Source organism: Varroa jacobsoni, unplaced genomic scaffold (genome assembly GCF_002532875.2).
Source record: "Varroa jacobsoni isolate VJ856 unplaced genomic scaffold, vjacob_1.0 scaffold_585, whole genome shotgun sequence".
NCBI lineage: Eukaryota > Metazoa > Arthropoda > Arachnida > Mesostigmata > Varroidae > Varroa > Varroa jacobsoni.
The window spans coordinates 142,739-214,030 of record NW_019213487.1 but is presented as its reverse complement, the minus strand read 5'-3'; the positions used below and the strand labels follow the sequence as shown (position 1 = coordinate 214,030).

The 71,292-nt window shown below is 39.1% G+C and overlaps 4 protein-coding genes and 2 long non-coding RNA genes across 22 annotated transcripts in view; 2 read left to right on the top strand and 4 right to left on the bottom strand.

Moving 5' to 3' along the window:
* Positions 1–12,040: 12,040 nt before the first annotated feature.
* LOC111261684 (uncharacterized) lies at positions 12,041–20,145 on the bottom strand. Of its 5 annotated transcripts, none has more exons than XM_022835332.2 (5): positions 19,605–20,145; positions 18,493–18,554; positions 17,959–18,066; positions 12,662–12,811; positions 12,041–12,525 (listed from the first exon to the last, which is right to left on the bottom strand). In XM_022835332.2, exons 1-5 carry the CDS (start codon positions 19,696–19,698, stop codon positions 12,445–12,447), a joined length of 495 nt encoding a protein of 164 aa, XP_022691067.1. In that variant the 5' UTR covers positions 19,699–20,145; the 3' UTR covers positions 12,041–12,444. The 5 variants fall into 5 exon arrangements, with proteins under 5 accessions (XP_022691067.1, XP_022691069.1, XP_022691068.1 ...); XM_022835334.2 differs by lacking the exon at positions 19,605–20,145 and adding an exon at positions 19,072–19,464; XM_022835333.1 differs by lacking the exon at positions 19,605–20,145 and adding an exon at positions 18,766–19,064.
* An 88-nt stretch (positions 20,146–20,233) lies between these two features.
* On the bottom strand, positions 20,234–38,981 carry LOC111261680 (MFS-type transporter SLC18B1). 8 transcript variants are annotated; one of them, XM_022835321.2, is made up of 11 exons: positions 38,797–38,981; positions 37,993–38,200; positions 28,091–28,179; positions 27,736–27,879; positions 25,790–25,914; positions 25,378–25,615; positions 25,093–25,290; positions 24,598–24,770; positions 23,846–24,083; positions 23,106–23,264; positions 20,234–20,530 (listed from the first exon to the last, which is right to left on the bottom strand). In XM_022835321.2, exons 5-11 carry the CDS (start codon positions 25,898–25,900, stop codon positions 20,370–20,372), a joined length of 1,278 nt encoding a protein of 425 aa, XP_022691056.1. In that variant the 5' UTR covers positions 25,901–25,914; positions 27,736–27,879; positions 28,091–28,179; positions 37,993–38,200; positions 38,797–38,981; the 3' UTR covers positions 20,234–20,369. The 8 variants fall into 8 exon arrangements, 7 of the variants coding, with proteins under 7 accessions (XP_022691056.1, XP_022691059.1, XP_022691058.1 ...); XM_022835324.2 differs by lacking the exons at positions 37,993–38,200; positions 38,797–38,981 and adding exons at positions 27,298–27,364; positions 30,096–30,520; XM_022835323.2 differs by lacking the exons at positions 37,993–38,200; positions 38,797–38,981 and adding an exon at positions 31,114–31,367.
* Positions 31,510–43,619, top strand: LOC111261682 (uncharacterized). Of its 2 annotated transcripts, none has more exons than XR_002681150.2 (3): positions 31,510–31,695; positions 43,112–43,211; positions 43,386–43,619. It is a non-coding gene; the product is annotated as an uncharacterized LOC111261682 (long non-coding RNA). The 2 variants fall into 2 exon arrangements; XR_002681151.2 differs by lacking the exon at positions 31,510–31,695 and adding an exon at positions 42,084–42,602.
* Positions 43,620–54,967: 11,348 nt separating this feature from the next.
* On the bottom strand, positions 54,968–64,171 carry LOC111261677 (ATPase WRNIP1). 3 transcript variants are annotated; one of them, XM_022835311.2, is made up of 13 exons: positions 64,013–64,171; positions 60,991–61,282; positions 60,617–60,794; positions 60,226–60,380; positions 59,882–60,016; positions 59,442–59,633; positions 59,124–59,223; positions 58,788–58,907; positions 58,306–58,491; positions 56,800–56,933; positions 56,560–56,661; positions 56,128–56,261; positions 54,968–55,763 (listed from the first exon to the last, which is right to left on the bottom strand). In XM_022835311.2, exons 2-13 carry the CDS (start codon positions 61,246–61,248, stop codon positions 55,640–55,642), a joined length of 1,818 nt encoding a protein of 605 aa, XP_022691046.1. In that variant the 5' UTR covers positions 61,249–61,282; positions 64,013–64,171; the 3' UTR covers positions 54,968–55,639. The 3 variants fall into 3 exon arrangements, with proteins under 3 accessions (XP_022691046.1, XP_022691047.1, XP_022691048.1); XM_022835312.2 differs by lacking the exon at positions 60,991–61,282; XM_022835313.2 differs by lacking the exons at positions 54,968–55,763; positions 56,128–56,261 and adding an exon at positions 57,276–57,346 and having other exon boundaries at positions 56,561–56,661.
* An 85-nt stretch (positions 64,172–64,256) lies between these two features.
* The window catches only part of Gk1 (Glycerol kinase 1), a 15,378-nt gene continuing 8,342 nt past the window's right edge, over positions 64,257–71,292 (top strand). The window contains exons 1-4 of one of the 3 annotated variants that reach the window (XM_022835317.2): positions 64,257–64,341; positions 66,414–66,540; positions 69,281–69,354; positions 70,656–70,840. In XM_022835317.2, the coding sequence (XP_022691052.1) occupies positions 66,433–66,540; positions 69,281–69,354; positions 70,656–70,840 (367 nt within the window). In that variant the 5' untranslated portion in view covers positions 64,257–64,341; positions 66,414–66,432. The other 2 variants (XM_022835315.1, XM_022835314.1) reach the window with 2 other exon arrangements.
* Positions 64,828–71,292, bottom strand: part of LOC111261679 (uncharacterized) — a 6,836-nt gene continuing 371 nt past the window's right edge. The window contains exons 2-3 of the long non-coding RNA XR_002681149.2: positions 70,982–71,141; positions 64,828–66,328 (exon numbers count right to left, since the gene is read on the bottom strand). This is a non-coding gene — a long non-coding RNA (uncharacterized LOC111261679). The remainder of the gene's footprint in view (positions 66,329–70,981; positions 71,142–71,292) is intronic.

The following is a 71,292-nucleotide window of genomic DNA, read 5'->3' as shown; positions in this document are numbered from 1 at the left end:
ACTACTGAGAAGTAAGCAAGATAATTCAGTCGCGCGCTAAGCAGACTTGCTTCTGTGCTTATCGTATTTACTTTTTTTTGACTTGGACACAACAGTCGCCAAGTGCCCAGCTAACAGATTTACCGTGTTTTTTGTTGAGGTAATTGTGATTGCCACCATGTAACGTTAACGTCTGCATTGTGGGTTTGGTAACGTTAAAACTCTAAAAATATGGTAACTTAACAACTTCTGCCATTACTTATTAAGAGTTATCAATCTACCAGGGTCCGGCGGTAGATTTAAGCAACCTCTCTACCTAAGATACCCACCACGTACTTCTATCGGTGACCGTCGAAAGGTAATCGACTGCGTGATCCTATACAGAGAACCGTCGCCTGTACAAATATGACGTGTCTGTATGCGATGGCACGTTTGACTGCTGTGCATTTATTGTAAGGATTTTAGTGTTTTTTATGTCCAAGCTATTCAGTAGGTGTATGCATTTATTTTTGGAGTCTATTTTGAAACTTTCCTTACGAGCATAATATGGGAAAGGTGCGAAACAAGGTGTGGAGCTTTAGCCAAAAGCGGTACCACCCGAAAAAGGGCAGAAGCCCTTTTTGCCTTAATGACGTAATTGTATATTGTAAAACCCGTTGAGACTTAATAAGGGCTTTCTCAACCTTTCATGTTTTACAAAGGATACCGACTGTGGCTTCTCTAAATTGAAATTTAAGACGCTTCGTGCCTTTTACATAGTGGAACTTAAACCGACCGGCTGCGTAGATGAGGCAGATCGCTGAAAAGCGTTTGTTTTCGCAAATATTACGACATTCGATTCTGTTGAACAAAAACGATATTGAATAGATAGCATAATGAAAAAAACATCGTATTTTAGAATTTTTTGCAATGTACGTTAGAGCTCGTACGTTCATATATAAACATGCATAAATACATTAACAATGGTAAATTGTGTGTTCTGTTCTAATGAAAGTATAGCAGCTGTTTATCCATTCCGGTGCAAACGTAAATCGTTAGCAATGTATAGCATGGGGCGAATTGACAAGATGAACGTTCATGTTATCAGAAACGTTTACAGAATCTCTATGTTCTCTACAGTTTTTCCTATTGTCTATCTGTATTAAGTAAACAAGAAGATTAAAAACCATATGGAGAGTTACTGAGGGTTTCTTAACGAATTCCAAAGGCAAACGTTCTCACCCCTAAAAGTCTCCTATATAAACTCATAATAAGGTTATTCGTTCGCAAATAGGTTCGGTGTCATCAGTATCCTGATGAATACAAGCTAATGATATCATGGATTCGCTGGTTTAAAATACAAGTTAGCCCTGTTGCATAATCTGATACAGTTTATAAGCTACGCCGAGGAGTTCTGGATTTCACTGGATAAACTATGCTTCTTGCAACATATAACTACCTTTCACAGTTTGCGATTACTATATCTAAATGTTCAAGACATAACATGTCTGATAGTATTGTACCTGTGAGTCAGAAATCTAAGACCCGACTGTTTGCTATGCAAAAAAAAAAAAGCATACAGATAGACGACTTTGCTTACGTTCTTCTACGTTGGGTTCGCATGGCTCGAATCACTCAGCCTTAGGTTTGGCTGTCGAAACAAGGCGAAGAATTCAGCAAAAAAAGGTTCATTTATTAACTACGCGGACGCAGTGAGCAGAGCACGAGATCGTGCAAGCTCGTTGCATGATACGCTACGTAATACAATGACATACATTTTTAGTTTCAAAGGAGAATTGATAATAGAATAAAATACGTATAAAATCAATGATTTAGTAGACTCGGGCTGGCCGGTGCGCTTCTACGACGAGAGAGGGAAATATGAAACGCGCTAGTGGTTGTTGAAATGTCATTAGTTGTGATAGTTTAACGGCCTCTTCTAGTTATTTAATAGTTATCTTTCTCAGTAACCAGAGCGCTTACAGGATTGCGGAACACTGGGCACCTCTTGCGCACGTGAGCGCAGCTGCTACTATCGCGCACGATGTCCTGATACAAGGCACACAGAGAAACAAGTTTAAGCAATATCATTCAACTCAAAGTCAGCTGCATACTCAGGCCATAGGCAAAGCATTGTGCTTCGGTTTGCCTTTTGACATAATATAAAACACCCTGTTTAGGTCCACAAAATCATTGTTTTCGGACACTACGTCAGAACGGATACCTCAGGGAAAAAGATACCAAAGGCTTGTTCGCAAAATGCTAAAATCGTCCAGTTTGTCACCTTATTTGGTTACAGGTTTTGTCCACAGGGCCACATGGTTAGATTTTCAATTGTATATCAATAGGCGTGTATTTTCAGTTACAGCGGGGATTTTTCCATATCTACAGCGATATGAATATATATTTTTTGTTTGAACCTTTTGATTCCACTGTTACCTGACTTAGAGATAGGTTAGGTAAGAGTAGCTTTTGCTCAAATGAAAACGGTTTTCCTATTTATGATGGGCAGCACTCGTCAGTCTGCGGGCGGTAGCCAATATAGGACAGCTGAGACGCCGCTAGCTCACTGCGACCTCTAAAACCATTGACCGAAGTATAATTTCGATCGAGTCTAAACCTAACTTGAATGTCACTAATCAATTAGACCCAGCATAGCTTTACTATCTACACTAACACACTGTAGTTTATCCCTACGAATCACAACAAATTATGCGTCTGACCTACGGCTGAGTGCGTAATTACGGCTAACGAAAGGGACCCCCACACAACACTGCAATGCCCCAAATTAACTGAGCAGATGGGTCTGATAGGCATCCTGCTGTACCCATGCAAATTGCTGCAAATGATAGTTATAAGAGCCGACGATAGGCCTATAGCTCTTCGTATGGCATTACTTCACTACAGGGGTCGGTCCGCCGGGCAATCGGTCGCTTGCTGGTTGTGGCTTTCGGTTGAACTTCATTTTAGTCTATAGGAAATAGCAGCCTAGAAAAGTGAGACCAAGTCATATGTTCGATTTGTTTCTCATTGGGGTTTGATAATGTTGCTGATGCTGTGCCAGCTGTCACAAGCACAGCAGCCGATCGAGTTCTATTTATTCTTCGTCGTTGTCGCCATTGTCGATATTGTTTTTGTCATCTATGTTTAACTTTGAACTCAGGGCAGATTGGGGTTGCCAGGTCAGTGTTATGTTACGTTACGATGCACAGCATTTTGCTGGCTTCGACCGAACAGCCGTTGCACTGAACCATATAGGGTTCAGTTTGTAGCTGCGATATGGCCGTTGCATAGCGGCTTGTTTGTCACCATTGCCGCTGGGGTTATGAGTTCCGATTACTACTACTGTTACTGCCTCTACTAGAAAATACCTTTCTGTGATGCAGCGGAGACCGAATAAATCGGTATAGCTTGTTCCCTGTGTTCAGATAGTAAAAGTTGCGAGATTTCCGTGGATAGATGTGCGTATGGATAGGCTGGCTCATCAGGCTAAAATCGAATTGGAACCAATCGATCTATGGACAGTTCGTCTCCAACGACGTTTACCCTTCTGTCGATGCTGCTGCTGCAATTTCTGCTTCTCCTGGTTCGGCTGTTGATTCTGCTATTTATTCGCTGACTCATCTGTTTACAGCCGCTGGCCGTCTGACGGTTATTGATCGAGCCCGCGCATCTCTGTGTACCCTGCCGTTATTGCAGTCCACATTGACATTCGACATGTACCTCGGTGGCTGAGTCTTCAGCTATCAACAATAGCAGTCCAATTCGACGGTGTCCTCTTTATCTTTTTCTTGTACCCATTATTTTCAATAGGAATAACATCGGCGGCAGCAGCAACAATCTATTCCAAATAAGAGCACCATAGACTATTTATATAGATCATTGATGGTATCTAGTCTGCCGTGCCCCTCAGTACGATGGCAATCGTATTAGAAACAGGGATCATTGATTGTGTCACTAGCTGTTTCGCCCGGTCTGGTGCTTGGATCTGCGCGTACATGTGTGTACATTTGGATATAGTGTATATATTATCTTTTATGTACATTGTGTAATGTTTTGCCTGCGGGCACCAAGGTTTGGCCCGCCCTCAAAGTGTAAGCGGCTCAGGAGCGATGGGACCTGTACGGAACGATCCGGAACGATGCACAAACAATAACGGCGACGCAGTAATAACGAGTAAAGTATCACGAGCAATAGCAGCAGTGGCAGAAAAATGGGTATAACAAGGACACTGAAAAGGCAATAGTAGAACAGAAGCTGCAACAGCCACAATGGCAATGTCCATTATGAAAATGTCAAGCAAAAAATATGGCCAATTGGTTTAGGCTACATTGAAATGATGCACGATGTCGAACGTATCTGTACACTGCGTGCTCATGTAAATAAAAACTAATTTAACTTCATACACATATGTTAGAAAGACGCGCGAGAACATATGTGCGCAGGTTCGTGAATACTTTCTGATGAAGCAAACAATGTCTGTGCAAGACGCTATCATCGCTTGATAACATGTTTGTTCCATAAAACCTATCGGGATGAGCTGTTTGTGTAATTCTCGTAAATAGGATAGGTAAGACGACATAGCGTTAGAATGCGAAGCTCGTCAAAGATTCCAGAAGATTAAGAAAAATTGAGCAAACATGGATTATAAAAATATAAGGAGTAGTCACCGACGTAGCACAAACGTCACAATTGTGTAGAGGTTTACTTACCAACTAGTCATTTGTTCCTCTGCACAGACGACACCCTGTCATTGAATCACGCATTTAGTCTCCATTAGATTTGTCGTAAGTAGTGCGCCGTTATATTGTTTTATGTATACCTTATACATACAAATGGCCACGAGAAGTTATCAACTGGAATACTTTGGGTTGGCTAATTGTTTCCTTATGGATTGCGGGCACTCCAAAGAGTACTAGGGTGGTGGAACTCGTACTAAAAATACGTAGTTGTCGACATATACCTTTTTTGACGTTATGTCAAAATTTTATCTTCCTCTTGAAAACGAAAAAGGCTTATAGAATACGATAGGTTTTGCATAAAAGTTCTGGATCTTTATGAGGATTAGCTATTGACGACGAAAATGATCTTAGATAGCTCTATTGATGGGCAACACGGCTTCCTACCGATACAAAGCTCCACCTAATTTAACGTATTTAGATAGCCGTCGCAGATTCACACGACTTTTGTGTGGAACACATATTTGTACCATTTATCGCTAGAGAAAAACTAACATTCGACAAAATGTCAAAGGTTTACGAGACAACAGGTGCGCATTTGGGAAACTAATTTTATTGTCCTGGTACTCAGTATTTAGGATTCTGGCTACCTATGAAAAGAATTTGCAGAATAGGAATTGCTGTCAACCCCTGCTTATAAGTTTTGTTAACTGTTCGATCACATTATATAGAAAATCTAATGCTCGATTTGACCCTGTACGGCGATTCAAAGTCGATGAACGATTGTGATAAAGAACTTATGACCTGCACTCATAAATTCTAGACCCGGTCTCGGTCTTACGTTACGCAACCTTTCTGAAATTTCTTGTTGATATTTTGCAGTGACAGAAAAGTTACTCGGTATAAATCTATAACGCATGACAACACATGGAACGCCAATCATTGAAAGTTACTCGCCCCGAAGGATTCGTGAAGGATAAAAGATACGCACGAACGGACTGATATCCGGCTTGTAGAATGTAAATAGGCAGAAAAGTGGCCTAGAACCAACCGGCGTTCTGTCGATACTTCTCGCTATGTATATATATATATACCATTAGACAAACTTATACTTAACTAGAGTATCATTTATTATAAGTAGATACAATACATAGTAGATTTTTTGTGGACTTCAAACGAGATGCTGGTCTCTAATACGGGGTTATTATATTTCAGTTTACTCAAAAAGCCAATGTGAGCATATATTGCAAACTGTGTATCCTCAGGTAGTCAACCAATTTCAAGTGTATTTGCGTTAAGAGAATAACATAGGGTTTTTATATTATACTAAATATGCTATTTATCGTATGCTAAACGTACTCATGCTTGGTGCGTTTAAATTTTCTTCCGTTTACCTTAGATCTCCGTATTGGGCATCTATTGATAATCTTTGGTGCATTTGATTCGTTCGTCCTCCGTCCTCGTGCACTAAACGAAACCCAGCTTTGGGTGGCCAGTAACCGATGATCAGCTACGCCCGATCCTTCCATGGTTTCACCTTACGTTGCTGGGTTTGAAAGTCAAAATAGTAATGAAATGATGTCTTTGCTTAGACCAACGCCATAACAATCGATGTTTGTCAGTGACGCAGATAGATGTTCGTGATATTAATAGTACCAAAAATAGTGGTAAGCGACAGATGCTCACTTTAGCTACTGCATCCAGATACGACAAACAATTCACGCGTGGCAAAAATTACGTTTCACCGATAACTGCTACCACCATTAGAAGTACTAATAATAGTCGAGCGTTGCATTTCTCTGCGCGAAATAACCAAAAGATATCCTCTCGTCCTTTCCTCTCCTTTTTTTTTTGTGTCGTTTCTTCTACGTTCATGCGACAAAATGTCGAAGAAATATTTCACGCCTGTCAGCGAACAATTATCATCGCTTTTGTGATGCAAATACACATTAAAAAATTGCGCTTTGGTTGAAAAAAGCAACGAGTTTTAGGATCAGCGGGGATTACAGATGCCGCGTAGCCGAGATAGAACAGGTAATGAACTGGGCGGTTCAAGATATCGAGGAGCCACAGAGATCATCAAGATTTATCTGTTGATGTGCAAGTATGGGGTAACGTCGAAAGGCGCGCCTGGTCTGTAGCGGTTTCGGTGTCCAACAGTGGTCTGGCTTATCGGCAAACGATGATCGGTGGATACGGAACTCGATCTGTAGCACTAATTGTTTCTCTGCTTAATGTGGTCTTTTGTGTTGCTTTGTTTTTGGTTTTTTATTTGTTGCATTTAGATATATGCTTATTTATTTTTGTTTTTTATGCTCACGAATGTAGTTGCATGTGTATCTGTAAATAAACGCTATACGGAGCGTTCGCCGCTTATTTCGAAACTGTTGGTACTCTAGAAAGGTGCAGCGATAGTAGAATAATTTACTAGGTTTCCGCACTGAAATCACAAAAAAACGTTTTTATATTAGTGATCATTAAAGATACAGAAAACGTTTCCAATGGTTGATTTGAAAAGCCATTATATTCCACGTTACTGCTATAAAATTTCCACTGGATTTAATATCCACGGACTAATCGCACCTCGGTGAGTGAAGCCAAATAAAGCTTCAGTCGTACTCAAACAGTTCAGCTACTGAGCGTGAAGACCTTCGTTCGTTTACGCCTACGTCGCTAGGCCTTACGTAACAAACGAGTCGATGTTCTCAGTGTTACATAATACAGCTGCGCATATGACAGTGACTACAGCCGTAGATGGTACGAGGAGCCAATAAAGACGGTTTTTTAGCCAACTTTTTGGGTCATCGGCCCAATGATTGCAGCGTCGCGGCACGTTTCTTGAAAATTCAAGCGATCACTTAATTAGTCTTTTCATTTCATAGTTTTACTAGCTTATATTTTACTGCATTATTAATACATTATAGCTCTTTTATCCTATTTTATGCTCGTTTGCTTTATCAATAGAAATACTCACCGATAAATTACCTACGCCTGAAACATTCTTATAGCATTAACGGGAAAAAAAAAACGTAAATCACAACTCTTCAAGTTGAAATAGAAGAGAAGGACTTTGTGCAGACGGGATGTAACACTATATTAACTAAAATTAGCAGATGTCACTGGAAATTCTCGTGACAGGTTCCGCTTGTTGGCAGCTCCCGCGTTGAGTTTAAATGGTTAAACGCGCTGCCGAAGGCAAATGCTGGGTGCGCGAAGAAACGCAATAATTTCCAAAGAACAGCAAGCTTCGCTTCAAAAAACATTGATGTAAGAATATTAGATGGGCCAAGAAAATAGTACTGGCTGTTTTATCAATAAGAGAGCCAGTCATTAAACACAACACACATAGAATAACGATAAGATATTGCCAAGTTGTCAAATTTACTTTGAAACTTTAATAATTGGAATCCGCAGACTTTGAACTGGCTGGTTGGCTGACGATCGGACGGCCTCACCTTAATTTCCTTGTCCTAAACAAGGAGGACAAATTAGAAAAGCAGAGTAGTATGTCAAAATGATCGACATTCTTGAACACCTTTACGACACATTGTGAGGCTCATGAGGACTGCCGTTTCCAAAGCTGAGAACTAATTAAAGGGAACGCAGGTTCGGAGCAGCAATGCCAAGTCTATTCGACTACAGTTAAAATCATTGACTCACTAAGTCTTATATTCCGCACATATATTTACCTAGTGATATTCGAAAAAAAAGGAAATGAACCATGACAAAGAAAGAACCGTAGCAGAATGTGAAGGTCTCAGTACATTTGTCACTGAATAGAGGTTGAATTATGGATGTCCTACATTTTACTATAAAAGACTGTTTTGAGGAACCCGCCCTAACGTTAAACTAATGAAAACATATATGTCATAGTGAACTGCTATTGCTAACGATTGCGGTGCGTTTCATAGATAAACAAACGTAAATCTTTTGCACGGGTACAGTTCGATCCAACGGTCAGAAGCGATTTATCAGTTTCTAGAAAAGGGCGGGGGCAGGGGAGGTTCTATCTAAATCTGGTAATTAATTACTGCAGTTAGTAGTTGAGTCGAACTTTTTCAGTGAGTGCAGAACTAACAATTTGTTAGCGGTCAACCACAAATCCAAACCTCATAAAAACAAATTCGACATAAAGGCGATGGTTTTTTTTACCAAAAATAAAAATTAAGCATTACTTGCTTGTTCTTTTGTCACTAACAAAGAGCCCTTTCCGTGTGCACCATTGGTTAACTGTAAGTTTTGTAGATTCCAAGTATCCATCTTGTATAAATAAACAAAGCTATTGGTCAAAATAGCCGTCATTTACGTGACAACGATCCTCAAAGGAGATTTTAGTAACCGTTCGACACAAGCGATTAGCTAATATTTTGAGGGTTCGTTTATCGTTTTGACGGATCAGTCTCTCGCATTGCGCTAACGAAAATCTATTTGGCAGGTTCTACTACAATATCATCCTTTCCGATGATGACGATAAAGGCATAACCCTGCAACAGCGAGCTTACTCTATATATGAAGCTGAAATAAGTTTCTCTACATAGACGCGCCCACATTTAGGCACAGGTTACTTAGCACCAACGAACTTAACTTTCTCTCTAATTCTATTAATTTCTACTGCTGTCTGAATTTTATTTTTGGTATGATATGTCTTTATTAGAAAATTGGTTCATTTTAGCATAAAGTCTAATAGATTTGGCGTAATAGATTTAGCAGTAGAAAATGCTTCTTTCATGAAAATGCCGCAAGCGGATTCTGCTATCCGCCGCTATGTCACACATCGTAGTTCTAAATTATTGTCACGCATATCATAAAGTAAATTCAAACTATCAAAGTACGCTATAATCTTCTGATGCTCATATGTTATCGGTCTAAGCGCCCTTTCCAACGACACCATCTGAACGATTTGCGCCTGATTTGGAAACATGCTTCTTCTTACTTTTCCAAGCAAGAAAACAGAGCGACAGTTACATTCAATCTAAGTATAGAAATAGATACCTTCAAGTATGTCCTTACACGCCGTTCGTTGATTTAGCAAAACTTACTGTGGCGTTGACCTGTGGATCCGCTGCCCACCCCGTATCGTCATCCTAATCCCCTGGGGCTGCATGCACTGCAGCATATCAATGTAACCGAAGTGAAAGTGACCAGGACAAACACGATTTCCGTTACGTACGCTATTTTCCCATTAAGATTGTGTCTACCATTTGGTCGGCATCCATGCACAGCATTTATTGGCACAGTAACCACACCGACTGCTGTTGCTACATTACGCTGTACGTTAGATGCAGTATCTCAGCAGAATCGTCGTGGTGATTTCGGGAATCTATCCATGCGTGAGCTTTACGTTATCGTCGAATGTCGCCCTTTTAATCAATTGGCTGCTGACCGACCACTTTGCGTGTCTTTAGTGTTTTAAGACTACCATGATTCGTAATCTATCGCCCATGTTATAAATGTATGATGCTTGCATGTCATAGAAGCAGCGTGTATCGCTCACGGCATTCGGCAGCAACCCCTCGAAGCTGTCTCGAAACGCGAGCGCTTTGCATGATGACGGCCTTATAGTTGACCATGATAATATACTGCAGTTTCGACACCGCCGATCGTACACGCTGACGTTCGAAAAGCGCGAGCCGCTGAGTTGGAGTCGGCGTATGTTTAAAAATCAGCAACGGCAAGCGCAACAACAGCGGTGGCAACAGAAGAAATTGAACAAACCACTCGGCAGAACAAAGATGAAACGCGACGCAAAAGAAGACTAGCACGGCCGCTAAATAAAGAAAGGATGATGAAATCAAATCAAATAATTGCGCCACCACGCGAACAAAATTAAGATCGATAAGGAGAGAAACACGCGCAATAACAAACGCGCCTAGATAAACGTATAGAGTGTCAAAATGTGGCTGTCAAACCACGCAGAAAGCGTTGCTACTTAATAAGCTTACGTGTAACTTTGTAAAGTCAATTCGGCACTTCTTTCTCCTTCGATCCCCCCGTTCACCCCCTCAACTAGGCGTCATTTTTTTAATAGCTCCCACAGCATCAGCTTACCCAGTTGCTATTACGGGCGTTTCGGCAGCTGCTGCTGTTGGACCAGCGACTAGATATGGCGGCAGCGTAGTTGACCTTACATGCAAGCTACAATGCTGTCGCCAAAAAAAGTTAAAAGTGTTTTTGGTTAGAACATAACGACGGTAATCATCCTGATGTCGTCGACAATTTTGTGGAGATGCGTGTAGTAATGATGGCAATAATGCTGATGGTCATGATGAGGGTAACAGTAAAATGACGTTGAAAGCATTGAATCCAGGCAACTTTGTCGGTTTGCGCTACCATCTGACGGTGAATGAAAATGATGAAACAGGTTTTGAACGCATGCTTTCTCAACGGTTGTGTTAGATCTTACGCATGTGCGTAATTAGATGACCTGTATGTAATTGTATTGTATATTGTGTTTAAGTGGTACAAACGAGACTTGCTAAACTCAACTTATATTTCGGACACGAACATAGTCACATTCCACACGATAAATGGTGGTTCGGGACAAAAATGTTACCTCGGCGATTTGGGTTGAATATCGCCACAGCCCAGCAGTACAATCGGTAAAACAGTAACGTCTTACAAATATATAGAGAAAGGAAGCTGTCTACCGTGTGGATGGCTGAACGTGCTGTTAACTATCCGCTCTGATTCAAAGATACTTGTTGTAAACATGAACGGATTATCCTTATTTCTTCATTTCTAAATAAACATGAGTTCCGTTCATGTTTTCGATGGACCTATGAGTCGCTTATATTGTACAGCATTATGCTCATAACGATGGCCGTATTTGGCATTTATTACTTGATATTATATTTTGCATGTCGTTAAAGACTGCCTCAGGCGTCATGTGTAATTTCTATATTTCATAATCGATGGCGTAAAGCTTTGTTCAGTGCTTGTATACGAAACCCAAAGAAGAACCGTTTTTGGTATAAAAAAGATTTCATGGCATGATGAGCTCCGTCGTGGTGCTACATAGATAGGAATTCCTTTACTAATCTTTATATTGTATGTACTCGTAAATAGAGTAATAAGAAAATGAGAAAATAGGCGTTATGGGCCAGAGTTCAAATTTGAGCGATCGAAGTTACGTGTCTGGCTCGTTTATAAGTCGCCTAGAAACTCATCATCATTATCTGTTTTCAAAAAAATACATGGACGCGACAAGCTGCACAATAGTACGCAATGAAAAGCAATCCTATAGTTAATCCACCAAAATCGTATATTTACTACTTGTACTTGTTACGTTAAGTCTTTCAGCGAAGGCCCTGTCGAGTGCTTTCAGCTTTATGTTAAAAATTTCTCACTATAGGAAACGCGCTTTATCGGGATCTTCGTTTCAAGTAAATTATAGCATCGACTCATAATAGGGATAATGATTTATTTTTGTAGACTTTAGACGCCTGCTTTTTGCGCCTTTGTGAAGCTGTTAAGAGATTCTCATACTATTCCTGAGAACAAAGGTTATTCACTAAAACTAAATAGCTTTATTAGAATCTTAGCACCAGTGTGATTTATTCATTCAAATTTACTTTCAGATTTAATGCCTTTCATTTTGTTTTTACGAAGCCATTTTCTGAGGCGCTTAGATACGAAGAATTTGTTTTTCAAATAATATTTTTTCCTCCTTAAATCAGAAGGAACGATTTTTTATGGTACGCAGTTGGGCTACATAAAACTGATGGAATCATGCGGAGGTTTTTTGTCATAACAATGTCTCCTGTAGACTTGGCTATCCGGCCGTAAGTTTTACAAGAAGGTTCTTCTTTTAAATATCCCGATTTCTTTTAGGACGGAGCTGCTTTTCCTGGAATCTTGGCTGAAAGCGGTACACCACCTGTCTTTGCACCTGTAAATTGTTATTTCTGTGAAAGTTATCTGTCAATATAACAATTAAGGGCAATAATACATGAAAGGCAGCTAATTAATCTAGCTACTATATAATTTTACACAATGAACTCGGCCACATGTGATAGGTGACTTGCCATTGAAGCTAAATGAGCAGACTGCATTTGCATATAGAATTCTCTAAAGGTTGGGCTATCCTTCCGCAGTTCATGACAATGAGTCTTCACTTTAAATGAATTATTTTCGCCCGCGGCAAACCTTCTTGACTTATTGCTTATGAGGTGGATCTGCAAAGTTTAAATCAATATAAACAAAAATTAATTAATTATTATTTGACCCGACTACATATTGGCTACCTTGTACAAGACTCGTGCATGCTACAGATGATATAAGGTAAAGCTAATATACAATACAGGATTCTTAGTTGTATCAAACAAGATCGATTGCAGCAGTCCGTAAGGTCCACAGGAAAACTGAATCCTTAAAACGGTCAAAGAATAGTCTTTCGATTAGAATAACGAGCAGATCTACCATGAAATGTCCAAATGACTAATATCATCTGTGACGACGACAATCTGCGTGATGATGACATATTATATTGTTAACAAGTCGCTAACCAGAAGTGAAGCAACCCCTACCAAAAAGCCAGAATGATAATGGATCTGAATGTCAATAATGACCCCGTCGCTCATAAAGTACGTGCGCTATAGTTTAGGTCAGTAACAAACGTTCGTAACGTACTACTATACACGTACTATTCACAATGAGACAACGTTTTACTAAAAAATAAAAGAATCCTGATTCCTCATAACGTTTCTTGACCGACTTTTAAATCTCAATTTCGCCTGGTATGTCCGGCTTGCTTCCTTTGGTTTTAGCCATTGTCAGTCCTGCACATCAAATAATTCCAAAGACTCTTACTGGAAAATTATCCAGCATCTGATTGCGTTTGTTTTCCTGGTACGTCTAGCACTTCAATAATTTATTCCAACTTAGGTTTTGTACATATCGCCTGATGTTTGTAACCTGACTGTATGTCCGACAAAATGTATACAGTCGTACCAATATAAGTCACTCCAACATGGAATATTTTGCAGAAAAGAAGCAACCGTTAACGATGGAATGAGTCCTTGTAGAGACGCATCGTAACAATTAGACGTCAGAAGCTGAATTAATATGGATAAGAAGAGGATTCGGATGACGGATCCTCAGGGAAAAAGGGAGTTATGCTTAGCAGCATGTTCACTAACACATGCCGTAGACGTTAGTTTAGAGGAGCAAAATTTATGAGAAAAACACATTCTCACAGAAATTGGTTATGACTACGAACCGCGCCAGTCAAGGAGACAGGCGTGTTTATTACACGGGCGCAGCGTTGTTACTAATTTAACATAAACAAGCAACTCGTTTGCTCATAAACTGTCAGCTAATCACCCCAGTGAATCAAGAGCATAAGTCGGTCTCTTGCTCCATGCTACGGTCGGTGGGAGATCTATCGCACAGAGCCTCGCTCAGATAACAGGTATCGTGAACTGCTGAAGTCAACCGAGGGAACCCCGAATTCAAAAGGATCGCTTTTGGCACCCCATAAAATTTAATACTGCACTAAAATATTTTTTTCTTTTAAACATAGCAGCTAAGAAGCTTCAGTTTCTTTAGAGATCTTTTAAAAGTACAATGCATGAAACTCATATATACTAGCTAGATGCAAGCTTACAGAATTTGTTTGAAGAATGATTGAAAGACCTTGAGAATGCTTAAAGCGATTTGTCTCTTTTACAGTTCAAATATTCATATGTACCCTAGAATTGGACTACTATCTGCCGAAAAAATCCCAGTCGCTCTGTGTTAGCCTCGAAAGAAACACAAGGTGCATTTTCCTGCATAACATCTACTGTTTAGAAGCAAAACAAAATCAATTGTTACTGAAGTAATGTTTTGTAGGACTGTGTAACTCTATAGTGATGCAAGTAGACGATCAGGTCGGCTTGAACACTGAAAATAGAGGGTGGTAGCATACTTTATTGACGAAAGCAGGCATAAAGCATGGTCTATTCATTTTAGTCGTAAAAAAATGGTATCATTTTGGTTCTAATCTAAAAGTATTGGTCAATTCTCAAGTAACTTCTGCTGCTCAGCATCATTCTAGTTAATGACTAACTAATTATTTTTTTCTAAACCGCCAAAAATCCTTAAATTATCACAACGTGTCTGAAACCCAGCTGGGCGGGTATGTCTTTTTGTATAGAGCGATCTAGCCGAATTTTGCTTTTCTAAACCACCAGTGATCGTTAGTTTCCCCCATGCGTCCAATCGAATCTGCTCCTAATCGATCTGTCGGCATTTTATAAAGAATCTTTGATTTGAGGTCATTTGGATCTCTTAAGTTTTTCTGGGAACAGGAATGGTTCTAGCATATATATGTTCTTCTGTGCTTGCTCATCCGTCTCATCTCAGAAGGGCGCTTTACCATAAAGAATCTGGAAGGCAATACAGCCTGCTGCCAACAGTTAACGGCTTTTCCACATTTGAATGAGAAGATTTTCGACGCCACAAACCCGATCGTGTCTAGCAGCGTATGGCCGTAATTACTAGTCATAATCTTGGCAGTGTCTAAGTCTACTAAGTTTAGATAAGCACTATCGGTTATTAGGAGGTTTTCTGACTTCACATCACGACGCATAATGCTCGCTTCATCTTCATGCAGAGACGATTCGGCCAATATAAAAGCGGGCCTTGTCTTCCCAAGTGTCTACTTAGGCCCTTGCGCTCAAATAATCCCCATTTGAGAATTAAAGAAAAACTCGCATTATCTTTGCAGGTATAGCAAAGTTTAATGACAAATTCAAAGTCGATTGCCGCTAGCAGACGCCGCTCAATTTGAGTTTATATTAGGAAGCATGGTACGCTGGCCACTGAGATCTTACCTTGAACTTTCTTCTCGTTTGTGGATTTATGTATTATTTTATGTGTATTTGTGTACGTATTTGTATTTGACTTCTAAAACTTGGCTATAAATGCCTTTATTACCCTTATCTTACTTTATCTTTATTTCATCCTTTACCCCTAAAGTCGTCGATTTTGACCTGCTTAACCTAGCAACCGTTAAGCAGTTGGTCCTCGAACAATTTTCATTTTTCCTCCAGGAAAATTAGAAATAATTGTAAAAACCTCTGGAAACGAAATTATTTGTTGTGTTAACCCAGCTTGACAGATTTGGTTTAAAATGTACCGTCGCTATTGCTAATCTATAGACATCATATCATAGGATAGAAGATACTAAAATCGTATCCAGACCGCTGCTGGCGATCTCCCGCTCCAGATGATAGTGGTTAGAAAACAGTGGTACGACAAATACTTGAAGGTTATGTAGCTAAAAAGCTGACCCTCACATGCATGTTTATTTACCGATATAGCTACCCTTTCGCCCCGCCCCGATGTCCGTAAGAGAAGTGACGGCGCCTTAAAAAAATTCTGTTGTGTATCTACCTTCTGTCTTCGTTGTGCATGAGCAAGATAGACTAAAAGATGTCTGTAACGGTAGGCGTCCTATCCAAAATAATACATGCAGCTACTTTACGAACAGGTCATACTTAGCTGAGGTGCAATACAGCGCAAAATATAAAAAAAATAGAACAAGAAAGAGAGCTATACTTCAAACAAATAGGTATAGAGTTATTTAACAGATGCTTGTGAGCCGACGAGACTGATAATTGCATTAGAGTCGAGTCCGGTAGTCTGTATACTTTCAAGAAAAATTCAGGAAAATTATTTTTTAGCAGATTATTAGGTTTGCGAAGTTGTTAAGAATAATTTTTAAAAATTATTAAGGTGTTCTACTCTTTCAGACGCTGCGGGGAGTGAAGTTTGGTTAAAAAAATCTACAATAACTTTTTTTCGGATATTTAACTCTGCCTGCTGGAGAAAACCGCAACTTCAAGAAATATCGAAATATAATATGCCTTCAATAGCGATTTTCTAGTCATAACGAATAGTAATTTATGTAATAATCAACTACAGGCCACTGGTCTTCTGCCTATTAGCACGCGAAAGCACTTCGAAATATACTGTACATCGTTAAAGTTAGAAACATCGCTGATCTTTGTACCCTTTTTGCTTGACACCTCCTGTGCTTCGTTCACGTATACGAAGATCTTCAGTTTTTCAATAAATACTTCAATACAAATATGCTGTTATCTATATATATATATATGGATTTTTTTTTATATCTTTACGTAACTACCAGGGACGTGTAACACTGAGAGACGTCTCAAAAAGCCCATGTGTAACCTCTGCAAGATATACCCTTATTCATCTACCTCTTATTTAAAGCAGTTTTCGCTAAGTAAAGCAACGCAACTTACTTCATGCGAGCAAAAGCCGTACAAAAAACACAAGTTAATTTGTTATTTAGGTATTTATTTCAAGATCTGATTCTTTCTGCACCTCATTGTTACCTTGCGGTACAAATCAACAGTGACAATGTCAGACAAGGTAGAGGTCATGACATTTCCAAACGACTGGTATTGCGGCGCTTAGCTCTTTCTCCTATGAATAGCGATGACATCAAGATACGCACGTATTTAAATGCTGTAATTAGGATGTATTCTTTTAACATTAAATACGAGTGTTGATTCTAATTAACAGTCATTCTGTTTAGCATTTCTGGGGGGTTTTTGGCCTTTCTGTAGCCTATTTTTTGCATACTCAGAGATTCAAGTCTCAGGTTTCCCAAGTTTCAAGTCCAACCCAAAATATATACTCCCTGACCTGTGTGACTAAAAACAGTCGCTTTCTATATATTTTCCTTGTTTTAGTTTACTGTATCACCTATATTTCCCCCCCCTCTCTCTCTCTCTCTCTCTGCATATATTTTCGTAGATTACTCATTTTCCTCTTCTAACTTGCTATACAGATACGAACTTGAAGGTCACTATTGAGATACGAGTTCGCAGGGTAGACTGAGAGTAATAACACGGAAGGTTACCTTTTCATAGGCCAATGAAGCTAGCGTCCAACATTACTAATTAATGAATACGTCAATTACGGTGGTGTCATTTGAATACGTACCGATAAGTTGTCAGATACAGTATCGATCTACAAAGCAATGTACAATACGTTTAAGATGGTAGAATTATTTACCTCTGCTCATGCTATGTATAATATATATAGTAGCTGATGCTGCGAATTAAATAGTTTTACATTTAAACACAGTAAAAATACTACTAAGCACAGTACAAACTAATGATCATTATGCTGCAAACGATTTAATGGAAAAGGTTATATAAATATTAAAAAAAAAAGTATATAAATACGTTCGTTGAGACGATATTTCTCGTATGGTTTAAAAGAGCTTCATACCTGCTTCAAGAAAGGGCTCGAGCGACGTTTTAAGCATTATTGTATGAATAAATAATCAATTTTTTGTACGTACTATTACGTGGCCTTCGTCGTTATTTGCCTTGCAAATGTAGCGCATCATTTGTAGAAGGTTCGATCCGGGAAATAGCTCCCTAATTGAAGACAATGTTTTTTCCACGACCTGCAACGTGAGCACAGTGTTACGTTCTACGTTCTACGGAGCTTTTTGATGTTACGCATCCGTGAAGGCACATTAACGAATCTAACCTCGAATTCTGCATAGTTTTAGCGAGATTTAAGTTAGTTGTTTCAACGAAAAAGGCAGACCAATGAACTTCGCAAGCTCAAAGGATAAAACTAGAGAAGACCAACCGTTTGATCTCGACCGTTAGCAAGTTTAGCAAGCAAAAAAATTAACTTCATTACGCCCCTAGTGGGTACAGCTTTCTTAGTAAGTTCCGATTCGCTCGGTGGAAAAGTGCGAACGTATCGTGGATCAGTCCCAATTAGCCTAAATGATGTAATTAGTTGTGCCCAAAATCTTTGCTTTTTCCGTTTCAAAAAAGAAGGTTCGTCACAGTTGACTCCGGACGTCCAACTTACTTACATTTTCGTCAGTCTTTTCAATGAGACAGTTAATGAAGCTCATAGTGGGCTCGTCGTCGAACACTAAAACACAGATTTCGAAAGTGACATTTTATCAATAGGTAGTTGCTGTGGGAAACTTCAGCAATTGGCTATGGGGAAAATGAGCTCAAGCAGGTAATATAGGTTTAAGTTGGCCGTTAAACTGTCGCATAATAAAACCAACTTAAAAATCATCGGCTGGTTTTCAATTTGACGGAATTGTGCCGTGATTTGTTTTTCAATCTTCACCTACCTGTCATCCAGCAGTGTATCGTAATTTGTGTATAGCCACTGTCAGCGGAGATGCATGCTGTTTAGTATGCATATTTCAATTCATCCATAGTAGTTTATACATTTTATTTAAATTAAAGTAAATTAGAAAGTTGATGTTAGGACATTCGGGGTAAGGCACATTGAGACAACTATAACCAAGCATATGGGGTAAGTGCTCGAGCCTGCCGTATGTTTTTTGCGTCACAGTCATCTCTACAATTACACGATATTTCCTGTACTATAAATAAGTCAAACATTTCATTCTTTCTTATGACACTAGGCTTACGCCGATATTCTTGTCATTACGATCCATCACGAACACAAGCCTGAGTTAACTCCTCAGATCTGCTAGTAGTATGTCATAGGGGCTGCCATGAACTCGGTTCAGCTTGATTACAATCAGCACGTTACGTGGACTTTTTCTGTGGCATCAGCGAATCTTGTCAATCAACGTATGTTCTCAATGGATACGAACGTGGAAGAAGTGTGGCGGCGAATTAATGTTTTGGCTTGACTTCACAATTGAATGATGTGCTTCGTCAACTTACCTCATGTGGTGTTCCTATTCATTCAAACATTGGCCTGAGTTGAAATACTTCCTCATTTTTAAAGGTTCAACACTCAGAGGAAAAGTGTTTCAGCTCATCTTCTCCTATATATATATATATATAGAATGCATGCACGATTGCCTACTAAGAAGCGTTACAATTACTGAATAGCGAATTCTAGCTCAGGATCGATATTATAATGGCATGTGAAGAAAAGCAGCAGAGATAACTATAGTGCACAGACAAACGTATTATAATAACTGATCGTTACCACAAATGTTCATAACAGGCATAGACGACTTATCCTGACACCACACGCCAGTAACTGATAACAGAAAAAGAAGCTTTAGAAAAGGGTTTCGCATTGTCGTTTAAGCTACCATGCGACATATCTGGGCGCGACATCAGGTCTTACGTCTAATAACAATAAAGGTTTTTGGTTGATTGGTGCCCCGTCAACGTATTCCTAATAGGTCTATAAATATTCAGTTTACGATATCTATTTGTTCAGCTTCTATTCGTTGCGACAAATAGGCAACACTTGCTGATAACTAGTTCACCTCAGAAAGCAAAAACCTAGTAACGAAAAACAATAGTCTAGGAGCAAGAAAATCACTGCCGATTGCTGATTTCTAAATGACTGAGGAGCATTATGGTGTTCCCCTTCATAGAGTAAAAAGTCTCTGCTCGCACCAAGTATAGGTTTTTTACGCTTTCGTTTTACAAATACGTGACACGTGCACCTCAGAGCTATTTAGGCCTACGTTGTGTTATGCTACAGTAGGTAAATGAGTGATCCTTATGAAGGCAAACAGATTTATGGGGCTAATACATATTATGTTAGTGATAAAATATGTCCAAAACTTTCTACATAAAAAACGAAAATAGAAAAATCAGTCATACACAGCTCACCATTTATGTTTATTTTAAAAATTCATTATAAACTCAACCCTACTAGTCACAGTGAAGGCAATATATCCTTTTTAGTAACATTATAAATTGATTAATAATATCATATGATTTTTTTTGCGAAAACTCATGAAACAGACTTAATAAGAATGTCAGTTTCTCTCTCTGGGGTTATAGTTGGTAGAGGAGATCCAGGCGTAGCGATGAGAACTGCCATTGTTGCCACGACGATGACGAGCATAAACTGACATGCTATTGAGTATGTGTAGTGATCAAGTAGCACCCCACCTTGGATAGAAGTCAGAAATTACAGACGGATATCAGCATCCATAATTTTAGATATTCTATATATATATATATATATATATATATATATATATAACACCTAAATTCGAACGCTTCTTTAGGTTTTGCTTCTAAGACTGCAAACAGATATTTCAAAACATTTTTTACGTGTACTAGAAGCGTCATCCATGGTCACACTTACTTAATTATAACTACCACTTACCGTGATGACAAGCTCAATTCTATTCGTTAGTAATTTTCGAAATACACCTGTCTTAACCTGCATCTCTCTTAATTCTAGTAATAACCGTAAAGGCAAGTCGCTCAAATGTCGCGTATGCACGCCACGCACAAAAAATTCTAGCGAAATTTAATTTTGGGCCGATAGCAGGCCAAACATCTCAAATGTACAAGGGCCAAAAGATCCTAAAAACAGAAAAGTCTCAAAAAGGCTAGCTGTCGGAACTTATCTAAAAGACCCTGTTGATAACTGATATTCTCCTCTCGAAAAATGCCGTTAGTTTTCGCATTAAGAATCGAGGCATATAAAATGGCCTTTAAGCCGTTTTGATCCGCTTTTATGCTCTTTAAATCTAAATCCTATTGAGGACCTTTCGTGAATTTTTTGGCAGCTGCCTGATGACTGAAAATTTCGGTCAAAAAGGAAATTTCTGATCTTGAGGGGGGTTCATCCAGCGCAGAGAAATTAAATGATAGCTCATTTTTGCTTAAATTAAGGAAGCGATGCATTCTTTCACCGTGAAAAGTTTGTTGTTTGGTTCAAGAAGAAAGGATTTTTTTTAGCAGCAAAAATAGGTCACACACGTTTCTCTTAATTTAGGCGACGTACCGTGCTTATTAATATATATATATATATATATATATACTTCCTGTATATTTATAAACAAACTTGTTGGCAGCTCTAAAAACAATTCCTGTTTGTCTGTCTGGGTTAGAGCATACGTGCTGCAAGTATTTGCCAGATCAATTATTGAAACAAATCTCTAGCGATTACTAAGCTAAGTTATCCTGCCATCATAATCTAATTACTGCAGAACTGAGTAGCTTTTAGGCGAAACGATGTGAGAGGTGATTTTGATATTTTTTCACTGAAACTCAATAGACACCATTGAGATTTTTTTGCAAAGACTGAAACAGATGATGGTCCAATGGTGGAAGAAAATTGCCTATTCAAGTCCTGTCAATTGTCGCCGCCTAGCTAAAGATATATATGGTCTAGCAGTGGAAGAGGACAGCTTTTCTGTGTACCATTTCCGGTCAATTGATTAACTTATTATAATTTTGTTAGTTATTGGTAGCGGAAGGCCAAATCAATCGTTTTGTGAGGCAGCAATTACTAATAAAACACGATTCCTACTTTTAGAATAAATTTAAATTAAAATATTTAATGCGGCGTCAATTTGGTATTGTGAAGAATATTTTCACGTTTTCTCTTCAATTTGAACATTATTATTGTATGAGGTCTATCACCTGTGATCAACTGTTTTCAAAATGGTTCCACTGTGTTTCTGTGAGCTTCGCGGACGGAACTACGATCGAGTAAATTATTTTGCGTCAGGTCGTCTGGCACCCAAACATCGAGTTTCTTTTTGTAGCAGACGCCTTTCAAACCATTCAATAGTAGGTGTTTAGTTCCTTAACGACGTCATGGCTATTCGTTCGCGTATCGGTCTTGCTCAGCTTCCACGATAATTTCATCAACTTTTCTCGTAGTTGCTCGCTCACTCACTACGAAAACTATCCCTAACATTGAAATTTTCTCAATGACAGCGAAAAGACCATCTTTGAACCGTCTACATCGGTAACGTGTCTTTACTAAAAACACCATATTTTTTTTAAGCCTGGACAGTATTTGTGCTCTGTTCCTTATACAGTTCTAAAATGCAATTTTTGCAGAGTATTCTTACTTGTCTGCTCTGCCTTGAGTCTGAGCAAAGGTATTTCAACGATATTAGCAAGTATACTACTTGCGAATCTCAGCCATCAAACAACGCCAACACCGACCCGACTCATATTATCTAGCATACGTGACTTTGAAGCAGTCTAACTAAAAAACGGTCAGTACCTTTTCGATGTCCCAGTGTTTTGCCCATCTAATTTCTCAGTTTTATTCAAATTTTTAACGAACTCTACCCGACACGTACAACCAAATGTAAAGCGTTTTTTTCCCTATAAGACAAGATACAGTACCTGTAATACTAAACGTAAACCTCTGATAAAAATATATTCGTTCCCCTACAAATAAGTCGTGGACACTCCTTTCAATATACAAAAACAGACACTTAATGTGAACATAGATTCAAAGCGATTGTTAGCTTTACGCTTCTTTGAACTAATGCTTAGCGCCCGCTACTGAGTAAAAAAAGAAGTAATTAAGCAAAATATTTTCTTTACTCACACAGGTTATGCCGGATTTTTATACCATCGGCTGAACTTTTAGCGAGCTAGCGAAATGTCTCACGATAACCCCTTTGTTTCATCGAAACCACACGACATCAACAAGGCCTGGTGATACTCTTAATACGTTTGCATTCTAAATTGTGAATCGCATACGTACCGGCCGCCGAACCTATCGACGAACCTAAACAAAGAGCACATGTTAGGAGACCCGAGAGCAAGCCGTAAGTTCCGACGTCGTCCGGATAATGCAATTTTGTGAGGCAATAGCGAAGAGCATCTAGAAAGGCCGGTATATATATAGCGCCAACGCCCACGCCTGCAGAAAAACAAAAATCAATTGAAAACTCACGCTTTTGTACACTATGCTACATACAAATAAATATGCACAATATGTTATATATATATATATATATATATGTATGTACAATTTTTAATTTCACATGGAACCTGCCTTTTTCTATAGAATAGACATCATAGTTGATTTTCGATAAGCAGCTCGGTATTTCTCGTAGGAAAACAAAAGTTACGGAATAATTGCAATACGCCCGTCCCGAAAAATAATATTTAGAGATTTCACTTGGCCATTTCACAAGGAACTAATCAAGCAGAGAGGAATACCGATGCTATAACATTAATGTGGCTGGATTGTAAAAATTAGATGTATAACTCTGCTTTTTGCTACGCAGTAATGCACTCCAGGGCAATGCTAGCTGTTCTCCAACAGACGTTTTGCCAACTGTATAGGTATATTTCTCTAATATTGTTTACCTAAATGTACAGAATGGATTAAATATGAATACTTGAGTTTTTTTCTTTGTTCGTCGAACAAAAAAAAACTTAAACTTTCTTTTCGATTATATGCAAACGCGTTGGCTGAGTTCTGATTGCATTTCTAACCTAAAAAAAACTGCGCGATAATTGTAGGCACTATCGATGAGCTAAACATAGTCTCGTAATAAAACGATGAAAGACCAGAAACCGAAAATGCGACCGCGCAGAAGAACGTCCCTGCAACGCAGACCAAACGAGGCCTTTCCAGGGATGAAGCCAGTAGGCCCCAGAGCGGTGAAAATATACTCTGGGTTAATGCACATGGGATGAACATTATTCCCATCCACGCTGGTGACAGATTAAACTACGAAACGAACAAGTGAAACGTTAGTGTTAACGCCGAATGTAGTGAAAGGCAAAGCATCGTGCATGACTTTCGGGTTCAGTCATACGAGCTGACATAATTTATCCATCTTTGTTCCACCTAGGTCGAATCTTACTGAGTGGTACTACCATGATGATCTGCCTATGCGATAATCTCAAATTTAGGCCATGTTAGGCATAGCTAAGCGTCTGCCTACACACATTGCTAATACGTATCGTTATAGATAGCTTGGTTTGAGCGAAACTGGATAAGAAGGTTCCATTCACTTAGATAGTAATAATGTGTGATATAAAAGATAAATAGACTTACATTTTTGTCTTTAAATTTCAATTAACTTATTTCCCAGAAGAAAAAGCTCCCATCTCACTTTTCCAGAATTACATTGATGTTGGTATGAATTTGCTAAAAAAAAAGTGTCTCGAAATTGTTCGAATTTTAATTCTTAATTGATGTTCAAATATTGCAGAAACAGAAAATGTTTGTTGCCGATCACCTGTTGTAGATGTACAGACAGTGTGGCATCATTAAAGCCAATCATCATAAGTCCAATGAAAAAAAGCAAAGAGTTTCCGGTCACTCGAGGCTTCTGGAGGATTATCCAAAGACTGAGGTTTTTCCAGCTCCCAGAATTAGATGAAGTAGGAAACAAATATCGACACATGATCCCTAGAAGTCAACACCAAACAAACCCTCGTTGAATGTACAAGTATACACGCGTTTTATTATTCTCAGAAAAACTTATAACAGAACTTCCCCAAGCAGGTGCTGGTATTCACAAAGCCTGACCGGTGATAGATTCGTACGCCGATAACAACGATTTTAAGCTAGAACAATCATATTTTGGCGAACAAAATAATCCTTACTTTAACAATTGTAAAATGCTGGTAGAGCTGAGAGCGTGTTTTGAAGAGTTTTTTTTTTTACAAAAAAAAATCTGCATTTCTAGTATAGAAGTAATTCAAGAGAAATCTTCTGATTAGTAGCCGACCTAGCAGCGCGAGACTTCCGCCAAAAATCAGGAACGTCGCGCAGAATCCGAGATAATGGAATAAAAGTCCTCCAAAGAATGGGCCAGCGATCAGGCCGGCGCTAAATGCAGCTTCTATCACAGGAATGAGTTGGCCAAGTAGGGAAGGAAAGTCAGCACCGAGAAGGGTGAAGTAGCACGTCATTGATGCCGAATTACCTAAAACGTCCTCATTTATTATTACTTGCATGATGTTGTACACTGGACCTCATCTTGCAACAACTAGCTCTTCAGTCAGCGACTCACCAAGCGATTGCATGGTACGTAAGACAAGTGAAGTTCCGAAAAAGATAAACGATTGACGAAGAAACACAACAAAGCCAAATGCAGCACTAAAAAATCCATCCATCAACAGCCCAATCCATAGAAGTGAGCGAGGTTGAATTCGCTGGTGAGAAAGAGCCCAGCCAAATAGCGGAGATGACACGAACATCACTAGCTGATAGACACCCATCACGATGCCAACATGCGTCGGTGTATTCTCCTATAAGCGAATGAACTTAACTTTAAGTCATTTATATATTCAAAAAGGCTCAACTTACCCTTCGCACATATTTAGTTGGCTGTGTATAAGATACGTTTAAGATATTCCTGTGCAAACATATTTAAATAGAAAAAAAAGGGCATTCGATACAGGTCGCAATTGTATTCTACGTACCCTTTCAAATGCTTCGTTAGGGTAGAACGGTGCAATAAGTGAAAATCCAGCACCCTGAATAAAACTGGCAGTTGTCAGGAGACCGACCTCGGTAATCACTCGACCCTTCATGACTCAAATTTAGCCTGAAGTTGAATCGCGTACATGAAAATGTGACAATGTTTCATGTATACATAAATAAAGTCTACTGACTAGACTTGTTGCTACTAACGAGTGTCTTCAAACTGTTTGATTTGTTCAATAAATGCGGTTGATCTGACGAGGGACTGCTTCTGTGCTTGACTTGCAATTAGAAAAAGTAAGCAACAGCACTAGATTACGCGTATAGGCGTTCATGTATGGGACACCGATCGAGCCGATTTCGAACACTGTTTGTGAGGAAGCTTCTCTCGGGTGAGACCGTTGTCGATTTCACAGATACGAAGAACGCCATATTACACTCCTTCGACAAAACCGAAACACATGATTGATAGACGCTTCGGGGCTAATCACAACTAACCAAAGCTCAAATACGCGTGTGGCTAAATAGCAGAGTTCCAATGATGTACCGTTCTAATCAGGGTGTAGCTAAACGGATTATAGATGATGAACTCGTCCAGCACATCGGTTTACGATAATCCTTTATCGGGCGGATATATGAGGGTGTCTCTACCAAGATGCAATATACTTCCGCTGATATTTAATTAGTAAATGATGCTCTCTTGCTGACACACTTGCGTTATCGCTACCCTATGCTTATAAGCATGATCGCTTAATACTTAATGACAAAACAAATCCACAGCTCAGCTGTTGTTCCTGCACAAGGTTTCGACACCGTTTGTCTGGCCTTTCTTAAAGCCCTATTATGGTAGGGTGCTCAATAGAGGCAATCTAGAGGGGTCAAACAGGGGAAGGAATTACGACTATATAACTTGCATCCCTGATTCCCCGGATTTTTACGGAGGAAGAAAGGTGCGTCTTCGCCAAGATTCAGATAGCTTCGCACTCCTCCGATTATCCCAAGCACGCTCACATATAACCAGGGTTATGGTGTATGTGCTTATTATATAAACGAATCTCCTTGATGCACGATTTTCGAACGCTTTCCATTTGGAGACGATTTTCTCAGAACGTATTGTAGGAATGATCTGTAATGTGTAGAACGGCCAACATTCGTTTCAAATTATTTCTCCGTCGTGAAAATTTAATGAAAAAAAAAAGATTTCACCAGTAACGTTATTTATGCTGGCCTCCTGCATCCTTGTGGAGTCGTGCACTTACTGAAACCAACAGATCCTGCGTGTTCCGAGTACACGTCACTTATTCAAGATCGTGCGTTCGCAAACGTGTGCCGTTGTTAGTTCTTCATAGAAGTTGTTTCCATGTAAGTAAATTCTGTCATAGAAACGTTTGGGCCAAGCTTTTCCTTAGCCATTTTACACACACATAGCCCACAGTAAGAGCTAATAGTGTAAACATTAAGAGCATAACACGTAAATATTACTTAGACAGGACCATAAACGCCTTACTATTCTCGTCTTTGTTGCACCCCAGTCCGTCAATAAATCTGTGGGTTCTCAAGAACATCCTTAGTGTCTGAAACAATGAATTGTTCGTACTATCAAAAAAACAAATAACGAAATATTTTATTAAATCTCTGCATGTCATATTGTAAGTTAATAGAACAACGGCCGACTAACTCGATGTAACTATTCCCTGTGGAGCACTTGTATAAATAACATATCATTTGTTGTTAAACATTTTATCTAACACAGGCTGTAATACAAACATTAATTAATTTTATATCGTCTGTTACTGGCAGAGCGCGATAGGAGATTTGACTGACTGACTGACTGACTGACAGAATTCGCGAACATATAGGCTTTTTCTCGCGCCTGCAGTACAATAACAAAACTTAGTAATTTCTCATGCTAAGTTGAGACCGTTCATAAGTTGTTTATGCTCACATTTGTTTCTGGTAGCCTTGACGTTTAGTTTCTATCTAATACGTCGACGGGCGCATCCGCGTTCAGATAGCCTCATTAGGCTGGCTTAGAGAATCCAGGCGTCGACTATAGAGCCATTTGCTCAGACGATCGTACATCGAAGAACTGAAAAACGAACGTATCGTTCCAGACGAAAAGAACATAATTTGAGACACTGAAAAAAAATCATGTTTCTGTTGGAAATTGCTTGGGCCCCGTTGCGGCCAACAAAGCGAGCTTCAATTCAGTGGATAAAACAAATTTCCCCACAGAGAACTTAGATTTAATGCCCGTACTAGTAGCGACGAGACGCAGACTTTTTTTCCGTTTTTCTTACCCTTAATAGTTGGTAGCACAGAAGTCGGCTGTAGAAATTCGTTGACACTTGCAAGCCTCTGAGCTGGCTTCCCACGCAATGGCAGTTACCTAGTTAGTTTATAAATTCGAATAAAGTTTGTACTTGTACTCATCATTGATCCATAGCTGTACGACTGAATAAGTTTCAATGTGCTTGCATAGTACTGTCTTTTTGTCTTCAGCTCAAGTTTATTGGTCATTGATAGATGGAATTAACAGATTCTGACAGTGGGCCATAAGATCTGTATTGCAACTGGTATACGCGATATGAATTTGACTTTGTACTATCATACAAACACCTGACCCATCTGACTTGCATAGGAAAATCGGTCCCATTCTCTAGATAAATAATGTCGTATCGCATCAAACTATGTGTGTAATGCACGATGCTCTCTGGTCACACACATAGCAGCTAACATAACAGTAATATGTATACATGCAATTATTGTAACAACAAAATGTGTGTTTCTACATGCACCGCATGAGTTACAGGCAAGAATGGACATTCGTGTAAATTACGCCCGGATGCTTTCACCTTCCCACATGCGGACACGTACATAATTGAGTTAAGCAGAATGCTTTTAGCAGTGCTACATGTGCAAACGTCGAGCATTTTGTTTGTTGCTTAGCCGAAGGGCCCAACATATACTTGAATCAAACTACGAGAAACAATAGCTAGGTTTGCTTTGCCGCATGTGGTTTACAACCCATTTATGTTTTTAGAAAAACGCCCGCTGTCGCCCTCAGTGGAAAAGTCAAATGACATCAGAACGTCTCGAAGAGCTGTGCGAATCTAGCACTACCACGCAGGGAAGGGCTGCTAGTTATATACAGAACGACATTTAGAAGTTTTCACGACCACGCAACAACATGGACCGCTACATTGTTACGTTATCGTGAATATGGTTACATACAACGCTGTAAAACGGAACTAACTTAGTGGCCGTATTGACTCCATACCGTTAGCCAGTCACCCAATGAACATCACCATAATTGCAGTAACGGCCGAACGATGGCGCTGGGGACACCTGACACTGGACCTACGTTGCCTATAGTTGCCTTCGTAAATAATTAAATGGATTTATTAACAAAGGCGCACCATCTAAAGAGGCACTATGCGTATGAGGGCGTATTTAGTTTGTAGTATCTGAGATTCACTCACCGTTAAACTTCGATTACGTTCTATTGTACCCACTGTTTCATTTTGTAAGAGCAGATAGAGTACTTTCTACTAGTTGTATCTACCCTATCCAACTGATTGTTCAGCAAAACCAGTTAGTTGGGGTCCAATTAGTGTAGGCGAAAATTGCCAATGGACTTATTGGATGTTGAAGCGACATGTAATGTAAAAGAACATTCGCCTGGATTTTATTTCGGTACTCATTCAGTAAAAACAATAGTCTTTTTTTTTCTTTACGTAACCAATCAACACAGGAATCAGCCGCAAAACCGACAGGAAAAGCTTCAGGGTAGGGAAAATGCAATACGATTATGATAATCCAAGTTTTACGTCATCGTCTTTCCACTGAAGGATACTATTTGTTTTCAAAATCACAACATCTTTTAAGCACTTTTTCGTTAAATATGTGTGTACGCTTGCGTTAACTAACTGCGATCAATATTTCGCTTATTGGCAAATCATTGTGTTGTAAATTTTGTTTATTTATCGAGGGTCCATTCAAATCTAACACATACAGCATGGCATTTTCAGATATTTCTGGCGCCGCCAGTCTCATTTGCTTCACCCGGACGTCTTTGCTTTTCAAACAATACGAATAAGGAAAAACCGTTAAACTACCGCTAGATAGCGCCGGCATAGACGAGTTTTCACTAAAGCCATCCTCGCCAAACAGCATCGTTTGACTGGTTCCAGAAGGAAAGCTCAGTCGAGGATCATCAAGCATTGCAACTCACGAAAAATACCGTCGGCCATCTAGAACGAATATGGACTCCGACCAAACAATCTCTAAAGTCAGCCAACTCACCGCTATCGCAGATTTGTCAACCCGTAAAATAAGACCGTTGAAACCGGTCTCAGCGTCATGGCTGGATAGTTCGTTGCGTGGCTACATTGATTTCTCCGTTCTGCGGTGCAGTAATACGAGTGTAGCAAACATGCGAGAAAGGGAAAGAACTCAGCTTGATAATATTACAGCGGTCACCATCAGTGTCTGTATGAGCCGTCCGACATAATGATGGCCGCGCTACGTGTTGACGCCTTACTTCGCGAGGGATGGAAACATTATCCGGGTGATACATTTTCAATCGACAGATGTTGATCGTGGTGACGGCGACTAGACTAAGAAAATAATAGATATGATGCAAAACACTTGTATCAAAGAAGGTCAAGTAGCTATTTACTCGTTATGTTTTGTCTAACCAATTGTAGGAGACAATATAAAGGATGCGAATAAACAACAATAGTATCCTAAAAATACATAGCTATTCTCTTAGGGTCAAAGCTGCTTAGGTAACGACCAGTTGCATTGCGTTAGGGAAGATTAAATTGGTGTTAATAGATTTTTTTTGTAAACATTTGTTTGTACTTCCGAGACCCAACCAGTCTGAAATCTGTGTTCCGGCTTTAAGTCGTCAACTAGCTATACGGAAAACCCAATTTCGACTAAAGGCGGTGCCAGCCCGGTCCAAACAAATAGACCTTTCGGAGTTAACTAGTATTGCAGCTCTCCGTAGACGTTATTGTTTTGTGCCGTTTATATAGACGGCAAACATTGTGCTAGGGACGCTTCTCAATGAGGGATAGAGGGATTTGTGATTATTCCTATGTATATTTCCTTACTCCTATCGTTTTTCTGTACAGTAAACATGCAACGAGTAAATCGTCAGTAAATACGAGCTGTCAACACAAAAACAGAGATAATGGTGATTGGGGAATTGCTCGTCACGCGAGGATAAACCGCGGTTGAATCAATTTAGTGTCAATGTAACGTAGCATCGACACAACTTTTGAACAGAAATACACACTTTTTAGTCACCGTTTACCTATCGTTATTAGTAACCAGCTGATCTTCTGTCGCGGTCGAGAACTGTAGTACTGCATCGCGTATCGGGTCAACTAGAACTTCGCTACTCATTGCTTTACCTCGTGTAGAGTAAGCGAATTCTAGCAGCTGGCTGAAGGCTATGATGTACTAAATTTGCTCTCCTAAATTTGCACTCACTAAAATTGCAGAATTTCATATTTGAAAAGGGAAGCAGCAGATCATACTGTATAAAAAAGAAAAACAAAACTACAGAGCAGAAGTGTCCACGATAAATTTGATAGTAGACTAAAATCAAGCTATTTCGAGAACGGTTCATCCTCTGGCTAAAATGCGCCATTTAGACTCTGTGCATATAACATGCATACAGCTGCTTTTCAGAACGTCAGTCAATCTGAAGAAGTTTCAACATATCAAGATAGAGTCGTCCAGAAGTCACATATCGGCGAGGCGCGTAGAGAACCGTTCCCAGAGTACAAATATGTGAAATGTGTTCAGATTCACGTAACATACGACATCTAGTGCTAGGAGTGGGATCAGAGTTCGGATGATGAAGTTTTTCAATATTTTAGGCAGTTCACAGGTAACCTCTCAGGAGATACATGGTTACAAATTAATAGAAATCCTTTCAAGCTAGATGTAGTAAGAAGGAAATTGCCACTCAAACCTGGTAACATATGATCGTGTCGCATAGCTTCCTTGCACATACGCTAATGCTTTTGGCTGTCATTTCATTCCATGTAGCTAAAGCACGTATAGTCGACACGTTTTGGCGCGATAATGGTGCACAGCAGTGGTAAAATATATTCATTTCAGTACGAGCTCATCTCAGAATGTAATAACATGCCGGAGCGCAGTAGGGTATTTGCATATAAACCACTCATAGGCGTCACTTATTCAGAACGTTGTAAATCAACGCTACAAAAATCGAAAAAACCTTCATATGGTAAAAAAGAACAATAATTTAGCCAGACGAAGGAGGTGTTGTCAGATTGGTAAGGGCCTTCATGCTTGTGGCATTGCATTCATATTACATCAACTTCGATCAGGGCTAATTATCTCAAGTACCCAGGAAAAGATAGATTAAAACACGCAAGCTATACATGGAATTTCAGACACCTCAAATTTCAGAAGTGAGCGAGCTCTTCGTTCCGATGTAGATTTTGTAGAATCGATCTACATGGAAAATGATAATAACATTAAATATTAAGCTTATATCATCTTATATGCCTATTTTCACGCGAGGGTTTTTCACTGGGAATTAGTTCCGGGCCCTTCAGTCTACTGATTTATGATAGATAGCATTTAGGAGATTTCTCTCCCTCAGTATCGAAAGTATATTCGGATAGCGGCACTAGTAATAGTTACGGCTTTCCATTCAATGGATGAAAAATCATGTTAGGATATGCGGGAAGATAAAAAAAAAAGCAATAGCACAGACTATTTCGTAGCTCTAGTGGTCATCTAGTGTGGTCCGTGCGACCGTGTGTGATAGTTAAGTCGATGCGAAGCATATACGACTGGGTAGCATGAACCCTACCCTCTCTAATTTATATGATTAATATGGGTTCATTTATTATTACAAATACTTCTTCGAATTGCATGCCACTTACTCGCACATATGTATGATATTAGCTGATAAAGTAACTTATAATTGGGGAGCTATTTAGGGGCGTACGACGAGTTTCGCATCTATATTCGAAACACTTGGGATGAAATGTTGCCGCGCTTGGCAGGTTTAAATTAGCATAGCTAATTTGGTAGTTAAAGAAGATTCACAGTATATTATACGTACTATAATTACAGAAACACCACAGAATAAATGCGTCTGTGATAAATTTGATAGCAAACTAAAATGTAGTAATTTCGGGAACAGTATATCCTCTAATTGGGATACGCCAAGAATTTAGTTTCCGCATGTGCGACATGCATGTAGCTGCCCTCCAAGGCGAAGGGTTGATGGCTGAGTCGTCATGTATAAGTTGAGATGGCGAAGGTGGTAGGGGACATCAGTGTCGGTCGGTCGGTGACTATGGCAGCGAGCTCGAAAATAATCGTTCGTAGTTCCTCATAGCTAACGTTTAAAATGTTTAGAAAGCGCCGTTTTGACCGTGGCTATCAACCTCTCTACAAAACCAATTTTGCCAAGTGACACGGGGCCAGTTGAACAACTACTTAACCCTACGTTGCGTACTGTTGAATCTTGGGTCGAATGTCGCTACCCACTTTAGTCAGCTTGGTCTTAGACGCCACACTGTAGCCAAAGTATGTTGATAAAAAGCTCTGTAAAGCCATGTGTAGACACTGCCCATATGAGGTCTGGATGGATTTGCTGAGTGCTACGGCAAGTCATCAGCTACGTTCTCACGAGTCTTCGTATAACACAAATAGATGCCATTTGATACGAATAAAACTAACTCTCTGACTTGTTCTATCGGCAGCAGTGTCTGTCTATCAGACTATGCATCTGTATAGTGTTGTTTTGACCATTTATTAAGCTCGATAATAGTGACGAAGCTGCAACCAAAATATGCATTAGTATGGTGACGACGTTCAGGGGCAGGCTCAGCGAGACGCGATAAAACCATGAGGTTTGTCTCGTTGTAGCTGAACTGCGGCCATCTCGACAGCTTCGCGTTGGCACGCATAGGCCGTCTTCGTCAGTAAATAGTGTGAAGCCTATGGCTTACTAGATGGTCGCTCATTGCCTCTCATTTCATCCGTGAAGTACTCCTACGAAGTACACCTAATTAGCTGCTTTTCTGTAGAACTAAGACGTCAGGAATTGAAAGATGGAGATGACAAACGCAGATGGATATGAACTTGCTCAAGATGCGAAGCTCCGTTTCGAGCCTGCTTGAACGGTTGAAATCGAAAGGTGCTTCTGCTGATATGACAGGAGCCACGATCAGTTCAAGCTCCATAGCGAGTGGCGCAAAGTTCTGTTGGGTGACGATTTGGAGTCTTTCGTACGATCCGTCGTCCTCTGGTTCGTCCAACCAGCCTGGTGTGGACCACCATTATTGATCTGCACTTAGCTCCACTGCTGACAACCCTCTCGTGACCTGAAAAGGTCAGTGGTATCGTGAATACCTAGCACATGATGCCATTCTTCAGGCGACAACTGCGATCACCGCCACTCAATTATAGTCGAGGGCTTTTTATCGACTAGGCTGCTTATTAGTGCATCAATGGTAGGCCGTGCAGTAGAAGATTTGGTCGACCGCCACACTCAAACACTCGGTAAACCCCCGGAGTTTGACGGAACTGAGAGCAATCAGTCTCTCCGAACGCAGAAACGTGAGTTCCCTGTACGATGTAAGACAAGACTTCGCCATTATCAATGAATATGCAATACATTTAAAGTTGAAACAGTTTCAAGGTAAGGTGCTACCACATTGGCAGACTCACTCGACAAATACGTGAGGACCGCATGAGTAAACTGTTTTGACGCATGTACTAGTCGCTCCTTAAACGAGGGATACGAAATTGGAGATGATCGTTTGTCGTTTGGGAACCAAACGGTGCCGAGTAAATTTAGAATAGTCTCCTCTATTAAACATGTGTCGACCAACGTACTACCACGTGCCTTAAGGTTCCTCAAAATTACCGGCTCCATATTCCTAGCTGCATATCTATCGAACCAAGGCATGTGATTGCCTTGTCGATTTAGCGATTAGCTTCGTCTACTGTGCCGAAGCTACACACCCTGACATCAGGGTACGTAAAGTCCCTGAGATGGTACGTGTCTGTTGACGATGTCGTGCAGTGTTGCTTATGGTGACGGTCGAAATTCTCTTTCACGTCTAAAATTAGCGTACCTTATCTTTTTCTAAAGCTTGCTACCGAAACCAAAGTAGAGGGCGGCCGTTTTCAGTGAAATTGATTATCAGGTCATCACGCTCGAGGGATGTCAACAGAAATAGCTAACGTTTTTATGTAAACGAAAATGAATCATTCGTCTAATCAGGTTCGAATCCACATTCGATCCAAGTAGCATGTACGTTCAATGATGCTTGGCTCTTGAGAGTGATCATTCCTCATGAAGAACATGATCTTATTATAGTATCATTAAAATGTTGCGGTATTGCGTTATACTGCTCTGTTTTGAGAAGATAATCGACGGTGCCGAGGTTATTAGCCAAGTGTACGATGGAAAACAGCTTTAAGATAACTATTTGGCATGGGAAACCATCACAAACAAGGCCTGGCACCAATCGCCTCGGCACGTCGGTCCAGCTGATAACGATCCTTCCGTTTTTGGACCTTTCCGATCAGTTTTTGGAAACGTTCGACGTCATTAACTGGCTTAGACAGAGATACGGCTAAACAACTGTATGAACGTGGGGCCCTTTTACCCTTACCAAATGCGACGTGCATGCCGCCATAATTCAAAACATAATGCTGAACCGGCTTTCGGTCGCTACCGCTTCGTCGATGCCAGACAAGGGGGCGTATCGACGCCCGATATCGTGTAATTGGTCGATACTAACTAATAGCGACAGGGCTTCGGAGAACGTGATTTCGAGGTAGGCTTTATCGGTCAACTGATAATTACTACGCTCTGTTCGGTAATCGAAATATACCTGAAAGTATTCCATACACAGTCATATTTTGTGGTGGGGCATCGTAACTTATCTTCATGGGTTCTCCTGCTACTGGTACTTCGATGACCGCTCCTGAAGGTTGGTCTTATAATAGATCTGGCAGAACTTGATGCTCAAGTAGATTGTCCGTTGAAGTTTAAGCTTCCTGAATTGATCGAAAGAGATCAAAAAGTTCTTTTGATCTCAGTTAAATATTTGGATTATAACCGCTGCTAGCCTAACGCTTGTATTGCTTGATTGTACAGAGGCAGCCAAACGTTCTAATGTGCTGCTCTCATAGGCACCTTGCGACTCCTTGCAATTCTACCCGATCGGTTCTCTGTTGTGATTGCGTGTAATGTTTTTTAAAAAATACTTTCAGTGGTGGAACGGGAAGATTACTCTAAGGATTTTTATCAATTAACTTGCTTATCATCGCTGGTGTTAAATTCCGTAGTTAGTGGATAATTTTGGTGCTGCTCAAGCAGTGTAGCTCGTTGTTATTCTGGGAGTGATAAAAATTGAGCATTTTGTAGTGAACATGATTACTGAACTTTGCTTAAATCAGTACTTATGTGATCTACGTTATGTGTCTATGTTTAACTGGTTTATTTATTCGAATAAATCCTTGGCTAGCAGGGTCGATACGATGAGCTCAAGCGACAATGCCATGCTTCCTATGAAACCCATCCATTCTTGCCAGCGCAAACCGGGAATTATTTGTAACAGTTGGTGTCACGAACGTAAACACGCTGCCCGTGCACGAAGTCCGACGGATCGGAATACGAAGCTGACAAAATGCTTCTGCACAGATGCTATGATGGCCAACGCGGATGGCGATACTATTGGTACAACTGCAATTGCGCCCAGCGTGACCTGCTATGCTGGTTGTTACATTCTAGGAACGCACCCCCTTTAGTGATGCCGATTTTGACACATAAGGCTCGGAACGTGAATTCCACGATACGCTGCACGGTCAGAATGCCATTTGGCATATCAGACATTGCATCTACCTTCTGTTTAATCAAAAAGTATCGCTGCTCGTAAGTAACCTCAGTCTTGCATTGAGATGGACGATTGTTCATGTCACTGAAGTGGAAGCACGGCACTGGCTAATGTTGCCTTCGTGGCGTAGGAGCTATATATGGCCTAAAGAGTGCTGCGCAGTGAGGAAGGAGGCCACGTCTAAGGACACTGTCGCTGTTGCCGCGAATCGGTCGACAACCCTTGCTAGTCGCTGGTATGATGCTACTTATGAACTAGTGTTGCTTGTAGTCAGTAAACCGCTATAGATACGAAAATAGGGACTTATGTGAAAATGCTAGTCAGCTCAAGTGGAGCTGTAATACCAGTAATCAGGTTTTGCTGTTGGCGAGAGCTATTTACGAATTCGAATATAGCCAGCTCAGGCGCAGCACCGCGTACAAGCGATTCATAAGAAAGTGGATATTGCCACAGCTGGACACCTAGGTCCTGCATCGACGTCACTGAACCCTGCATCTGACATAGTGAGCTCCGAGATCCGTTGGTGGTTCACGCGGTTGGAACGTGTATTGACCCTTTTGCTCTCGATGTTGACACAGCCATCGCCGTTGTCGAGAGAATCTCACCCCACTTCGCGGTTCGCTGTGGGTTTGCCACATAGCAGTTCTAGCAACGCCACCAAACAAATACCCCGGCCGTTGTAGTGCGTTGTTTAATATAGTCGACAGACAAGTTGGGAACCAGCGACGAGGATTGAGTACCGTCTTAGGCTAAAGTCTGACCTGCAATTGATTAGCAAGGCTTATGTCTAGCACTGAGTTTGGCTGGCCGGCTATTATCATAATTCATCGTAACGAGGTGCGTTAAGCAGCTGGCGGAAGTTCGAAATATATTGTTCAAGACGTTTACTGCACACTTCGCTTTCTCGTTCTGTGTCAGCTTCATCAAGGCCCCGACGAACTTGAATATGATAATCGAGCACGTCGATAGTAATCCGGCAAGCTTTGACGGTTTCAAGCAATTTCTTTTTCCTTTCGGTTTTTCGATTTGCAACAAACCTAATCCGTAGTTTAGTTTTCTTCCCACAGAGAATGCTCTACCCTGGGTGACAACAACCCATTGTTTGAAGTTTGGTGCTTTATGATAGATAAGCCCTTTCGAGGCCCGTTGCTGAACTGCGTTATGAATGCTGTGAATGGTTCCATACGATTCACTAAGATGCCTCACCGCAATAAATAGATATGTTCTTATCTCTTTCACAATTTTGTACACAATTACGTTATTAAAAGGTCAAACACAACGTTCTGTACCTTTTGTGAAGCAGGATATGAAGTTCGGTAGTGGATTATTATCGTCGGGCGCGATAGCAAAGCGTGAAACGTGACAGTGAGACGCCACTGTTGATATTGTTATCTTCTGTTAGACGCAGTGAAGGGTAGACGAGAGTCGGTGATTAACAAGGTCACTATATGGACAAACTTTCCGTCCGTTAACACACGTACGATTTGCGTATCAATCCTGGAACCGTAACACTAAACTATAAAAGTCCGATAGATGATCGTCAGTAAATTTAGGACAACTGGGTCATCTAACGCTTAAAGCAACGATAAATCACTGTTCTAATGAAAGCAGTCCCTTACTAGGGTCTAGGCAATTCTAAGTTCGCTATTACCAGTCTCTTCGTATTTTGTATGGATATCGCTGACAGAGGTCGCTCTAGGCAGCGTTAAGCAGACGGATTCGTAGCTTGATGAAGACGATGGCGCGCAACAATTGTTCTTCATTACACATAGAGAGCTTAACACGTTTACAAGGAATAGAATATGACTTGGCTTTAGGCCAAATATTCGCTTTAACAGTTGTCGTATGATGATTGTGATTATTGTTTGTGACTGATCATGATCACTACATTAAGAGCATTGTATTCCGTTGCCTTTGACGAGGAAGAACGATGGTTAAACAACAATAAATTACTCTGTACAAGGAAAGCATGTTACGACTTACTAAGTATTATCAAATATGGGTTTTGTTGTTGAAATATTGTAACACTATGTGAAACATGGGTATAACACGAATGACGTGCTTAAGTAAAGAAACATATAAAACAAGCTTACCGTGTACCTGAGTTCAAAGAAACGTTTTTCATGCTATAAGCTTATTGGTATTGCGTTCAATACATTATGTTTAATTCGTTGTTTTTTTGGCCAATACAACAAAATCCTATCCTCCGAACGATTCAGTCAGGTGGAGTGGTCCTCCAACCGGAAAAGGAACGTTTCTCTGCATAGCCAAATTTCTCTTCACTTTTGCTCGATCGTAGAACAACTTGTCAATGGATGCGCTCAGCTGTTAGTTTACCCGGAACTTAAACTTACTCTCGCCACATTGTCGAGCCTTTGGACAGGTGAGGGTTGATGAGTGATTAAATGCTGGTTATCAAGTGAACCAACTCACGATGCATTGCCTTCTCATGGTTTTAATTGAAACAATTAGAAACTTAATACGTCCTGTACGATTAGCTGCTAATATAATTTCAGGACATTTGTTATTAATATTATTGCCGGGGTTAAGAGACGTAATGACAATAATACATGTAATAACTTTTTCTTCGATGATTAGTCCAATAGTAATAAATCTAGGCCTAAGTCTAGATTTGGTCTAGCGCGTACAGATCTTGATTGGTTTATAATCTTTTTAGACGTATCATTTTTGTATAGCTGAAGGATCTATTTGAATATATCGGTGAGCAAATGCCCCGTTAACCATTAGATATACAGGAGTAGAATAAAACCCGTAAAATAAACTAATCAGGCATAACTGACTTTTAACTCCAAAACATCTATAGTTATCTAATCATACCTAATCGTAATACCGGTTCCACGCATTCGACCAAGCTAATAACTTATTCTGTTTCAAACTTACTTCTACCTACGCCCGCGTACAAATTAGCTAATGAACTATTATAGAAATAACAATTAACAGCTTTTAAATTTCATGATAACAAGCGCTAAATGCAAATACAATACAGATCTAGATGGGGGGGAATAATTAGCGTATAATTTATGTCTAACTCTAAATAGCTGCAAAAATCGCTAAAAGTTTCGAAGTGGAAAAGGCTACAGATTGTTGCACAGAAGTGAATGTTTACTGTTGCATAACGGTTTCTGGGAGAAACATTACCAAAGGTAACTTGACCATTGACAGTATCTTATTTACTAAGACTATTAGCAGTGTGTTCTTTTAAAACAATCGTTTCGGGCAGAGCTCATAGCTTATAGTCTCTGTGTTCGTATCAAATACAAGACAGTAAGCAACCTTGTTAGTCGTTTGCCTTTACCACTAGCAAAGAAAGCATTACAGTTTAATTTATAAGATTTTACCAATACCTGGCACTAACTAGCCAAAGGGCCCATACGGGGATTCCATCGACTATTTTTTTGGTGCATGCGTCAGACACCGAAAAACCCGATTCCGAAATATTCTGGAGAGGCTGCATATTGAGCTATAACTATTTTATTAGGCGAACGGTATATAGATAAACGCTGACCTGTAGGCCCCAAAGAACCGGGACAAATACATGACAAGTAACACGAAACAATGATAAAGTAGGCATGTCGGATAGCCGTAAACAAGCTACTGCTAATTTTTTGAAAGTGTCTACCACTGACAACATTTATAGTCGCCAAGTCTTTTTTTTTTTTAATTAACACAGATGTTAATAAATGAGCTCTGACATCAAACAAAATGAATCCAAGCGGAAAATCAGATCACAGTGGATGCATTTATGGATGGATTCAGTGGATGGACCTATCTATATGGTCAAGGTGAGGCTATACTCGCTCCGTAAAAGATGCCTTCATCCAATAGTCATTTGTTACTGCTGATATATAAAATAAACAAGCCCATGTAGACCTAAAACCCACTCAAGCAGATTTTTGGTAACGACTTAAAGTATCTTAGTTCTGCCTAACAGGTCCGTTAGCACAGTAATCAGTGAGGGAAAATCGTCAAACTTGAAGTATTTTATCCAGAGCTAAAGGAGGTAAAACTTGAGTAACTTCAAGCGACAAAGCGTATGTGGAACTTAAGTGAGACTAGCACAATTCTACTGCTATATATAGTGCCTGCGCACTATAGCAATTCGACTACAATGCGATTCAATATTCGGAGGCATAATAATTACACCGTAGTTCTAGTGGCGGTACAACGATAACTTATTTTTTGCATTCAAAAAACTAAGCACCTTATTTGTGTAAATTAATCAAACTCTAGTTACGGTAACAGATCTTGTCCAATGGCAAGTTCGTAGTCCATGAAGATAGCATCCCCGATGATTTAGAACTTTGGAGTCTTCGCTCTTATTTCCGCCGGGCACATATGAATCGATACTAACTTATCAATTACACATTTGTTAATAAAGTTTTTATTACGAGTGTATACGGCCGCTAAACATGTAGAGACTATACTTATTTTAGCTTACAAAGTACTTAGGTTAGTATGAACAATTCCCAGGGGATGGAGGAGAAGGCTGTGTGACAGCTATAGCTGGTGGATTTCAATGCCAAACGGGAACCGTAGTTTGGGATTTTGACTTTGTCGTTAGAAATGTCATTATCAGTTTGACACGTAAAACATTCTGTATTCTAAAAAACAATTACGACAACTCTCACAAAGTGAGTAGGATATTTCAAGAACTTCCCACCGCGGCGCTTGTTTTAGCCTACAATAGTCGTCAAAGCTTCAACAACGTTCAGACAGAAAAAGTGACTTAAGAAGGATGCAAGTTAGCCAATAGAAACGTTTGCTTCATAGCGGATGTTCTATGCATCCCAATGATTATCGTGCGCTTATGGATAAGCATGTAAAAAAAGCTGAAAGTAAATATTCTTCTTTTCGCTTAAGTGAAATACAAAGATGCGATGTAGGATACGCTCTTCATGCTCGATAAGCATGAAATTGTTCGATCATTCATCCGTAATAATTCATTATTATGACTCACCAAACCTCCCTCGCCATGTTAACAGAGTACCTTCTCTCGACTACTACTTAGCTTCTATGTGTAACAAATAAACCTACTTATGGTTTTTGTTTTGCTACAAATTCCCTATTGGAAGTTTGTTCTGGTGTCGGATTTTCAGACGGATGTACGGTCGTATTTCGAAATATTGTAAGAAAGCAGAGATAGCAATACGATTATATATATGTTCACGCCAAATGGCATTTTTAGTGCCTTAAGCAGAACCAGCAACGCCTAATTTATGAGCTTGATCCATGTTAAAACGGGGTGCTATAGTTTACTTGAAAACAGAGCCTTTGCTTTGAAGCAAAAGAGGACTTGAGCAGTGTTTCAGGTTTCGTCGAACGTTTGTGCAAGAGCGATACTACTGTGAAGCGAAGCGGATTAACACAACCATTTTAAGACAACCTATTCATGTTTGAAAAGGCTCATTTTCTTGATGAAAAATTTCAAAAGCTGTCCTGATAACACGAACAGCGCACTACTGCAAACAACGCTGCCAGGCTGGATTACAGTTTTTCTCGCAGGAAGCTAAGGGTCAACATTTGCACGCGTGATACGATTCGTTGTCATCCATTAGTGTCGCAGCGCAGCTGTCGCCTGCAATGCAGACATATCGCTCAAGATGATTATTTTCGAAAAGCCTGTAAACTTTAACTCCTTCAAACATTGGTTCGAAGTTTCCAAGATGGCGGCTCTTACTGACAGTGTCAATGGTTTCTTAGAGACATTGACCGAACGACCTGGTGGCACCAGTCGCCCTCTTCAAACAGTCTATTAAGAGCCAATCCGTTCGTTTGGCTTGATATCAATCAAGAGTCAAGATCACAATACTTACGGTAGTGTCATCCCTATAAAAAGCTAATTAGGAGTATTTATCTACGCACTTCCACAGTAATTAAGGTTAGTAGCACTCGCTCATTAGCCTGATCGGCCTAGATATGCAAAGGCACGCATAACGGATCCAATCCCGTGCAGGCCAACATAGAAGTGATACCTAATAAATGAAATCTTGAGGAGAAATACGGTCTATTTTTTCATCGACTGTGGCCTGAAGTTACGCAACCAGTCCTGCCAAAATGATCCCACTTCAAGGCACATTACCATCGACATAGAAATTTTCATGAGGTTTTGTCATCGTCTGTGAGCATTCAACAATATGTCTTCAAAAGCAGAAGGTTGACTTGAGTCAGATTTGATCCGAATTTATTGCGAGACTACGAAGCTAAGCGCACGCACCTTACGCCTTCCGAAGTAGTGTCCAGGCTGGCTCCAAAGCGAGAAGCTATGATGCACACCTGGCTTTTGTACTTAGGCTGCTATATAGGACCATTAGCTTTGACCATCTAGAAGCTGAAGTATCGCACAACACATAGATGTACACTATTATAACAAATATACCAACGTTTTAGGGATAAGTTATTCCGTGTTGGCTGCACTATGCAATTGAAGTGAACGGGGCATCCATACTGAATCAAGAAGCCGGTAGACCTAATTGAAGTTATTGATAAGGTTTGTATAGCATATCTGCTTACGAGAGACATTTAGTTTTAGTTTTACGTAATCATACATTTCATGAGTATTTATTTTAAGACCAACTTATTAATGTGACGATGTTCATGATGACAATTTTTGACAGGTTGTTTAGGAACATTACTCCTTCTAACTAGTGTTTTTTTGCTTTAGGTGTTAAACCTGTATGCTGACAGAGTATATTGTCGTTTTGTGCATTGGGGTGTTACCACGCCCTCTAGACTAACTGCTTCGTGAAATGTGTGGGATATCATAAGCGTGTGGCATAAATTGAATTTTGACGATCCTAACCTACATGGCCGTGTAAATGCATTTGAAGGCAGGATCTACAAAAAATATAATTTTTCAATAAAGTTGGGGAAATAAGATCCTCATATCAGTGATTAAATGCGTGATATCTAGTCCAAGTGTAGCTCTATTTTACATAAATTAAATAATTGATCGATTCGAAACTTTGAATGCACGCTCGATCTTGGAATTTTCATAATTCCGCTACAAATATAATAAAATCAGGTATATCATTATGCAGTATCATGCGTCAATATCACATAGCAAGAAGTTTAAAATGTCAACCTTTCAACTTACTCAAATTTCGTACCTGTTTATTTATAGAATGTACAAACACCGAATAGGTTAAATGGAACCGACAGGTTTCTCGATATAGATATAATCGATAGTGACAAGTGTTTCGAGGTAGAGATACGTCATGTCACCTCTGAAACCTAGAGAAATGATCAAAGAAAATATATATTCGCACGGGGACACCTAGACAAGTCGTAGAACAATACATAGGCTGCTAATATTGTGCTCCATTCTATTAGTCATCGGAATCATTTTAAAACAGTCGTATAGGGGGGCAGGAAATCCGCGCTGGACGGTACTATCAGCCACCGGTGACGCATGTACATCATGCGTTCACGCATTTGTCAGGATTACCCAATCAATAATATAACCTGAACTGGGTTCATGATTTATAACATGTAATCGTTTGTATGGACCATTGCACAGTGCATACACTGGGCTTTAAAGCGAGGAAAACCCTACAATTCTAAATGTATTGAAACAAAAATTATCAGGTCAGCTACAATACCCGTATCTCATCAGTTCTCTCACTATAGTAAAGAAGTAAAAATAACGCATTGTCTTTTTCGTGTGCAAACTCCTCTTAAATAGATCCTTCCAGATAGAAAATGATCTATAAGAAGTCCATTAGTTGAGTAGCCACCTTCGTTTTCAATAGCCGCTCTCTGCCCATAGATTTCGGACACATCACTTCCGACGCAATGGAAAAAACGTCAGAAGCAGCTAGGAGAAGACATAAACGTAAAAGAGATTCGAGATTCTGTTACATTATTTCGCACTGCCTAGCACAGCTTGGGGCAACAACAGCAGCTTTCAGTCACGACTGACCCATTTGGTTAGCAAATGGCGGCCTTCTGTGTACGACGCGTACAAGATTCTGGCCAAATGGAATAGTTTGCATTGGCCACCCCTACCAACTTGAAGGCTTCATTATGCAATTACAATCGATTGGTTTTGAAATGGTTGTAAAGGTAGAGATCAGGCCAATTACTGAATACCTTACAGATTACGAATATTCAGATATTTAGAAAGAAATAATTAAAAATACTTCTTGGGTACTCTTTGCAATGAGCGAATGTCCTGCTTTTTATTTTTCCCGTAACTGTTCACTGTTCTTCATAATTTTTGCGTTGTCAATCAATACTACATCTAACTAGCAGATTATGACGGTTTTAACAAAAACTAGGGAGTTCGGATGGGGTGGGGAATAAATAATGACAGATCGGTACACCTAAAACCTGACAGTGTTAGCCAATACTGTGCTTGTCGCATTATATCCGCATCTAGATGTACATCTGCCTCCAGCGGATATATCTTGTCAAGATTCCAGCTCCGCGCACCAGGTGGGATCTTCTCGTTTTTGGTAAACGATTTCCAAATATCCGCCTCTCTCAGGGTATATTCACCGCTGAATAGATGATGCATCCGGAACTGCATACTGGGCAAAGTTGATAACTTAGCTAATGATTTAATCACGAGCCAAAGAGGAAACATCTTTTTCTAAAGGATGTGTACTAGTTAAAGCCGACTAAATAAATCATATTTATAAGGCTTGTTACTAACTAGGCTAGTAATTATCCTGTAAGGATTCGGGTGATTACAACTGTCTCCTGTATCGGATATCTATGATAAGCTGCGATGTTCAAATAGAAAGAAAGGAAAACGTTTGGCTAGCAAACCGAATTTTTTTTATACGATTGAAACATTGAATTAGTATGCAGCTTGTGCTCTGCAGCAGGTAATTATGATTCCTGATTTCGTTATACGTGTAGTTCGTTATTTTGACAATGGCTTGAACTAGTAGCAGAAGATTTAGCACCTTAAATTGTAGAGGCATTTATACCCTTTGGGGTAAACGGCTATTTTCGTTTTTGCACCAAACTGAAATTCGTCTGCTGACATATGCGTACATGGCAAATAGGGGGCATTTAACTTATTTGAAAAGCCGGTAAATCCTTCGTTATGCTCATGCTTGTTACCCTACAATAATTATAACAGTGCTTCTGCTTATTATAAGAAGCAATCGTTTATGTAATAGCTTCAAATTCAGTCCCTGGTCAGTGTATTTGGTAATGTAAGAAGCGAACAAAATTTGTGAATGGTATCGATCAGACTAAGCGTTATAAAACGCTTATTTATAATTAGCGCTAAGTAAATTTGGTGTGTTTTTTTCATATAGTATAGTTGATTTAATTTTTCAGAATAACTTTATATATATATATATGAGATAATGTAATTAAGCCAACAAAATCTAGCTCTTGTGCCCAGCCTCCCACGAAAATACCAGCTCTGAGTCTTCACAGCTGTCGTATATTAAGAGCGCTTTCTGGTCATTGGATCATAAAACAATAGTCTGATTCAGGATGATGTTCGTAAAAATGATTAAGAATTTGGAATATGAATTATTAGTTGTAAGCATGCGTGATTGTGAAATGACTGTTTTTCTGCCGAGTCACAGTAAATAACCTTACAGAGAAGTATACTGTGGCGGTGCGTCATTTTCTTAGTTACTGAATAAACAATGAGAGATTGGACCTTTACAAGAGCGACATAGTTATTCATTTAAGTAAATATAGATAGTGCTCAAGAATGCTGTTTAACAAACGAGGACATCAGCTTTAGGTGTCCGAAATGTACAGTGTCCCCGTGACAGCTTGGTAAGTAACGTATTTCCCCCGGGACGCGTTGTGGTCTAGGTTCGCACCTCGTCGTTTCCTGTTGAAAGCCGGCCATCTGATCGAATGCCTGACGGCGATGCGAGCCGACCGGACCTGAAACTCGAAAAATAAAAATGTACAATGCTACCGTTTTACGTTATTTAAATATATTTCCGTTAGAGACCGGAGTACACTTTGCAAACAGTAAAGTCTTTAAAAGCCTCGACTTGCACTCGAGCGTCATTGTTTTTTTTGCTGCTTTTTCAAGGGGTTAAATATACGTGTATAGAGTAGCGTTCCACGTCATGTAATATCGCACTCCGTTAGAGGTCGGCAATAATATAAAGCTATATGCAAAGCATCTTCTCAAGCGTATGTCGACTCCTTTACTTCCGCCTTATATTGCCGAATGTCGTTGCTCAACAAATATTTGGTAAGCTCGAGCAAGTAGTCTTCGGGACGAAACGAAGCGTATTTGGGGTTGGCGTTGAAGCCGGACCAGTTCACATGTCCCTGTATGGGCTAACTCTCATATAGTGTATCTCTACAAGAGTGAAGTGATGCAACAATTGTCGGGAAGAATATAGTGAGCAGATGATGCTTTTGTATACATGTTTCTGTTTGTTTTAGTAATTGTTGTTGTTTTAAAAGTATGTTACAATAAATTGCACCTTTGTAAAAACAAAACATTAGTTAAACAAAGTATGCAACTGATGGGGTTCCGTCTACCACGTGTGTGTGTTACGAGCTTATTGTTTCGGAGCTGTAGGCCAGGTGTACCGGATAAGCTTTGGTTTTGTGACACATGACTAATACATACATCACAGTTTATAGTTTCTCCGTTCTGTGGAAACGACACTGCTAGAGCCATGAGAGTATGGAAAATGGAGGACCACTTGGTGCTTATTATGCTGTATACATAATAACCATAGGTTTTGCCGAATCGAAAAGGGACAAATAACAAATCTGCCCGTACTGGCAAAGTAATCTGTTCGGTTGCAGCGAATTTGCTGAGAAAAATTTTAGATTAGATTTGGTCTAATTTCTCAATTATTTCGAAAATTGGTCACATAAACTGAAAAGAGTACGTACGCGTACATAGGTTGCAGCGGCTGTCGGAACCAAATGCATTTGCTTAGTAAGTTTTGTGATCTTTGAACTTAATCAGGTATTAATTTACTGACGCAGGGAAACTGTGCAAAATACGCCACTACGTAACCTACGATGTCGTTACTATTCTGTCAATGAATTTCGGAATTATCCTCTTGCTTTTGAAATATGATTAGGAAATCGTTCATCGATTTCATAGACACCAAGCCTGTCTTAAAAAACCGACAATTGACTTGTTCAGCAAAAAGGCGATCCGATGGATTTGGGTTACCGTCTCTCATAAGTGCAGCAATCTGCCTAACGTCAGCTTCGGCAAGCAAAATTAGTTGAAACTGTGCCTCCACCAACACCTCTTTCACTTTTAGATTTTCTAAAAGAGATGTAACTGCCTTTGTGCTTCTGGGTGCTTTTTTCGAGTAGTCTTTACCCAGACACGCGCACGTTTGCTGATCGGTGTGTGGCAAAACTGACACCGTCATTCATAAAGGATTTAAAAACATAAGCCGGTCCTCTGCAGCATCAATGAGCTCTCCGAGGGCCAACATTGGTAATCGCCCGTCATAAACAGATGCAGCGTTGTGGTCGGACTACTTTTACTATGTGCCACATTGCGACGCAATTCAAATATTTAATGATAAAGAACGAAAAGGAAGAAGATCAGTTTCTACTGTTGTATGATAACATTTAGAGTACTTCGATGACCACTGCTCTTTGAGGGAAAGTAGGCAGTCTTTGGCGAAGCGCCCCTATGCACATTTTTAGGATGGTTGAGACATTTGAGTTCATCTGTTTTCTCGTTGGATAAAGTATCAAATCCTAGTAGGCCGCGGTGCACTGCTCCAGATATACCGTAAGCATAACGAACAATTGTTATTCGACGCCATTGAGGCTGCATTAGGTCAAAAATGACGACTTTAATTGGAAGCTAAATCGGAATATACTAGCGCTGTACACGCAAAACATGTGAGTACACACAAATGTTGAGTTTTTGTGATTCGAGGCTGTTGCCTGGCACTTGCCCAACGTACGTCGCTGACGAAAGCAACGACAAAAGCTCTCGCGTGAAAGTCCTGGAAATGCCGTTACAGGACACGCTGTCTCAATTCAAACCTGTTTTGATTCACTTAGCCTAGTTCGATCTGTGCTCACTGCGATAAAATCAATGGCTGGCTAAGAAGGGTGATAAGGGGATTCAGGCCGTATTCTCAAGCTGATTCGCGCACTTACCTACTTAAGGGATCTCTTGAGATCAAACCACTGATTAATGAAAACTTTCCAAAGCTGTTTGCAGTTCGTTTTTAATTGACAAAACTATTTTTCTGTCAGTTACTAAGCAGGAGATGCATGCAAAGTATGACTGGAGATACGAATAACTTGCAAAGGTCCCACTGAATTTCTATGTACAATATTTACACGAAGTAGTATTTGCGATACGAAAACTATATTCTAATATATTTTTGCAATATAAAAACAGTGAGAATTGGCAGTCGAAAAGGATGTTTTCCCACTGTAGGATAGGCCTGTAAGAAACCTTTAATGAGGACACGCTAACTGATGCTACACCAAGGATAGGATTGCAAGAACTTGTTCTCAGCATAGAGGCGCTACCGTTTCGCATTGTCTATGTCGAGCACAGAAAATAATCGGTCGCGCATCGTAGCTTCGAAATGAATCATAACAACCGAATAATGAATTTACTTCTCATGAATTACACTCAATAGTAATATATAACTATAATAATATATGTAGTTGGATCACTATTCAACAGGTAACGACTTCGAGTATCCCAAAAAACATGTAATTATTTATTGACGTAGGCCATTCGCTATCAAATATTCTCGAAGAAAGAAGGCGCATAATCGAAGGATCCCGACAACGCGTTCAGAAGCAGCCATCTAGCTATGTAGCTAACTGTAAAAACTGCCTTATGAACAAACATTTGACGAATGGCCAGCTAATGAGAGACCAAATAAATAAACATGCGCTCAGTGGATTCATATCAGCTCATATAGATTTTATACTCAAATTGGCCCGGAGAAGTCCTTGACGGCCGATGTCGACATCGGACGATGATAGGCCATCAGCAGTCGTTCAGCATGCAATCGAGTATACGTATGTCGAGAAAGCAAAAAAAAGATGCATCTTTATAGGGCAGGCAAATTCTGCGACAGAGAAACAACTGAGCTAATTTTTGAATCAGTCAGTTGCCAAATGTGAAGCTAAATCCGAATGACAGGAAACCAATGACTTCAAAACGGATTTCCAGCCGCCTAAATCGCTAAGTTTTGTCTATCGCTAACAACGTTCCAGCATTATAGTGTGGTGGGTGTCACACGTTTTTTAAAAGAAAAAAGAAAAACAGAGTCAGAGTAGACATAGCCAATGCATTTCTTCCGGTTCCTTGCATCCAGGTAATTAAACTACGAAAATCATTAAACATTAACAACAACCGCAAAAACACGAGCTGAATCTATGGCCGCTCTAACAGTGGATCTCGTCTTGCTTCTCACAAGCACACTTACACCGGCATTCACATCAGCATTGTCCCAAAAATATCCTTCAACGGAGGCTTTCTCCCAAAAACTTAATCGTTCTCTTCAGTCTCTTCAAATCAAAATACAAACTCTCGATGCTCGATAAAGGGAATCTTACAGAACTAATAACCAGAGTTATATCGGCATGCGCGATTAAACCCGACCTTAGGTCTTAGGCAAACAAGCTGTTCTATTTATTCCGCGGGTGATTTATATCGCTTGTGCCGGTAGATGGACATTCTACTCGATTTTCAAAAATCGTTATGGTAGTCTGCCCCTAGAGCTAGCGCGTAATGCAACATTGGTATGGAACATTTATTTAACTCTTGTTTAGTTTTTCGGCACCGATTTCGCCACTGTTCTGCGGGCAACATCTCTTATTCGAAGACAAAGATTTGCTTCCATAAAAAAATTAGTTATGTTCGCTTCTTTTCAATACTGTACAATGCGTACGGCAGACGTTAGGAAAGTACAGCGCCCGATAATTCTAGGAAACTCAATTAATTATTTTTGTGTTGGCCATAAAGAAAGCAGTAAACACCGGGACTTTAAACTTTGTGATGGGGCGACGATGAAATTTGGAACAAACCTTACCCGGCGCCTACTTTCATCGTGAAGTTGCATTGGGATTTTAAATACATGCGTTGCAATATCGTGTATTACACGATCTAGTAATAAATAACTTAGCATATATATTGTTGTATCATATACTTTTAATCTAGCCCAAAATCGTTATGCATAGATAACGGAAATACCACTTCGCCTCTTCTTGCTAACTTTTTCTCCTATATATGATAATGTTAAATAATAATCTTTATCTTCACTTCGTTGATAGCCATCTATTGTTTCTGTATCATCTAGTGATAATAATTATTACCACTATAGAGTATTAAATGAAATTAAAACTATCCAATTTTGAAGCGTATATGCGGAGAGTGCGTTGTATTTCTATATTCGCTGTGGCATGCTTTCGTGCAAATCGATCAAAATGATAAAATAGCACTAAAGGCACTTGAACACCCAACTTGTTGTAAGTTATGCGTCTGGTGATAACAGTTATTTTTCACTTACTTTTTTGCTATGTTCTTATGATGTGTTTACTTTTTTTCATCATTACAAACATTTAGAAACAATAATAAACACAAACCTAAGGATTACTGTAATCGAAGAAACTGCATACTATTTATTAGTTACTAATTTATTATTAGACAACAATAAATCGATGTCAATTTCGTTTTGTCATGTCCATTAGGATATAATTTACATGTAAGTATAATAAATACATAACAAATATATAACATATTCGGTTGTTTTTCAGTTTGTCATAGCAATGTCTTCAAAGACCAGCAAACGCGAGACGAAACCTATATGCGCTGACACAATTAGCCAACTGCATAATTCCTCTAAATAAATTGAAGACTGAAAAAAAAAAAGTAAATATGCCCTTGCAAATGGCTTCATGGAGAAATTTCAGGTGAATCCAACAAGGCTCACTTTGGCTAGATCTGGTAGTTAGGACAACAAACGGACAAGTCCTTGATGTTATACTGAAGAAATGATCCCGAGAGCTTGATCGTACAGAATAAGTAGCTGAACCGTTAAAAAGCGTTGCATGTGAGCTGGTTCAACGCTAAGCAAAGGTCTGCTACGTTTCGCACTAGAATCCAGCTATCAGAAACGGTATTTAAAGACAGTATCGCAAATAAGTTTGAAACATTTTAGAACAACACCGAGAAAAACCATGTTGAATTCACCTTTGGCTAAGGATACCGTGTGGTTATATTTTTGACACTGTGCAAGATGCATACGTGTAGTGTCGTCCTATTAAATAGTAACAGTAACAATTTGAATCAAAACACAAACATAACGGAGTTGTAAGCTGAGCCTCGTCAGGTCGAACACAACTGGTGCCTACTTTCTCGACTAGTGAGCAGGACTTGTGGATTGACGTGTATTCACTCAGTTGATAAGCACCTATATAAATCCTATACCTTTAATTTGATAAGCACACGTAATATTCGACACCTTTGTAAAAAAATCTTTGCTGCACTAGTAGCTCAAGGCTGTCATGTTTGCAGAGAGTCGTACCTTTACCTTGCATGTCAGTTTTCGATCTGCAGTATGTACTTCTTGTAGCAGATTACTCCAAAAAAATTTTCACTAAGGAATCGATGCGATTATATTTACCTCTTTTAATTGCTTTACTTGTTAGTGTTGAGTTTAGCGCTGAAATTAAGATGACAGGCTTGAGTGACTGCTGATCCCCAGTCGCTAGTTCAGGCCGTCGACATATACCTACATTAGTTACACATTTAACGTGAATAATGGGCGCAATAATGGGCTATTTATGAAGCACAACATGAGCTAAATAACAAGTTTCGATCATGTAGAGTTTTGGCTTGCCATGTAAAGTTTCGTACAGATTATATATGGTGCAAAAAACAATTATTGAGCATTTACCATCATTTCTATAAGGTCATTCACAGAGGCAGCCGTAACTATATAAACATATGATTGTCTTTAAACGGTATCTTTGTGGCATGTGTCCGAAGTGTCTCTGTGCTTCTTCACGGGGACACCTTTGCCTCTGTCATAGCTTCGGTTAAACTATCAGCACATGGCTTTGTAACTTAGATAAGACTGATCCACGTAGTTTTAATCAGCATCAGTCTTCAATGACTCGACACATGTGATAAGACATTCTCAAGTTCAATTGCGTGTAAGGCTCACCCACATTAAGTCGAGCTTAGCGGAAAAGTGTTTTCCTAAAAGTGCTTTCTTTAATAATTATATTGTCAGCTGAACTTTCAGCTCTGTGACATGTCATCGAATGTATGGACATATTATTTAGTTAACGGAGGATATTGTGTATTGTTTCCATGAAAGACGCATATATCTGTGGGTGCTCTACGAACCATAATATGATCTGGCCTAGCGTATGAGTCGGGCATAAAACTTATCAGACTCAGATATAAGTGTTTAAAGAACATACGCATCTATAGACAGATAAAATAACATTGTTAGGAAGCTAGACCCGTTAGTTCCTCTGTTTTGTTTCAGTAGAGGCGATCATGCACTTCTAGCTCAATGTAATTTTATTGATTGAAAAATATTATTAAAAAAAAATATGAAAATGATCATTTTCATCAAACGTATCAAATTATTTTATATAGCTTTCAAATTGGTACGGGTGGCTAATGCGTTTTACTTCGTACAATCCAAAAAAAACCAGTTAAGCGTAAAGCTTGCTGCCATTACCGTACAACACGCTTGGCCCTCAATCCTCACTAACAAGCCTCCAGAATACCTTTACACTTGCTGTTAGAGCTTACAAGGTTGGAGCCACCGGCGTCATCGATAATATCATTGAGTGACTTCGTCAACAAGTTTGAGATTGTAGCTTGAAAAATCGGTATTAGTCAAGCTAATGCAACACCCTGGCTTAACCTTAGGTTCAAAACTGGGTGTAGACACATTTGGTTTCAGGCCAACAGCACTTTGAATGGATGCTTGATGGTAGTAAAATCAAAACTAGTATTTAGTCAAACTAGTTCTATTACCGATCCAGCGCCCATGTTGTCTAACTAACAACGACTGAATTCGAGGAATCACATGTGGCCGGCAAAATGTTTTATTAGAAAGTTCTAATTTGATTTTATATCTGCCATGCTTCTGCTATGACCAGGCAGCAATAATAATAGTGTTGGCTCTTCTTTTAGCTTAATTATTGCGCGAAACTTAGCTAACCCAATCAAAAAAATAATCATCATAATCACTTTATACTGCTACCATTGACTAAAGTCACATTACATTGTAGTTTGTATCCTGATGCTCAGCAGAGGTTGTCTTAACGTTTATTTGGTACAGCCCGTGCCAGCACTGTGTACATACTTTTACCTATCACAACTTGTCATTTGTTTTTAAGTTGTTGAACGATATAAGAGAACAACTATTTTATACTTAAAACAATGCACTTTGTGTACTAAGTTTAATATAAATATAATAAAAAACATGTATTTAACGTAAAGCACGAATAGTGCTATAAACAATTTGTCGTCAATCGGAGTCGTTAGTTTCGCCTAATTATATATATATATATATATTAGGCTCTCCTTTTTAATATGATTACGCAATATGGATTATTTTACCTTATCTTCTGTGCCCTGCACATTATTGTTTCTATCATTACTATAGGAGAACAACTGTATGTACGGCCATTTAGAAAGCCGTTCATAAATATGACATTTAAAGCAATCGGATTCGTGCAGTTTTTCATTGATCTAAAAAAGTGTGTTTCTATATTTGCTGTTTGTTTGTCTGTTGTTAAAAGTTGTTCCCGACATAATTCTGCTTAAAATAATGCTTTATCTTCTTCACATCACAGATGTAAATATGGCCATGTATTAAATAAGTGAAGTTATTTTAGGAAATTAAAGTTCAACAAAACCAAAAGAAAAAGTTATGAAAGGCTGTTTTCCGTGAGATCTTGTTCTAAATTGTTCTATCCCGATTGATGATAACGCATTGTTAACCGTAATTCTCTCCGTAATGCAAAACATAAGACAACAAATAGTTTTAAGAAATGTCGAAAAAGATTACTAGGATTATTATCTTAACGAATTTGCTTGACCACTTAATTATGGCCTACAACTTACGCCAGCAGTCAACAACAGAAGGTAATTTATTAATAGTTCTTTGCTATTCCTTATTTTCAACGCACACGACGGGAACCGTATGGATTAATAATGTAGTAAAAATAAAAATCCAAAAATACATCCGGTGCATAGAATTTATTTTTAGGTCGGGTCTAATCCACAAGTATGGAGTATGTAAATAAAATACCAGCTTCAGCTTGATTTTCATTTAAAGCAGTTTTATTTTAGTCTAAATGTATTAATCATTCTATTCATATTTTTGCATATACAAGCTAGTTAGTAGTAACATAACCTCAAATAATGCTATATTTTACATTTGCCTTAAGATTACTTCAATGGTAAAAAAAACAGAGGATTACCCATTTAAGCTTTTGTTGTATTGAAAAGCAGCACCTTCAATACTATTCATTTTTTACTCGGCTTTGCCGACAACTTATGTACGTATATAAAAGTGTACTTAAAATGGAATAATAAGTAAAATATATAACTTTAATAATACATTTAAATATCTAAGATTGGATAACATCTAGGAAATGCACAAAAAGTACACGAAAAATTCTGAGCATAAAAGCGGCTGGATATGTTCAGCTTGAAGTGCCACGATCGTGACCACCGGTCTGATCTGTACACGCACACAGGGATACCGTCTTTGGCCCGAAAAATTATTCTGGCCATTTTTGCGATGCAACAAAAAAGATTTTTGTCGAAGAGCATTATTTAAACGGATCCAAGACACAGCATATTATTCAATCATTCACTTTGGTGCACACATCCTGCCGGCGTGGTTAAAATGTATGCTCTAGTTTTTAGCAGACACCTCGTTTGCTCGATCGAGCCTCAAGCTATTCTAGCAAAAGTGTAACCTACATCTATTTATGGTGCGCCGGAGGGGGTCCTTTGAAAAAGTCGATATGTTCCATTCCTTCGGGCATACAGGATCCGTACTCGCCTTTTGCATAGCCAAGTTCCCTCATTAGCTTTGTTGGAGCATTCCTAAATGTAGTGAATCGGTAAATAAAAAACAGATAGTAAATTTGCTATTTAAGAACCCAGATAATATTCTCGAAACAGTACCGAACGCGTTTACTCATATACATTCAATGCCCAGCATTTTGCCAGTCACTTTAAGAACCCATTAGCTAGCCGCTCTAACTTTATCCATTAGCCCTATTCTTAGGATCGCAGCAAAAGCACCTTCCAGTAACTTTGCTAAGATTAGTGGTGGTTCCAGACTTTCTCATAGACAGATTTCGTTAGCTTTATAGATCTAAGTCCGAATGGCAAATGCCGCTCATTGAACTTAAAGATGAGCAGAATCTGCGGAAATACCATAGCATAGTCTTATTAATGGTCTTACCGTATTGATAAAGGGATCGCAGGGTGTGGCCCTTCGAATTCTCTGACGAAAATTTCTGCCCGGCCATAGGCATCGTAGGTCTCGCGCGACTTCGGTGCGCGTGCGAACTGCACTGTGCAATGCGAAAGCATGATCTATGTTCCAAATTGAGAAATTTAAAAACTAAGCTTACTTCGTTGATGTTGTTTTTATTTACGTGGGAAGGTTTCTTCCGTCGTAGCGGAAGCTATGCCGGCTTCTTTAAGCAGCTAAGTTTCTTTTAAGCAGCTAAGGTTGCCGTTATTTACTCCTGAGGATTAATCTATTTTTCAAAATTATTTGTAGCTCCCATCGATCATCTATTTCATTTACTATTTTTCTATTTCGATACCATAAACTGTTTCGTCAAGCTACTATTTGACGTAAAACCTAAGAGCAATGTAACGCCATTACCCTGCATTCAGGCATTCCAATTTTTTCGCAGGATTGGTGTGTTGCGGCAGCCAGGCTTAACATTGTTGGGTCGGCTAAACCGATGTCTTCTGATGCAAATACCTAAAAACGACAATGGATGCTCCTCAGGTTACGCTTATCAAATCATCACGACTGTCATCGCCAGGAGTGCTATTTTTCATTCCGAGAGAAAGAACCGAGAGAAATAAATTGTTAATGGACAGCACCACACAAACATACCATGAGTCTCCTGGCTATAAAACGAGGATCTTCGCCGCCGTTTAGCATTCTAGCGAGGTAGTACAAAGCTGCGTTTTCTTTTCCAAATCGCATCGATTTATGGAACGCCGATATTGTGTCATAATGCATATCGCCTGGAATCAGCATTCGGCGCTCGTTTTTAGAGAAATAAACAATAATCAAGATATCCTCTATACTCAGTTGGTAGAAGATAATTTTTTAATGATATTGATTAAAAACAAAACATAGTGTTAAGCTATTACAAATGAAGCCGGCGGACTTTGAAATAAATAACTTTGGACCTAATTGGAAGAGAATAATGATTAACATATGTTGCAAATACTCTCATTTTTTTTATACACCCCGCCGCTGTGGCGGCTTCTGGACAGCCATCTACCTATCATTCGCTTTCCCACGTGCAGTTTCTCTATTTATGGCTTCTTTAAGTAAATAGATAATGAACTACACTTGCTTACCAGTTGCCCTTCTTGGGAGATGGAAAGTTCTATAATCACACGGGATGACGGCTTCACCAGGTGACTCTCTCCTGGATTGGGAAAGTAGGCTGGTGAGGCCGACGTTGAATATTTTTGTACTTAATTAGGGAAGTAATCAAGGCACGGCATTGTTATCAAGTAACTAGAATGTGTGCTTCATATTGCCATGGCAATAGTCTATGAATTTTTTGAAGAACTCGAGATAGCGGGCTGTAATCATTACATCATTTTTCTGAAAGTATCTTATAGTAGCAGATACCTCTGATGTCCATTACAAGTACTACCATCACATTATATATGAACATACTCGACACTGCCACCGATTCTGCTTTCTCTACAGAATAACGCCATTTTCTCGCCTGATACATGTCTATGACAGTTAAGATTAAACCATGTTTTGTATACGGCGACCGCATGTTCCAAGCGGATTTTTGATCCAGTCACGATCCACAAGTTGCACCTAAGATACACCATACGCACCTTCAGCTGGCCTGGAGTCAATTCACGGGAATCCTTTTTCTTCCAGTTTGTGCATTTTCAGTGTTCAAATTACTATTCCAGGTCTCGTTACATGGGAAATATCATTTTTGGCCGACTAAGCCTTTTCGATTACGACAATACGTTCTGGGCTTTCGTATCGCGGTAACTGGTCACCTTAATTATCGTTAACACTCCAACCTTTGTTTTTGAAATATTTGCTTAACTCACCTACTATACTCTCTTTTAAGGTCTCCGTACCTAGTACAGTCACCAAGCTTCGACTTTTCCGCAGCGGTGTGATCTTCGAGGAACATGTGACGACTGAGTGTTGATTTTCAAGCCTAAAAAATATTTCCCCTTTTGGAGTATACTCGAGCGGTTTTTATTTACAATTGCTAGAAATTTGGAGTCATTAGCAGTCAAATTCCGTCTGCTAGCGGCGCGTAGTTCAAAAGTTATTCAATTTCAAAGTTCGCTTGTAACAGCCTAATTAATTAATTATAGTAAGTAAGTAAATGACGCAGCTGACCTTTTCTATCGTAAAGAAAGTGTGTTTTTTTAAGACTGCTTTTAATATCTTCTTTCGTGATAACGTAATCTGCGACGTCACGAAATCCGTCGACAGCTGTCTGAAGCGAATTTAATGCAGTGCGACAATCACCATCACTGACAGCCACTACGAAGTCAATAGCGGACTGAGTAATTGATAAGCCACCTAGAATATAGTGGAGATTAATAAAATCAACTCGTTTAGACGGTTCTGGATCAACTATGACTATAGTCAGTAGGTAGCAGATTTGATGCAGACTATTTGTTAGAATTAACAACCGTAATCCTTGGTCCACCTCAGTCTAAAGGTTTTGTAACGCCACTCAACAATAGCAACTAATGCCCTTTTTCAGAACTAAACTTCACTAGAACTGTTGGCTAGTTCTAAGTCGCGCTTCAGCAATAAAAAAATAAAAAAAAAGTAACAAAAACGATTCGTAACTCCACAGTCATTTCAACTACCTTTTACGCTGGCGGTCTCTTTGTTATCCTGAATGATGTTGACTTCGAGAAATTCTAGCGCACGAAGCACAATCGTTTTAATATTTTCTGATGACAGCTTCTCCAACACGATCGTTTTACCTATGTTTTACATGTGAAACGCGCAACGAATTCTCAGTATCCAATATTCCTCGAAGCATTAAGTTGGATGTACCAAATTACTTTTACTCACTACAGAATATAAGACGGTACGTCTCCTAAAGGATGTAAGCATACTAAAAAATGGTTGAAAGAAATTAAGCTAGATATGTTAATCAATTTTTCAAATATCCGAAACGAAATTAGTTGTTAGCGTACATCTTGAAAGGAGTGCAGAGTTAAGTGAGAATGACGGATTTTCGGTGGTTGCACCTATTAGCGTGATAATGCCTTTCTCTACAAAAGGTAAGAAAACGTCCTGAAACATTGGCATAATGCAAAAACGATGTTAGTGGTGTACATTGTCTTCTTAACATGGTTTAGTGATACGATTAATGCACTTTCATTTCGTATTCCCAATAATAAGGGGATGAGATACACTCACGAACCTTATTATGATCAGTTCGGATTCATGAGAATCCAGTGATGATAACAATATGCCTCTATAATTCTCAAATGTACCCAATACGAGTATACCTGTTGGGCCTTATTAAATCGATGGATCTCGTCGAGAAATAGAATCGTTTTAGCTTGAAACATTTTCTGATCAGTCTGGGCTTTGCTTACGATGTCCTTTACATCTTTGGTTCCGGAAGCCACTGCAGAGAGTGTCACAAATTTTGTGCCGCGCTCCCGGCTGTGACTCGCAATTATATGCGCCAGTGTTGTCTTTAAAGTAAGAAGTTACAATGCAGTTATTATTATTTTATATATTATTAGTTATTAACAAACTAATAGTTTTACCATAACTGTAAACGTATTTCAATATTTGAATAGAATATTAAAGGAAACCATAGTGTCGATCATAAGCACTCAAGCAATAAGTTCTTATGTTAGCAACATTTGCTACCATGTAATACACGAGCATGCATAGTAAAGCAACCAGAAAAGTGGAAAAACGAATATTTCATCCCGACCTTGCCGCAGCCTGGTGGTCCCCAAAGAATAATAGATGGCATGTACTCGCTGTTAATAAGTTTCCGTAGAAGAGTCTTTTCTCCTACAACGTCATCTTGACCTACATAGCCATCAAGTCTCGTCGGACGCATAACCTTCAAGAAATAGTCATAACCCTTAGAAATTCCGGTTCAACTTACACCAGGATATCAAGCTTATAATCGTTGTACTTTGAATTTATGAATTTATTTATTTGAAAAGTTTATGATCATTAATGTAGTCTTCTTTAAAGAGTTATTAAGCGGGGACTAGTGATGAAATCATCAATAGTGTGCACTATGTACAATTAGAACCAATTTCATACCTCAGCTAATGGTTTGAACTTAGTATCCTTTGTTTGTTTGTCACCTATTGACGATCTGCTCAGCACAGCGGCTGAGTCAGGACACGACATTCCGTTCACGAAGCTTGATGATGTGCCAGCTTGACCGAATTTGTTTTTTTTCGATTCCGCTCGATCTAAAGTTATAACAAGTTGTCCTTAATATAAAGTTGTCCTAAATATATAAATACAGTATAAATTTCTGGTACTTTAGCTCGCTATGGACATCTAGCTACGTTCGGCTTCTAGATAAAGGTCGACGTAGTATTAATGTAGAAGAATGAATCGACTTACGAAAAGGCATTATTTTGCCGTATTATTTTATACTTACTCAAAATCAATAGATGTTTTCCTAATTCATATATAGCATTACCATTTATAGATCCTTCCTCAAATTTGACAATGTCGTCTTTTGGTGAGCCAGAGTCGTCTTCTAAGTCTATAATGTCTGTTCGAAATTTCTTTGCGGAGGAAGACGTCCAAGATATACGGGTATCTTTCTTCTGGGTTCGAGATTGAAAAAATGGGTGGATTGTCGTGCTGTTGAGACTCTGTACGAATTTGTCATAAATTACAATTTTAGTTCATCAGCATACTTACGACTTGCTGGTATTGGCTAGGTTAAGCATAGCTAAGGTTGCAATCTTTTGGTCTGCTAGTATTTTTAGTATTGTACAGCCCTCGCAGGAAATAGATGCTACTACTATCCCTCAAAAAAGTATAGGATCTACCGGGTCCAACTCAGACCTTTGAGGTTGACGAGCCTTTGGGGGTGTTGGGTGGAGATATGCTAGTGGCGGAGACTGTTCCGGTTTTTTTTTTTCTCGATGGTGACTTTCGAGGAGAGTCCTTTGGACTCTTTGAATTTTTCTGTGAAGTTCCCGTCTTTAAACAGCGATCTAGATGCTGATTGATTAGGTCCGAAACGACTAGCTGATTACAGACCGGACACTCCGTTGACGACAATGAACCAGCATTTTTTTTAGCTTCAGTTGACGAAGACATTATGGCGTCGACGAGCACAACACCTTCAACAGCTCTATTGATATACAGTGGAAAGCCAAACACATAGTATTCATTGATATAGTGTATTTGGCGTATAGTTGGCGTACAACAAAACGTTTAAGTACGTTGAATATATTTTTGTTCCAAAAAAGATGAAAACCATTTACCGATAGCAAGAAAATTTAATTGGAAAGTAGAGTCAGTCGCTCATTCCTAAGCCTTTGACAATTCCTATTAATCTCATAATAGGACCTTCTCTTTATTGTTTTATACTCACAACATAACCTAAGCTATAAAGTTGAGACAATCACTACGTGTACTAATATAATTATTATTTGGGAAAACTAGACTCAAATGATCTTTCCACGTGTGCCATAACGAAAGCTCAGGATTTTTTTGCTTCCCAAGTGTGAATTATAAGTTGAGACTTCAACATCTGTAAACATGCACAGTTCGCTAGCGGCCCACACGATACAGATTGCAGCAAGGTGTATTACTAACTTTTAGTATAATATGATCATGTTCTCAGAATGAGCTAAATAAAGCTGTTGTTTAGTTAGCTATTATTAGTATTAACAAAGACACCAATTTTCTTTTAGCATAGAATCTTCGTTGCCTTAAGAGTAGCTAGCTTTTTGACCAACAAGTCTGGACTTGAATGGCAAGTGGCACCATTATAGAATAGGAATGAACAAAATCGAATGTATGCAAGGACGAACCGCCTGTTAACCGGTCAAGCCACTCAAAGTGCGCCGATGTTCATAAATAAAACCTTTAATAGCGTAGTTTGATGTGCTTTGTGCTGTCTCGTATTCGACTATGCACCGTATATTAAAAATGGCACACAAAAAGCGAATACCCCTGCATCCAGAAGAAAGTTATAAGCATTCATTTACAAATCAGTAGGTTGGATCTTAAAAGTCAAGCGGTAAACTTCTACGAACAAGCACATGTTTGCTTTCCGCGTTACTGATGCTTCAGATAACCCAATTGATCTTGTATTTTTCAGCCACGTAGGCGTAAGTTTCTATTCTCTCGGACGTTCACCAGTGACAAGCAGAATAGCTGTGTACTAAAAGTGGACCTTATAATATAAACATCTTTATACAGTTGTTCTGCTCAGAAAAAAAGACAATACGAAAGTAATTTGAGTTCTGGCTGAATCTGTTCTTTGTCGCAGTACGGCCTTATTGCAAAAAAAAATCAATATACCAGGCATACCAATATGTCCATCATAATTTGTCCAACTGGACGTTTCTTCTCTCACCAATGCGCCATTTTTCTTTGAGCTGAGTGACATCGAAGCCCGAGTATAGTCATTCGGTACTTCTAATATAGGAAGGCCCATTGTTTTTACTAAATTTGACCAGGCGATTGCCACAATCAATTAGCAGAAGTAAATTGGTAAAGCTAGAGGATTCAAAACATCTAGCGATTACAAAGCCGTAACTAATTCTACCTAGTGCTATGAGAACAGCGCACCCGTAGGAATCGAAGCTCTGCATTAGCTCACGATTTGCACGTGTTGAAGATCTCTGTATAGCTGTTTTACACTAAGGTCGTTTGTAGTACTATATATATATAGTACTTTATTTACAAAGAAATTTTGCTTGTTGCTAAACAAAAAACCGTTGAACTTCAGAATAAATTATTTTAATATTAATGATATTTTAAGAAATATTTTCAGGTTTAATACAATTGTAGTACAATTTCGTAATATAAATAAAACATCACACCTAAACAGAGTAATGTCAAAAGTCGTTGTTACCCAGTCGCGTAGGACTACAATAATAGCATAATCTTACATTATTTTCTTCTAGGAGTTGACAATGTTCCAACAAATAAAGTGAAAAGATCTTGCTTCTTTTACAAGTTGCATTGTGCAAAACAAATAAGAAGTTATTCAATATCGTTGCATTGTGAAGAGGTGTAGTTAAATTTCCACATGGTACTGACGTGTCGCTAAACCCAAGCGCGTGTTCTTTACTGGATTTATATACTGGTGGTGTATATAAATTTAATAGTTTACACTTTGATTGTTAAAATTATCTTTAAAATTAAATTCTTACTGCATATAATTCTTGCTCTAATCAAAACGTGCTATGTAATCTTTATTTGAAACTAAATAGCATTTTGTCAATCAACAATCTAACAAAGTCTTTGAACTCATGTGGCCCCTTTTGACGGTTATTGATGTCAGGTGACTTGGCTAATCAAAACTTATCGTTACTTCCTATCTCTACGGCTTCGAAGCAAAGCTGTGTTTGTTTGAATGTGTTAAGTTGCACCTTCTACATGCTAAATTTAATTAGGTTCATTCCCATAAGTTTCGAGAACTGTATATTCTACTGTCGCATAGTCTAGCAACGTTATAAAAATTATATCTTGCATCTAAATCAACGTTCCGGTGTATGTGTGTGGTAACTTAATAGTGACAGCTGCTTCTTAGTGTTTCTTAAGTTCCAGCTAATAGCATCATAAAACATATATATATATATATATATATATATATAACGAATATAAATAAACTATATTATTAAAATCTCCAGTATGATTTATGTATACGGTAAACAAACAATATATGTATATATTTCTGGTGAGGCAGGTCTGTGCAATAACTTCTGCTGTAATAACCATTCAACATGCCAAAACGTTTAATATATAAATATCACGACTTCATGGAACATGATCTAGCATTTTTCTTCCCACTGAGCTTGTGTCTAAATACAGAATCCACGTCACCTGACAACAAACTGGTACTAACCATTTAGACAGAATGAACTCCACCGGCTATTCGCGCATATCAACTAATATTACTTGTTAAGTGTTCGGACCGTAGCAGACGACAGTGTCTTCTCCCTGAGTAACACACAATATTGTTGTTGTTGATGATAACGACAGCGGCAAGGGTGTGCCAGAAAACTGTGATCTTTGTTTATGTATGTTGATTCAAACAACGGACGGGTCAATCGTTCGCCGCTGATATAGCTGTATTTGAGTCGAAGTAACGGGCGAGGGGAGAATTCGAGTCCTCTCTCCTTCGGTGTATTGTGGGCAGTTCGGTGTATCGTATTCCAAACGATCTTGCTAGATGTAAGTACACAGAGCCGTGCTCCCTATTGAATGCTCGCAGGTCTGTCCGTTGCCAGTCGCGAAATCAGCGATCGTTCTAACCGTTCGAGGAAATTGAAGTAACGCTCCATTTAAATAGTGGTCGTTTTTCAATTTTCGTTGCGATCGCCGGCACCAACGAGCCTAATCGGGGTAGTCAGATAACGCATAGTATCCCATCTAGTGTATAACGCCATGCCGTACTACTGTATCGAAAAGAAGAAAGCTTCGCAGAGTAAACATTTGAGGTGACTCGTCGCAAAATAACAAGATTAAAAGAACCAGGACCAATTTGCACGATTAGTCAACTGTTGCCATCCCTCAGGATTTTTGCCCCATCCTTGCCTGTGCTGTGTTGGTGACCTTGCAGAATACGCGCAGCTTAATAAGTTGTACACGACTAAGTGTAAATGCTAGTAGATAGTGCAGTAGTTTGCTGTTGATCCTGATTTATGATTTGGTTAGCTCTACTCTACATTAAAGCAATTACGGTAGTTATACGACAAGCTGACATTGGTGATTCAGTCCATAATACAAAATAATTGAAATTAATTCATAAGCAATATCCGTAACATGTTTATTTTGAAGCGCAAGGTATTAAGTTATTGCACATAAAATCCTTTCTGTGTGGTCACTATGGCATTAGCCTAAACCTAGTAGTTGTGTACCTTTTATTTAATTGTTTGCTACCCATATGCATGCATTATGATTAGTTGGCTTTAAAGAATGGATTTTTTTCCCTAAACTGTGTAACACATTAGATTACAGAAATAGGTAAGACCGTGCTAGGTCTGCCAATGACTAATATAATAATCAATAATTGGAAAATACTTGTGTTTGGTCAAATGTATGTTTGTTAAAATAATATGTATGAAGAAAAAAAATACGGGTTATTTCGGGCACGACATTGAGAACGCACGTGATTTGTACAATAGAATAACCGAAATGGGAGTTCTTTGTACAATCGCCTAAATAGCGTAGATTGATACCACCTGCAGTGGTACGTCTTCTAATCGGTGAAATTCAATTTATCTTAGAAGCTCTGCGCGACGATGTCATTGTTGATTTAGTTGTTTAGCGCGAGAGCCGAATAGTCACTTGTCTACCGAGGCTTCGCAATAATGTTACTCGCCTGGGCTTTAATCGTTGAAATTTTTTTTTAATTTTATAACAATTACGTTACGATGAACTATCCAGGAGGCCAGTCGATACCGCGAACAGCCTATACTCTTTAGTCTACTGTTTATCGAGAAAGGAACCACACATCGTGTACAGGCTGTACAAAGCTTGTATTGGTGAGGCTTTCTGGTATGTGCCGCCAAAGCTTCACGTCATTCGCACCCATTTTTTGATACGATCAAACAGCCTTTGACTTGTGCTTGACATCGTAGCGAACTGCTATGCATGGCGTTTACAGCATCTAGGAAAAGTTCCTAAGCGTCTGTTCCGCAACATATCCTGATATTCCTAAGTAAACTAAAGCTGAAGCCGTGAACTATAAGAAATTATTCCGTTTAAGATCCACGACACACGGAATGCACAGCTTTTTGTAGAGAAAATAATCAACTTCCTCAACAAAAGCCACTTAACTTATTTGATGAGTGCTTTCATGTAACCTTGAAATATAAGCAGAACTAGTCTAAAAAAGTATTTTTATCGAAGGAAGAATCTCGTAATCCATATTAGCCACGTGGTCCGTTTGCGGTGATCATGGTAGTTTTTCCTGTGCCAAAAAAAAAGCCTATTGAAAAGCTATCTACCATCATATGATTGCATTGTCGCTCGATTCAACCACCATCATTATTTTCACTGGCGTGATATTTTGTACAATCCTGGTGAACGCAATCAAAGCATAAATAGATCTTTTAAACAGGATATGTAATAACTATGTCAAATCTTTATTTATAAAAAAACTTTCAGCCCGGAATCGTGATTGAGTGCGTGATTGAAGCGCCGGTAAGGTTTAGCTCTGTAAAGTCAAAGACAAAAAGTGACCTAAAGGAATAGTCCTTAGTTGTCTCTAAATACACCCTTTCTTAAACCTTCGATCAAAGGTGTGAATACGTGTGAGTGATGCCACCCGCCGTCATGACAAACCCCAATGTTTCGCGGAAGGGTGGAGATAAATATGGGCCGCTTATTGGTGCTATAGATCAGGGAACATCGAGCACCAGATTTCTGGTAAGTGTATTTTTATTTGTATTATTGTTGACTGCATATGATACATAAATCATAATTTATTTAATCATACATATATTAGCGCTATTATGTTCTGTGTTTCTTTGGTATTTCATATTTTCGTCATAAATTCACGGTCTGCACCCTCTCAGTCATGTAAACAACGAATTTAATTGCTTATCTCTAACCTTAATCAATCTGAATTACCATAAATCGATTCGAATAATTGCTGGTTAGTTGCTGAGCGAAAACTTCGGGGTTTCTTTCATCAAGTACAAAATTATGTTTTGTGGTTTAGCTGTCGTCAAAACTCATAACTGGTGGGGTAATGAGTTATTCCGTACGAAAAGCGTATGTGCAGCGTGCATTTTTTCATAATAGCCTATCTGTATGGTATATGGTTAGAATTAACAGAGCATGCGACGATGATGATGTGCCTCATTCTCTTGTTTCATATGAATCAGCTTTTTTTCGGATACAAAGCCGGTGCCTTTGTACTCAACGTAAAGCATTTCACATGTCTATAGCATAATTATGATGCGTATGTTCCTATTACAATTTCAAGGTTGTCACCCCAGCCAGTTTTTCGGGGTAATGGAACAAATATGTTCTATTTTCGTAAAAACGCAGATGTCATTTTCCGTCCCGTCCAACTGTAGTGTAGACGGTATGTCAACGCTCTCAAAATTGTTACTTATAGGGTTCTCCGATCATACTCGGATGCATTGTGTGCAAACATCTATCGCGAATCAATGTTTCTGCTGCTAGTAACAACGACTACGATAGCATTTTATCAAGAAAGCCTGTTGTGTTTGATACCCAGTGGGGCTATTGACATTGCAGTCAGACCTGCTGCTGCCTAATATCGAACGCTGAAGATAAGCATGTCATATTAAGAGGTCAGCCAAGGTATTAGGTAACAAAATATGCTGGATGTGGCTATAGTATATATTATGTGCTGTCATTGTTACTAATGACCACCTAGGATACAATCCGGATTACTGCAGCGCAGGGTGCAGCTTGCATCTAGACCATTGAAAGAGGCTCTCAACATATTTGTTATAAATGATTGACGAGTATAATTAAAGGAGTACAATTAACGTACTGTGGATTTTTTTCAGTCAATTTTTGTTTAAAAGTAAACTTTGTATTTCAAACAAGCTAAGAACCTTCATGAGCAAAGTGAATGCACGAGTGTTGTATGCCATTCACGAAGTACGACTATGCTCTTATACAGAGGCGATTATATCTAAATCTTTGGTCAGTCAAGTCAATCGTACACATTTTTGTTAACATCTAGCTAACATATACCTAAAAATTAATAATCTCAATACTTTTGCTCCTGAAACAGAGATCGTTGATATGTTCCTGTGCGAACACCAACCGTTATAGTTCAACCCACAGTTAGTGAGCTAATATCAAGAATATCGATATCACAATAGGACGACGTTCTTTATAAGGAAGCCCCACAGTCAGGTATTTTTCGTACAGTAGGTGAAACTTTTCGTCTGTAGCGATGGCCAGAAGCAGTAAGGACCTGCAGTCGCGAGATAATCGTGTAGCATTGCAGTGCTTTTTTCGTCTTATGAAATGCAATGAGTCGCACGTAGAAAGGCTAAATCTAAATAAATAAGAAAGGCGGCCTTGAGATGCATTGGGCCGCTGTATAGACACACTTGGCTGTGTTGACGCAAGCCACAATCTCGCAATTTTTCGCTGCCGACATTGAAGAAAGCGTTTTATCACCTCTTTGGGCTTTCATCATAAATATATCTGTAATACAGCCATGTTTGTTACGCTATCTCAATAACATGCCAAATGAAGCTTTAAAAAAAAAATGTCAACATCTGTTGTGCAACTCGCTTTGATAATGTACAAATACCTGGTACACGATTGATTAATTCAGTTACTTTGTTATTAAGGCAAAAGAGTTACGTTGTTACAATTGCTTCATGTCATCTGTAGCATTGCTGTATCGACGCTATAATGGCATCATGACCGACTGCAGCTGTGATAATGCGGCACTTGTCAATTTTGCAAGTCGGGGGAAGTACGTTGTTTAAATGAGTATAAGTAGGTATAAATGAGCTTTCATTGGTTAAATATAGGTGTCTATGACAAGTAAAACAATTACAATGATATTTGCACAAAAAACTGTCGAACCCTACATAGAACGCTAGCCACAATTAACACACACAGTATAATAATATTTAAAATTTAAAGAGGGTCTACTCCACTTTTCCACACAGGTACGGGTTTGAGGTTATTACGCATAGGCGTGTATTTTGATATAGCGTGCGGTAAAGGGTTTTCGTATGGCGCTGGAGATTGTATATTTAATCCTTTTCAGAAGGCTGAAAAGGACTGCCAGCAACGTCTTGAGATAGTCGAGACACAAACGCGATGATCGGTGTGACCCCAATGCGATTTAATAACGAGTGCGCTCATACTGATACATTATGTTTATGCTATTCGTGGCGGATGCTTGTAAGATAACGGAACGAATATTACCTTGTAAGGCCATCTAAGACTACCTTTCGAACAGCTAAAGTGAAGAATGCGATTCTTTGCTCCCTTCACCTCTCTTTTACAGAGCTAAAACCAATTTATCCACTATGGATTGAAATATTGCTAACTCATGTTCTAACGGGGTACAGACTGTTATAACAGTATGACAGTTGGGAAACACCAGCTTCGACCCGCTTGTCGTTTGACTAAGAGTAATATTTCGTGGTGTTTACAGATATTCTCTTCACGTACATCTGAACTCATCGCGTACCATCAGGTTGAAGTTGCCCAAATTTATCCAAAAGAAGGGTATGTGAAGAAGCACTATTATGTGCCACCTAGCAATTATTTAGCAACTGGTGAATGGTGTGAAATGTTAAATAATTTATTTTGATTTTAAATAGAGGCTAATGCAGGTCTAATTTCAACCCTAACAGCCGATTTAACTTTTCATACTTACATACTCACTCAGGATAAGGTAAAACTTTCTTTTTACGTTTAGTCATATAGCAATAAACCACAAGAAGGGAATTTCTCTGATTTGATATTGCTATTGTTGCTTGGGCGAGGTTTACTAGAATAAGCTGCCAGTCAACTACTCCGGATTGTTGATAAATTTAGTACCAGGGTATCGCATTTCATTTTTAAAACTCATATTTTATGAGCTATGATTTTTTTAAATACTCGTCAAAATTTTGCTTTTTAAACAAGATAAATTTATCTTGTTTAAAAAGCAAAATTTTTAAAAGGCGTATCAAATATGGAAGCTCTCTGTTGCATTGAAAATTAACATTTACTTTGTGTTTAATGAATCAAACTTTTGATTCGAATTCGATATTTCTATTAGCACTATATAAAAACTATGGACTTTATATGGTTTTCACCTTGTTCAATTATCCTTTGTGTACAAAAGCACGTGCACACATAGCTTTGGTAGCGATTGTGAGGAGTCCACCGGAGATGTAATTTGTAGGTAGAAATGAGCCTGTGTTGGCTGGGCAGTCTCCAACGGGCTAACGAGCGAAACTCTTTCCACAACGGCGTTTCTACTAGGGCTACTGATACAGCTGGTTAATGCGTACCGTATCGGGAATTATATGGGCTTGCCATTTGCAGTATAACATAAACATTTCAAAGTGTAAGATTTGAACCAAGAAAAACGATATATATTGAAACTTAACAGAATTCGATCTTAAAGCTAATTACCTTAATTTTGTTTCTGTTATTTTGATAATCTTGGGTAGCTTTATAATAAAGATATGGAACTTCATAGGTTATGTAGTATATATCATTGGCAGAACTTGCTTAAACAAACTCTGGTTTCTTTCCGGTCTCAGCCGAGGGTTGGCGGTTTAAGCAGCAGCCGCAACAACTTAAACATCTTAAACGCATTTTTTGAGCACATCTTTTCAAGACATTAGAGAAAAAACGCAAATTTACGGCAATAGTTATATCTGGATAACTGCGTGTTTTCAAAGTAATTCCGATACCCTGGTAATATTAGAAACGTCCGTCACCCATAGGAATGTTCGAGTTGGTCACTGCTTCTTAATACAAACTTCATAGTTGCTATCGACCTATTATTTCACCTTTCAATTTTGCTGCTTTAGATGGGTAGAAGAAGATCCGATGCACATCTTACAGACGGTTACCATCTGCATGACAGAGGTTTGGGGCAAACTTATTGCAATGCAGATCGACCCACACGATGTGGTGGCAATTGGAATGACAAACCAAAGGGAATCCACTATTATATGGGACAAGAACACAGGAAAACCATACTACAATGCAATTCGTGAGTACAATATCATGATGCATCATGCAAACGCATGTATCAAGGTATAATATCATAGGACATATCTAAGAACAGCGACATTTTTTACAAGTTTTAACTCGAGAAAAATTATATCAAAGACAGTTCAAATTTGTGACGTACCTTGCATTGCGCGGATAACAGTTGACTCTGTATAGAAGTCAGTTGATAAGAAGTAGATTATTTGTTATCGGAAACATTATCCTTTCACCACGAAATGGACGCTTAACACCTATCTAATCAACTCCGCAACCAGTTGGTCAGCGACGATGATATCAATAACCTGAAAATAATGTATGCATATTTTAATAACTGCATTTTATATTCGATTCGCTCGTATCAGTATAGGAGAGCACGGTGGAACTACTTCAGATAGTTGCATGACAGTGATTTCACTTTTGTGTGAACTAGCGTACGTAGTACCCTGACAGGTA

Coding starts and splice junctions, on each gene's coding strand:
- LOC111261677 (XM_022835311.2), bottom strand. CDS start 61,248: ATGTCTTCGTCAACTGAAGCTAAAAAAAATGCTGGTTCATTGTCGTCA. Junction 60,795..60,990: donor AAGGCTCGTCAACCTCAAAG/GTCTGAGTTGGA, acceptor AAATTCGTACAG/AGTCTCAACAGCACGACAAT. Junction 56,662..56,799: donor TTATAGCCAGGAGACTCATG/GTATGTTTGTGT, acceptor TGTCGTTTTTAG/GTATTTGCATCAGAAGACAT.
- LOC111261684 (XM_022835332.2), bottom strand. CDS start 19,698: ATGCGAAACCCTTTTCTAAAGCTTCTTTTTCTGTTATCAGTTACTGGC. Junction 18,555..19,604: donor GCCTGTTATGAACATTTGTG/GTAACGATCAGT, acceptor TCTGTGTTTTAG/TGTTCGACGACGAGCCCACT. Junction 12,526..12,661: donor CTGCTCATTTAGCTTCAATG/GCAAGTCACCTA, acceptor AACAATTTACAG/GTGCAAAGACAGGTGGTGTA.
- LOC111261680 (XM_022835321.2), bottom strand. CDS start 25,900: ATGAAGGGTCGAGTGATTACCGAGGTCGGTCTCCTGACAACTGCCAGT. Junction 24,771..25,092: donor CGGAAGTCTCGCGCTGCTAG/GTCGGCTACTAA, acceptor GTTGACTTCTAG/GGATCATGTGTCGATATTTG. Junction 23,265..23,845: donor TATCGCGCAGTTTTTTTTAG/GTTAGAAATGCA, acceptor GTTTTTCTGCAG/GCGTGGGCGTTGGCGCTATA.